Below are 72,089 nucleotides of genomic sequence, written 5' to 3'. Positions count from 1 at the left end.
ATCCATAGCTGAATGTTCCTGATGTTTGTTTTTGTTTCAGAAGGCAATTGGTTTAAATGACTTGCCTAAAAACAAGATAGGTATTACTGTAAGGTAAGTACTACACAATTTGGTAAGTATTATGTGTCTGAGATGAGATTTGAACTCAGGTTCTTTTGACTCCAAGGCACTTGTGCCACCTAGTTGTCCCAATTCCTGATTAGCTTAAAAGAGAAATAAGTATTATGAAAACAAAATTGATGCCTTGCACAGAAGAAATAAGTGATAGAATAGAAAAAAAAGTCTTGAATTCATTTTGGCAAATCTTATCAAAGAAACAAATCATAGATTAGGAGTAGAAAAACACAGAAGTGAAGGATAATCTAGCAGAAGCAAAAACCAATGACTAAAATCAAACATCATTTCCACATAAGCCAAACATATGTACTTCAATGATAAGATGTTGCTAAAAAAATATAAAAATTACAGGTGTCCCTGAAACAAACAAAACTGAACACCTACATTTTGAAAATGATGTAAGAATCTTCTTAGCATTTCTCAACACAGAACGAAAAGAAACATTGGAAATAATTCACATATTACCTCCAGGGTAGAGGCTGGGTAAAGAATAAGCTCCCATTCTTCCAGGACATACTGATTAATAACCAAATCAAATGATTAACCTCATTCTACAAGAAATGGGAGTGGTGGGAGGCGTCTAGGTAGAGCAGTGGATAAAGCACTAGCCCTGGAGTCAGGAGTACCTGGTTTCAAATCAGGTCTCAGACACTTAATAATTACCTAGCTGTGTGGCCTTGGGCAAGCCACTTAATCCCATTACCTAGCAAAAAAACTTAAAAAACAAAAACAAAACAAAACAAAACAAAAAAGAAATGGGAGTGGTGTAAGGAGGAGTAATATTTAAATGCAAAGGAGAAAAAAGCAGAATAATACATTACTATTTCTCTACAAACCAGAAAAAGTAGACAGGATTGGAATTATGTGTTCAGATGAGAAAATGATCTCAAGATGAAACCAAAGTTTCAAAATATGTTAAATTTTCTGATAATAACAATTATGTATGACCACATTTTAATGATAACAAATGATTAGAGTGAAGTTAGTTGTCCATCAACTTCAAAATGGTTAAATAAATTGTTTTACATAAATGTAATGGAATATTATTGAATTCTGAGAAATGAGAAATGGGAAGAAAACAAGCATGAAAATATCTATATCAATTAATAATGTTCATTTTTCATTTTTTGACAAGGACCAGTAACATCATAGGGGTGATGACTTGTGCATGATTGAAATTAAATGAGATAGAATTGTACAAAGTCATTGACCTCTCTCTTTCTTCCAGAGTCATTGAAATCCATTAGCAAAACAAAAATCAAGACAACAGAGGATGGCCTAAGATGTAGTGGATAACTTTGGCATCTGATGTCTGACCAAGCTCTAAATACTCCACAGAACTTACTTCAGCTGCCTTTATGACAATTGGAATAAACTATTGTCATCCACCAATTTTACCAAGGAATATTTTTCCATGCTTGGACAATCCCCAGTCTCATGACTGAAGTGAGACCCTTGACTATACTCAAACTAGTTTAGTCTGTCTGCTGATATGATTTATTAGAATGTGGCCACTACATGATTGAGTTTCATGAAGTCACAGTTAAAAGTTGGGTGAGAGGTAGAAACCAAAGATGGATAAACAGTCCTTAAAAGAGCCTGAAAAGTCCACATACCAGTACCTCTTTGAACCTTATGTGAACTGATGCAAAGGGAACAAAGTAGTCAAGGAAAACAAAATATTTATACATATATATATATATATATATATATATATATATATATATATATATATGAATGCAGGTGGAAAGAAAAGCTATAAAAAGCTATAAAAAGTAAATTTTGGAAAAAAACCATAAAGAATTAGGCTCAAAAGAGAAATACAAAGACAATCTTACCCTCCTATTTTACAGTGCTAGAAAATTTATAAATATTACGTGTTTCATTTATTTTCAACTTTTTACTTGGTTTTTCAAAATATCAATTCTTCTAATTTGTTGCTCCTTTTTGCTCTTTAAAAAAACACTTTAGGCCATGTGACTATGGGTTGCAGGAGGAAATGATAAAGGAGAAAATTATGATATATAGATATTAATGAACATGTTAATAAAAGTTTATTTGTACATTTGATAATAAAACAAAACCAATTTAAAAAATAAATTCCTAGACATCTAGAGCTATTTACCCCCATATTTGGGAGAAATAGGTAGAGAATTTTCTAATATAGTATGCTGAAAGAACCAAATGGCCTGAGAGAATGATCATATTTACTTAATAATGCTTCTAACACATTCATAAGATGCTTGAAGAGGAAATTCATTTTTATTCACCACTTTATGTTCTACTTGATTCTAAGATGGTAATAACAAAGATCTTTGAACTTGGAATATATTTTATTCATTAAGTTAAAAGTTTTACAAAATAGCATTTTACATAAATTTAATTATTAGCATACCTGTTAATCTGAATTGATAAAAGATTATCTATTTAATGATTCAAATGTTCTGAATTTTTATATTTTGCAATTCAATTTATTTTTCATGATTTATCTACGTTTTTGATTGTTTGCTTTTTTAGTTGCTACCAATTTCTTTATAATACTTCCATACTCCTTACTTCCTTACAATAAAGAAGTGAGAAGAAAATAAATGGGAAAGAAGTGGGAGGTTAGAAAAGAAAGAAATTCATAAATATTTATTGAGAAGGAAACATATTAGAGTTACTTGCAAGGGCTATGATAGAATATAAAGATGCTTATCTTAAGAAGCTTATTTTGACTAAATTTGTTTGGGAAGAAATTCTCAAAAAACAAACAAAATTTAATTAAAGCAGAATACAAGTTCCACTTCAATAGTTAAGAATTAGAACCTTAAATAGTAATTCATGTTCTCAGAACAAATGGCCACATCAAGTGGCATTAAGAACATCATGGTTGATTTGGAGATTGTGAAGGTCAGGGGAAGAAGTCACCTCAGTCCATCAAACCCATCATCTGGTACCTTCACACTTTTAGTTATTATCATATTCCTGCTAATTAGCTGCTAAATTGTATTCTTGTTTCTTTGTTCAAGGATAATGAATGCTGTCAGCACCCTCTAAATTTAGGGTAATAGGTCAAAACCTCAGTTGCCCTGGTATTAATTGTAGATGTAGCAGAGACAACAAACTATATGGTCTTAGAAAAAATGGAAATTGAAGTGGTATGGAGTGTTCATGTATAACATTAAATGAGAACTGGGCCAAGAAGGAAGAAAATGATTCAGAAAGAAAGAAAGAAAGAAAGAAAGAAAGGGAAAGGCACTCTAGACTGAGGAAAGAACAAAAGTTTTGAGGTCCATAACAGACTAGATAATAATTATAATCCTTTCCAGCTCTCAGATTCTGAGTTTCTGTGAAAATAGAAGTGTTCAAGGTTAAATGAAAAAGAAATTAGGTTCATGTTTTCTCTTTCCATGGGTCTTCCAATATAAAAATTTGCTTAATTATTTATCTGTCTTCCCTAAATATTAGCAACCAAAATTTTAGGCAAGTAATTAAGTGCATAAGGGAAAGACTCAGAAATATATATATATATATGACCCCTTGTGAAGGTTTGCAGTGTCAAGAGTTAGGCAGTCTTTTCTGACAGTGAGGGGGCAGAAAGAGAAATAAAACATTCTTATATTTTACTCAGGGCACCAAAATTTAAACCAGATTGGCTATAAATGCACTATAGCAACCATAAAATTTCAATTAGAAAGGGGAAAATATTTTGAACCAAAATATAAAATCAAGAAAAAAGACAGAATTGTTTAGTTCTTTCCTTAAAAATAAGGAGAAAGGGAAAGGAATTAAATATTTCTAGGTAGCAGAAATGTAACTACCCAGACAAATTCTTCTGATTCTGTAGAATGGTTTCCCATGGAGTTAAATGAACCAATCAACTAACAAACTTTTATTAAGCATTTCCTTTTTTGTATACAAGCAAGTCAAAAACCTGGGGGATTGAAAGACTTTGCTAAGTTAGCCTCACACTTCAATACCATATTTTTGATCAGAAAGTATAAGAGGCAATAGAAACAGGGACAAGAGCAGGAATCAGAAGGCAAACAATCAGAACTAATATTGAATTAATCTAAGTCTTTTTGTTTAAGGGATGCCACAATACAAGACTGTGACATTGAGGTCATGGTTTGGTATCTTGTCTTGAGATATGTATACTGTTAGACTTTAGTTTTTTTTCTTATTTATTATAACACCTTCAAACAATACAGAATTTTGGAGATATGAGGTGATGAGAAAAAAAAAATATTCCCAGTTCAGAATTAGCCAGATGCAAATTGGATAGTTTGGATGAGCCATCAGAAATGGCTCAGAGAGGAAAAAGCATACTCACTTAATAGGGTATAGAAATCTCTCTTACCCTAGAGAAAAATGAGAAGAAAGGGATGGGTTAAGGGGAATGGGGGGGGGGCGGATTAGGTAATAGAAGAGAGGAAAGATTGTGGGAGAGGGTATTCAGATACAACACCCTTTTGAACAGAGACAGGGGAGAGAGAGAGAGAGAGAGAGAGAGAGAGAGAGAGAGAGAGAGAGAGAGAGAGAGAGAGAGAGAGAATAGAATAAATGAGCATGGGAAGGAATAGAGTAGAGGGAAATACAGCTAGCATAGCAACTGTGGGGAAAATATTAAAGCAACTTATTTGGTATATCTATGGTAAAGAAGGCAACTCATCCTAGAGACAGAGCTATTGGAATGTGAACACAGACTGAAGTACATTTTTTTCTCTCTCACTATTCTTGAGGTTTTCCATCTTTTTTTTGGTGGGGGGGGAGGGTGGATTATGTTTACTCTCACAACAAGATTATTGTAATAATATAAAATAAATAAACCAAAAAAAAGAAAAAACAGATCATGCTAGATTAATAACCTAATTTCAATTTTCATGTTTGTTCTTGTTGAGAGGATACTCAACTGTCATCAAAAAATTAATTTGCCTCTTCTATACTTAAATTTTGAAAAATAATAATTAAAATTAAATCATTAAAATTTAAAAAAAGAAAAAAAGAAGCTGAAGACCAAAGCATTTAAATGGCTTTACTGAGGTCACAAAGAAACATGTTACCTTTTTGATATAAGCCTCAGTCTTTTAAATATGAATCTAAAATTCTTTCTAATACACAATTCCTTTTCTTCCCTTTATTTCCCCAAACTTGGCTACATAGGTATAAGCTAGAAGATATGTAGTTGACAAATTGCAAATGAATGAAAGGTCATTATATGCCAAAAGTGTGATTTGCATCCAATAAATGAATGTATCTAGAAGGTGGCTTCTAATAGATCCAATGTCTTCCCCCCTTTTTTAAAGAAACATTTTATTCATTTTGAGTTTTACAATTTTCCCCAATTCTTGCTTCCCTCCCCCCCCCCCACAGAAGGCAGTCTGTCAGTCTTTACATTGATTCAGCTGAATGTGATGAGAGAGAAATCATATCATTAAGGAAGAAAAATAAAGTATAAGTGATAGCAGAAATGACATAATAAGATAACTTTTTTTCCCCTTAATTGAAGGTAATAGTCTTCGGTCCTTGTTCAAACTCAACAATTCTTGCTCTGGATACAGATGGTATTGCCCATAACAGATAGACCAAAATTGTTCCTGATTGTAGCACTGATGGAATGAACAAGTCCATCAAGTTTGATCATCACCCTCATGTTGCTGTCAGGGTGTACAATGGTTTTCTGGTTCCGCTCATCTCACTCAGCATCAGTTCATACAAATCTTTCAAGGCTTCCCTAAATCCCCATCCTTCCTGGGTTCTAACAGAACAATAGTGTCCACAATGTCTTTCCCTTTTAATATCATATACTGTACTATTTTATTCTGCTCTGGGAACTATCCTTAAGGAAGGGCATTCTTAATTTATAATGAATCCAGAGGAAGGTGGTCAGGACATAGAAAGAAGTGATATCCCTGGATATCACACAAAAGGATGAATAAAAAATAAGAGGACTATCTATTTGAGGTCTTTTATAGTGGCTACTGTTTTATGTTTACAGTTTAGACTATATGCCTTCTGAGATTCTCCCACTCAAAAGCTTTATAATTCTTCTGAGTATAAATTTATCCATTCATTCATTTCCTCATTTAATTGTTCTCTTTATTTTAAATGAGTTCATTGATATTTCATTTAAAATATTGTCAGAACATCTACATTATTTTACTTGAGACATGGTAGCTATATTATAGAGTTCACATTAGTTAATTTTACAGTGGCATAATCTCTATTCATGCCCGGTTTGATGAAAATAAATCAGCTAGGCATATTCTTCTCAAAGTGAATCCTGAATTACTTGTTTAATATCATGAGAATTGCTGACCATGAAGTCTTCTTGACAACTCTTTCTGGTCCTATGACATTTTCCAGCCACAGCAGATTTCCTTAGAGAAGCAATTCTATATTTCTCCCCTGCTAACTAATTATAAAACATCAAGATCAAGAATGAGTTTCAAATAATTCATGACATAAATTGCTCTTTAAGTATTGACCACAATATTTTATTAATGTTATTATATCCAAAATTATCTTTTGTGAGTTAAACTTCTTTCCAATACTTCTCTAGAAAACTATGACCTCATTTTCAAGGCTATCTGGTCATGAGAAAACACATATTTTCCTCTCTCAAACTCTATTATAGTGACACTGATAAAGCCTGTAACTGGCATTGAAAGATGTAACTGGGACACAGTGTTATCACACATATACTGATTGATGTTGGCCACCGAGACATCATTATCCTGAAAAGTCATCTTTCAACAATGGCTGCTAAGTCAGAATTTAAGTTTGTGGCTGTAGGATAGGCTGATCAGTGGAATGGATCCCAGTTGCTCTGATGCCACAATGAAATTTTCTGGAATGCAAGAAAGAAGCAATATAAGGAGGAAATGGGATTACAAATTTATTGGGCTCTGTATACAGACCTATGCAAAATACATGTGTAGACCTATTTTCTTTATGATCTCTCTGCTCTGAATATTGAGAGCAATTCCAGAGCCATTCATTCTTTTCCTATATCTCATTTTAAAGAAATAGTTGGGAATTTTTAGTGTGATTTTTCTCTTTAATTATTCCATTTGATTTATTGTAAAATTATTGTTTTATTACAACTTTGAAAAATGCTTTTAAGAGTCATTTTCCGGAGAATACCATCTGTATCCAGAGAAACAACTGTGGAGTTTGAACAAAGACAAGGACTATTATCTTAAATTTAGAAAGAAATCAAACCTGATATCTAATTGTCTGATCTTGCAATCTTTTATACTTTATGTTTCTTCCTTAAGGATATGATTTCTCTCTCATCACACTCAATTTGTATCAATGTATACCATGAAAACAATGTAAAGACTGACAAATTGTCTTCTGCAGGGTGGGGTGGGGGAGGGAAGTAAGATTAGGGGGAACATTGTAAAAATCAAAATAAATAAAATCTTTAACAAAAAAATAAAGTTAATATAGTTTATTTTTATAAAAATAACTATATTTTCTAAAAACAAGAGTTATTATCTATAGGACCTTTATTATAATCACAAAATCTATTGTAGATTCATATTTAATTAGTAATAATAAACCTTCATCTCTGTGTTGACTTTTCCAATATTGGCTTAGTGACATGGACAACTCACTGAAAGAGTGTTACTTATTGGAAACAATATTTGGAGTAAGATGATGCAAGTTTTTTATATTTGGATGAGCTATTTTGTACTTGTATGACAATGGAAAAGTTATTTGGCCTCTCTGGGCTTCTGTTTCCTTATGTACAAAATTAGATGGTTGGACTTGGGGTTCAGATCCTAAATTTTGAATGTGAAAGAATTTTAGACTTTGTTTTTATGGATAACACACATGAAGAGCTGAAGCAAATTACTTGAGAACACATGGGTCATAAGAAGTAGAACTTAGATTTGGCTTTCACATTCACTATCAGGATCATAAATTGTATGAAAATAATGATGCTAAAATTAACATAGCACCATTTGCCAGAGACTATGCTAAGAGCTTTGCAAATAATATCTCATTGAATCCTCATTAACAACTCTGGTAATAAAGTGATATTATTTTTCCCATTTTACAGTTGAGGAAACTGAGGCAGACAGCGGTCAAGTGATTTGCCCAGGGTCAATCATCTAATGACTATCTAAGACTGGATTTGAACTCAGGTCTTCCTTACTCCATGACCAGTATAACATCTAGCTACGCAGATCAATTTCTATGCTCTGGCATTCTTATCTGTAAAATTATGAGATGAGACTTTATGCTTTCTAGATCTAAAAGGCTATAATTAAAACCATATTAAACTGATCCCATTAGCATAATGATTTCCTTCTATGCTAGGATAATAATTGTCTTACTTTAACAAGTTCATGATTTGTTTTTTGTCAATAACATCTGTTAAGTTGGAAGTAATGAACAATATCTGAAAATGCTATCTTTGATGAAACGTCCATAAGACATTTCTTTCAAGTCAGTGTTTCTGGTGCTCTGGCAGATATTTATGATTTGAATAAATAGAGAGAACATTGAATAAGTTTTTACTATATGCTAGAACTATGAAAAAATCTGAAAATATAAATATAAGCAAACAATGATCGCTATTTTCACAGAGTTACACTCTCATAATAGAAAATGTGGAGAACGCTGGAGAGTGAGTTGTCCCTAAAAAATCTAATTATTATTTGAAATGCTTCTGATCTTTCTTTGTAAATACTTGTTTGAGTTCAGGTTTTAAGGAACAGGTTGGATAAAACCTTTTCCCATTTACAGACCCAATGTGAGATCCTCTTTATCCCAGTCAGGTAGACAATTATAAGCATCTTGTAGTACCTAAGAATCACACGTAATAACAGCATCTTTAGTTGTTGTCTGAAACCTTCCTGTGGGATAACCTACTTCATCCCCAAATTTGAACCCCTGAAGAGACAGAGATAGAGAATTTTCAGATGGGTTTCTGTGACTGAGTGTGCATCTTTCATTTCATATTTCTTTCTCTCCCTTTAGTTGCTTGCCAGGTAGATAAGTATGAGGGAAAGTTAAAAAATATGTAAGAGGAACATTTAGGGATGATTAATTCAACGTGTTTGCAAAATGCTCTAGCAAATATGTCCATGTTTTCCCTACAATTTTCCCATGAAAGCAAAAGAAGAAAAAAAATTAATAATGACTCTGAACAGTATTGTTTTAGTTTCACTACTTGACATATTGGATTTTTGGTTTAATGGATGAGTAAATGTTTTTTCCCTTATGCTTGTATTTCACTTTTCTTTAGAAGAAATGTATGAAAGTAGTTAAAAAACAAACAAAATACAGAGTGACTTGCTTGACTATCATGAAAAATTATTCAGAACTCACTACTTTTCATTGATGTGAGTACCTTATGGTGAACCACTAGAGTTGTATGCAAGAAGAAAAAAAGAAATAAGCATTTTGGACTTCTTTAACAAACAAAAACTTCATTTTTAATTATAACTTGTAAGATGATAAGAAAAATATGACAAGGAGGACTGGTTTTGCAATTCATGTGATGAGATCATAGACCTGGTGAAACTATTCAAAGGGTAAATTATCAGACTTTCAGGAGTAGGTTCTAAGAAAAAATAATCTGTTCCTTACCATTGGTTAATAAATTTCTGTTTGTACTACAAAATGGTTTATCGACTTCTTCAATAATTCTGAAGCAAATCTAAACCATTAAGATTATTACAGTATCTGATGGCAAATGCTATACATAACTAACAATCAATTACTACCTAAAATGGTAAATTAAAATATCTGAAAAAAATAACATTTTAATTGGGAATGCTTATTTCTCTCTCTTGGAAGATTAATAAAATTCCTTCTTCTTGCTCTGGTGTTTACTTTGTCCTCAAATGAATATCTAGATTTGGGACAATCCTAGAATTTCTTTAAAAGGTAAGACATAAGGGGCGGCTAGGTGGCGTAGTGGATAAAGCACCGGCCTTGGAGTCAAGAGTACCTGGGTTCAAATCTGGGCTCAGACACTTAATAATTACCTGGCTGTGTGGCCTTGGGCAATCCACTTCACCCCATTTGCCTTGCAAAAAACATAAAAAAGGTAAGACATCCTATGGGAAACTTTGTTCTTGTAAGCGCTGTTAAAAGTCACATAAAAACAGAATGTGCCTTGGTAGGTTAAATCCCAGATATTTTATGTTTTGTGTTCTTTTTAATGGAATTTCTTTTTCTAACTCTACTTGTTGGATTTTATTTATAATATAGGGTAGGAAACTCCCTTTCTTCAATACCTTTATTAGTTGTATGAAAAGATATAAATCACCTAACCTCCCTTAGCCTTGCTTTCTTCATTTGTAAAACAGAGATTATTTGGTAGTATTTACCTTCTAGGGTAGTTTTGATGATCAAATAAGATCAAATATATGAAATGTGTTCCAAACTTTTAAACACTATGTAAATGCCCTTTAACATCATAACTGGAATCCTTACCATCAACAACATTCTCAGATATGCAGAATTTTGGGAGGTTGCTGGAGTGGAATGGGAAAAATAACAACCTAAGTGGCAAGAGATAGAATAATAAATAATTGAAATATATCTCCAATGTGTTTTGCTTTTGACCTGAAATTCATTTATAATGCAAATATTCAGTGTAGGGAAGAAGATATTTGGTCTTTTACTTGTGCAACCACCAAAATTTCAGAGGTATTTGTATTCCTAAAAACTCAGGAGGAATTTATTCCAAAAGCCCTTTCAAAACCTTGGGATTTTAAAAGGTAGCATTGGGAACTTTGCATCCTCCAGTGTTCAAGTATTTAATTTTCCAGGATAATTGTCAGTGTGAGTGCTCATGATAACATTAGAAGCTGGATCAAATGTCTGCATTCCCAGTCAGTTACTAAAATCAACACCAATCAGCAGTCCCAGAGCTATTTAATTTTTACCATGGCACTCATCATGACTTCCCTCTTTCCTTGAGTTTATTTACATTAATAATGGAACCTTAGCTGTTATGCTCAGAGTGAAATATTCTTCCCAGGGCCAGTTTATGGAGCCAAACACTTTTTCAATGTCAAGTAGAGCTCAAGTCATTGGCTCATTGTTTTTGTTTTCCCAGATAATGTCAAACATATGTCTCAGATTATGTATGGTGAACCTGCTCAGAATGAATTCTGACTGTACTTAGTGTACACATTTAGACACCAGCCTCTGCAATCTAAATGCTTTGATACTGACCAGATGTTGGGTAGCCATCCCTAAAGATGATAAGCAGAAACTAATCCTCATTATATAGCCAAAATTATCTGCCAGGGAAATCTGAAAATTTTGATTTATAGTTTAACAGAATTGTGATAATTAGTGAGAAGGGTCAATCTGTCTCGAGTATATGGTCTCTATGAAAGGAATATCATTACTGTTATTATATTAGTCAATGTCAAAGGACAATAGAATCACTTTTAAACTGTGAGTGATATGGATATACTTCTCCACGATACCCTCTGTTATTCTTTCTACAAATCACTAAATTTAAAAGCAAAAAATTTGAAAAAATATTTATATTACTTTTGCCATTTTTATAAGGAAATACATTTAATTTTTAAATATTCATGTCTAAAATGTTTTGCTAACAGACAGTAATGTACTCACTTTAACTTTTAGATGAACATAAAAGCAATGAGATGCTTCATTCAAATCTAAGACAAGAATTATTAAGGAAGGTAATGAAAGGTACTGCATTAGGTGATTGAGATACAAAATTAAAACAGTCAACTGCCCAGACTCTGAAATATATTTATAATAGGAATTTATATATATATGTATATATATATATATACATATATATATAAACACATAATAATAAACATAATAAATTAAGTCAGGGGAGAAGGATAAAAAGATGGAGGAAGATGGAGAAAGAAGAAAGAGGAACAGGAGGAAAAGGAGGAGAAGGAGGAAAAAGGAAGAGGATGAAGGAGATGGAAGGAAAGAGAAAGAAAAGTTATAAACAGGGGATTGGTAGGATAATCTTCCTTTAGGATACTCATTCTAGTTGTTCTTTAGAATAGAAGTTTTTTACCTTTCTTTTTTTCATGAACTTCTAAGATAATATGAACCTGATAACCCCCCTTCTCATAATAATGTTTTTATTCTTATTTTCATTTCAAAATTTTCTCCCAAATCTCTCCCTCATAAGCATTGAAAACCCTGTTATAAAAATTAATTTGTGCAAAACATATTACTTCATTATTCATCCCACTCTAAAAAATGGCTTTAATCTGCACTCTGAGTTCACCAGTTCTCTTTCTAGATGAGGAGAGGATCATGAGTCTTTTTGGAACTGTGGTGGGTCATTGGGTTGATCAGACTTAATAGTTCCTTACAACTGACTATATCTATAATATTTCACTCACTGTGAATATTGTTTCCTAATTGTATTCTATTGACGTTACATCTGTTCATATGTCTTCCTACATTTTTTTTAAAAAAATCACTACCTTCATTATTTCTTAATGCACAATACTGTTCATTTATTCACATAATTAAAACTATTCAACCATTCACCAATGCTAAAGTATTTTTGTACCCATACATCCTTTTCCTTTTTCTTTGATCTCTTTGTTATTAGTTCTAGTAGACAAATTCCTGAGTTAAAGTATATCTACATTTTAAAAGATTTTGGTGCTTAATTACAAAACGCTGTCTCACAATAATTATACAAGTTTATATAGCTCTATCGACAGTGCATTAGTGTCCCTATTTTCCCACATTGTCTTCAGCATTTGCCATGTACCTTTTCCATCATCTTTAATAATCATGTGGGTGTGATATGGTACATGAAAATTGTTTTAATTTGCATTCCTTGAATGATTGGAGATTTAGAACTTTTTTTCTTGTGATTTTTTCATAAATTCTATTTCTTCATCATAAAATCTGCCTGCTTATATTCCCTGATCCTTTATCAATGGAGGAATGGATAATATTCTCATAAATTTGCCAGTTTCATATATATATTTGACTCACAATACTTTTATCAGAGAAATACTACTAAAGCACATTTTTTATTATTATTATTTTTTGGGGGGAAGTGCAGGCCAAATGGGGCCAGGTGGCCTGCCTGGGGCTGCATAGCAGGGTGATCCTTGGGTGTCTGAGGCCAGATTTGGACCCGGGTGCTCCTGCCTCAAGGACCAGTGCTCTGTCTGCCACCCAGCCACCCCTACTATTATTACTATTTTATTTTTATTTTGGGTCTTTTTTTTCTTTTTTTGGTCTTTGCAGGGAAGTGGGGTTGGGGTCACTTGCATGTCACACAGTTGGGTGATTGTTGGGTGTACGGGGCCAGATATAGGCTCGCGTGCTCCTGGCTCCAGGGCTGGTGCTCCGACCACTGAGCCACCTGGCCATAGCTATAATTATTACTATTATTTTTTAATTTTAATTTTAATTTTTTCCCCTCCCCATTACTTTATCACTCAAGTGAGTCTATATTTTTTGGGGGAGGGGTTATTTTGTATACTCTTAAACAAGAATTTTTTATTAATGTATAAAAAATTATTTGTACAAAATGAGAATAAATAAATATTAAATTAAAACAAAAGAAATATTTTTTAATTTCTTCTATTTTAACTTCATTGGTTTTGTTTATGTAAAAATTATTTAATTTTATATTATTTATCATGCTGCTATGAAATTCTCTTTTGCTTGCTTGGTCATGGACTCTTCTCCTAGCAAAAGATCTGAAAAATAATTTCTTCCATGTTTTATTAATTTGTTCACAACATCACCCTTTATGTCTTAATTGGGTAGCCAAATTGAGTCTATCTTGATAAATAGAATGAGATGTTTTTTGAAATATAGTTTCTACCAGAATGCTTTACTTCAGCCCTGAGTATATTAGGAAAGCTTCTATTTTATCTTTCTTATAAATAATGTGTGCTTTTGGTTTTAAATAGATAAATTTATAATTTTAAGAAAAGTTCCATTTGTTTTGATGCTTTCTATTTTTTAATAGGATAGATGTTGTACATTTTTTACATTGTACATTTTGAAAAATAATTTATTGGAAAATCATGTTTTGTATTATTGTTATTATTAAGATTGTTACTACTACTACAATTATTATCATTATTATAGTCTTTTATTCACATAGGTATTTTTCCTAATATTGAAAAAATTCTAAATTCCTATGATTATTCCAGGAAAGTCATAGTTTAATATCTTTGAATAGAGTGTTGTAATATCCTTACTCACATTTCATTTAAAATTTTTTGCACAAATATTCATTATAAAATTGTTTTATGATACTCTGTCTTTGTTTTGACTCTCCCTGATTTAAGCATCAAGACAATATTTGTGTCATTATATGGATTTGGTAAGATTCCGTTACCTATTTTTCCCCCAAGAATTTAATGTAGCAATTGAATCAATTGTTCTTTTAATGTTTTATAGAATTCTCTTATATATTCATCAACTTCTAGAAATTTGTTTCTTTGGGAGTTCATTTATGACTTATTAAATTTCTTTTTTTTGAAGATAAAGTTTTTGAAGTATTCTATTTACTCTTCTGTTAATATGCCCAATTTATAATTTTTGCAAGCATTCATCCATTTTATTTAGATTCTCAGGGGGTTTTTTGGAACATAGTGGAACAAAAATTACTAGTGGTTACTAGTTATTTGGTTGTCTTCATTTTTTAAAATTTCATTCATTTAAGGTAATGGGGTTAAGTGATTTGCCCAAGACCACAGAGCTAGACAATTATTAAAGTTTTGAGTCCCGATTTGAACCCAGATCCTCCTGACTCCATGGGGCAGTTCTCCAGCTGCTGTGCTACCTACTAGTCCCCATTCCCCATTGTCTTCTTTTTTTTTTTTAATAAAAAGAGTCATTCGTTCATTTATAGTATCTCTCAAAGATTTTAGTATTTTTACTTTCTATTTTATTAATCCCTTTTTTATATTTCTCAATTTATGAATTTAATTGAAGATTTTTTAATTTGTTCTTTTTTTCAGTTATTTAGTTCCATGTTCAATTCATTGATGCTTTTCTTTCTCTTTTTTTATTGCTATAATTATTTAGAGATATACATTTTACCCAGAGAAATTCTTTAGCTGTGTTTCACAAATTAACAGCATGCTCTCTCGTTGTTTTCATTATCATTAATGAAATTATTTATTTTATGTGATTTCTTGACATAATTATTCTTTCATTTAAGTTACTTTTGCTTTCAACTAAATTTAATCTATACTTTAAAAGATGAATTTAATATTTCTGCTTTTCCTCATGTTTGTGAGTTTTTATGCCCTAATATGTTGATATATTCCTTTCTTTCTATTTAATATTCTTCATCTTTTTCCCCTAAATTTATTCATCTCTTTAACTTTTTTGTTCTTTAATATTTTACTTTTTTCTAAATGACATGTTAAAAAACAATTTTGATATTTTTTTCTTACATTTTCTAACATTTGAGTTCTAAATTCTGTCACAGATTATTTGTTTATAAAAACACATTTTGGGGTGGCTAGGTGGTGTAGTGGATAAAGCACCAGCCCTGCAGTCAGGAGTACATGGGTTCAAATTCGGCCTCAGACACTTAATAATTACCTAGCTGTGTGGCTTCGGGCAAGCCACTTAACCCCATTTGCCTTGCAAAAACCTAAAAAATAGAAAAAAAAAGAAAAACACATTTTCACTTGAGTCATACTGTGAAAGAAAACACAGAAATAAAAAAAGAAGAAAATTATCTGCACTCAGACTCCATCAGTTCACATTTTTTTCTTCCTCCCTCTCCTTATGGCACTGAGCAATCTAGTATAGGTTGTATATGTACAATTGTGCTTAACATTTTTCTAAAGTGGCACTTTGCAAAAGAAGAATTACAACTAAAGTGAAAAAAACGATCATGAAAGAGAAAGAAAAAAGATCAAAGTTTTTTATTTCCTTCCATCCTATCTTTCCCTTATTTGATTTTTCTTTCTCTTTTCATCTTATCCCTGCTCACCAATACTTTGCTTCTGATTGCTGTCTACCTTACATTGTCCTTTCTACTTTACCCTCCTATCCTGTTGGGTAGGACAAATTTCTAAACCCATTTGGGAATGCATCTCATTCGCATTTTGAGTCAAATCTGTTGATTTACTCAATGTTACACTCTCCCTTCTTTCTCACTATTATAAGAAGTCCTTTGTGTCTCTTTTTTGTGTTAATTGTCTTCTAATGCTCTACATTCTTCTTCCAGTATATTGCTTTTTATATCTTATTTGATTTATACCATCTTTTACTTTGACTTTCAACCATCCTGATAGAAGTGTAATTCTCAAGAACCATAAGCATTATTACCATTATCATAAATTTGTATACACTCCTTTTATCCCAAGTACTCTCTCTCCAAGTCTCCCAATAGAAAGTAAATCATCACATCATGATCAATGTATACCCCCTCGCTTTATGTAATTGTTCCCTTCCTAAAAGAAAGACATTTCTCGAGTTTAGAAGTATTGTCTTCCTGTTTAGTCTTACTAACTTTTTCCCAGACTCAATGACTAACATTTTTTTCTTAACATTTACCTTTTAAGGTATCTTTAGTGTCTAGTATTTGAAGGAAAAAATTAACTATTCAGTTCTAGTCTTTTTATCAGGTAAGTTTGAAAGTCCTATATTTCATTGAGAATCCATCTTTTACTCTGAAAAAATGCTTTTCAAAAAATATGAATTTTTCAGAGTAGCTGATTCTTGGTTGAAATCAAGTTGTTTTTACCCTCTGGAATATTATATTCCAGGTCCTCTAATGCTTTAAATGTTGAATCTGATTAAGTCCTGTGTAATCTTGACTGGCTCCTGGTCTTTAAAATTCTTCTATTGGCAGCTTGCATTATCTTCTCCTTTAGCTGAGAATTCTGATATTTAGCTATAATATTCATTGGAGTTTTATTTCAAAAATCTCTTTCTGGGGACAAATGATGGATTCTTTTAAGGATTCTTTTATCTTTTTTGTTCTGGGATAGCAGGGCAGGTTTTTCATGATAATTTTCTTCATGATATTTTCCAGCTTCTTTTTCTGAGCAATAATTTGTAAATTATCTCTCCTGGGCCTATTTTTCAGACAAGTCATTTTTCCTAACAGGTACTTTACAGTTTCTTCTATTTTTTCAGCCTTTTGTGTTTGATGTAATCTTGGAATCTCATAGAGTCATTAATTTCCATTTGTTCAATTCTAACTATTTAGGATTTTGTTTTCTTTCATTAGTTTTTTTTGAGTCCTTTTCTAATCAATTAATTTTACTTTAAGAAGATTTGATCAATTTTTCCATATGACCAATTTTTTTTTTTTAGATTTTTGCAAGGGAATGGGGTTAAGTGGCTTGCCCAAGGCAACACAGCTAGGGAATTATTAAGTGTCTGAGGCCGGATTTGAACTCAGGTACTCCTGACTCCAGGGTCAGTGCTCTATCCACTGTGCCAACTAGCTCTCTCTCATATGGCCAATCTTACATTTAAAGTTTTAAATATGCAGTCAATTTTTCATAATTTTCTTGCATGACTCTCATTTGTTTTCTCCTCCATTTTTCTTCTTCCTCTCTTTTTTTTTTTTTTCCCAAGAGGTCTTTTTGGATTCGAGATCAATTCCAAAACTGCTTTAAAACTTCAAATGTAGGCATTTTGTTGTTGCTTTCTGCTTCTGGAATTTTTTTATCATACCTATCAGAATAGTAGCTTTTATGCTTAACTCTTTTTTTTGGTTCATTTTTATCGTTGAGAATCTGAGGCAAAAGGGGCATAGTTTTATTCCTTTTATATTGGGGTCTGGGGTCAGATCCCCAGCTTACTATTTGTCTATGATATTTCAGGTACTAACACTTTGTTCCTTACCCAACACAGTCCTAACTGTTGCACCAGTGTTCTTAATGCTTGAACTTTGTCTTTTAAGGAGTTGGGGTGCTCACTACTGGCCTGATACATTGCTGACTTTTGGAACCTGGACCTGGACCACATTGCATTGGGGACAGGAGACTCCCTTGGGCTTTCCAGCTCTTTCACTAATGCTGAGTTATACTCCCCTTTTATCCACATGAGGTAGATTTTTATTGAAATTCCTCAATGATATATTGAGAAATTATTTCACCCTTTTTGGGAGGTGAGGCACATTTAGAAGCTTCATTTAAAACTGTTTTGTGAAAAACTCTGGGGACTTCCTAACTTCATGCTCCCATCTTGGTTCCATCCCTGGAAGTTCTTAATTTTTTTTAAATTTATATATGTTTAATTTTTCTAGGTCTAAGAGGGATAAATTGACACTGCTCAATATTTTAGTTTTACTATTGACTTCCCCCCTCTGAATTACTTAACTTGGATATTATATCATTTGGTAAAAATATTATATTCAGTATAGTTAGTGCTTCATTAGAAAAAAAAAACATACCCCAGGGAAAGATACTAATCTGACCATAGAAATACATGACAGAGATGAAATGCCAAGTCTTATGAAAAGGAAGCACACCAGTTTGGCTGATACAAACAGTAAAGTTGGGTAGATTGGAGTCAAACTATGAAAGGATTTAGATGTAAACTTTTAAACTAGATTCTTGTGAGTTGCAAATCAATGACAAAATTCAGGACATTTTCTGCATGCTTTCCATACTCTTAAAAAAGGCAATGCTATTTATATTGACCAAAGATACTGTCTTCAAAGATCATAAATATGTAGCTTAATACAAAATAAAGATGAACACCTGTGATTGGCTAGTTCCTTGTGTTGGCAATTTTTTGTGGAGGGGGGAGTTGAAGTAAAAATTACAACTGTACTTTTTATATACACTATTACATCTAATTAATTTTATTCTCAAAATACAATGAGAAAGCTATCTTTATTTTCTTATTAATGAAATGAAAAGAGAAGGGATTGTTAATAGATTGTCAAAAACTAAATAGGCAAAAGTAATGTGAGAAAAAATGTTGGAATTCTTAAAGTGGTGCTCTCTATAAATTATTTCATAAATATAAGCTATTCTCTGTATTTGCTAAATATAAATATAAATAATTCTTAAGTCAGGTGAATACCAGCAGTCTATGGTCAGTTTTTATCATTCTGACAAAGGCTATCTGAAAAATGGGATTAAATTGATTAAATCTTTATCTATACTGATTCTTTAGCAAATCCTCTTTTACATGTGAGATCCAAGACAAAAATTATCATTTTAAGTATATGAAAATAATATTTTTTTCTTTATAAATCTTTGAATAAGTCAGTGTAGACTTGAAGAACCAGTGTAGGATTTGACTCCTTTCTGAAGAATAAGGTTCAGGGTTTTACTAGAATATATCGTTTAAAAAATTAGATCTAAAAGGTGAAAATGATTTTGATTACATATTTTCCAAAATTATTCAGAAAATACAAGGGAAGTTGAGGTACCATAGATAAAACTTTCCCAGTATTTTACTGAGAATAAATGTTGAAGATTTCTATTATGTTATCATTACATAATTACAGTGTTGAAAATAAAGAATTGCAGAAATTCCTTATATTGTTTTCAATCTCATTATAATTTAGCAAAGAACATACTAAGGAAAGAAACCAGACCTCCTTTTCTAGAATCTATGCAATATAGATGAAGGCCCATTTGAAATCTATAATATGTTTTTATAATTCTTAATGAAATAGATTCATTTAATCATTCATTTATTCAACAAAATGGTAAGTGTAATTTTTTTTTGTATTTGGGTTCTCTGTAATCATGAAAGCATTGCAAAATAAAAGAATGTTGTACTGCATGTATGATATATATGGTATGCATAATATATAATAGTTTTGTCAGAAAAACATCAAAAAGTCATCAGTGTTAACAAATTAAAATTAGACATTCCTCCCAATGAAATTGATAATTTTTATTTAAGAAGCCTGAAATACTTTGAGTTTGAATCTGTACAATCTTAACAAAAAGAAAATGTGATTGTAGCTTCATAACACTGGTGAAATAAATTCTTGTTGAAAGTACCATTTAATAGTACATGTCTTGTGAGCTATATGGAACATTGTTACCTTAGTACTTGATAAATACTTATTAGCTAAATGGTTGATTTGCTCAGCATGATACTCTGCTAACATGGAAACCATAGCTACTTAGAATAAGTGTTATTGTGGAAGTAAGATACAATTCTGAGAAATTGAGTAAATTAAAGTGGCACAATTATTCAGCTGGTTTATGCCAAAGACCTTCTTATATATGAATGGCTATAAATGCAAACATATTACTCTCAGTCCCATAGCTGATCACAACATAGTATTAACAAGCAAGTCATATTTTGTATCAGATGTTGTTTTGGCTACTTTCATTATGTTCTATCTTTAAATTTAAAAATATATAATATAATATATGAAAACTGCACCCACATTGAAGGGGACATTCTTCTGTAAAGCACACATCACATTCATACATATGGAGTGACAATAGACAAAAGAAGCCTGAGTAGCTATTCACATTGATATAAAAAATACTCAACTATATCTTTTCTTTTGTGATTATTCATCTGTTTCTATAAACCCTCCATAAGTTTGCTGAAAGAGTTAAATTCTTGTTGGTTATTTTAATATTTTGTTGATATTAATGTTGCATCCCTAAACATTTATTAGGCATCTAATATTAACTAGATCCTATTTTTCAATTATTCAAGGACAGTAGCAAATTTTTCAATTACTCAACGACACTACCAAATTTTTCATCACTCCTATGTCCTTGTTTTCTATACCAATTTTCTTGTTTATGCTGGAAGTCAGTTGTGAAAAATAATATAAAAAATTCACCATGAAGTAATGGCACTCCTGAGCCATCATTAGATTCATTTATGATATGATCTTACTGAAACCATGTTCATTAAATTAATTAACTGACAGGATTATTATTTTATACTGCTTGAATCTTAGGGCCCTAATGAGTGTTAGTTGTTGATGGCATGCAAAAATGAGATAGACTATGTAAGATTATGCTTCCAGATTCATAGCAAGGTACATAGTACATAAAGGAGGAAATGCTAGTGGTTGACACAGGTGGTAGAGGAGGCTGACTCATCCTGTTTACATAGCCTGCAGCTGTTTGGCACTATAAGACCCACTGTCACCTCCCTGGGGATCCCAACCTTTTTTTTTTTAAGAGATCTTGATCTTTCCTGGGAAATGTGCCCTGTCTGGTTGGAATATAAGCAAGTTATATGTTTCTTTTTTTTCATTATTCAAACACTGTTGCCAAATAGAATTAATCATATTTTTATTAGACATTCCACTAAAGGAACAATATGGAAAGTCAATCAAGCAAGGCTTCTTTGTAGTCTGAATCATTCAACAAAATTAAGGTTAATTTCCACTTTGTGGCAATAAGAATGCAGCTGGCTAGGATCACTGGTGAATCCATGAAAAGGTAATCAAGATATCAATATTATTAGTGAAGGTCTCAGGTCTGAATGTTTCTACACTAAATTAGAGGCTCTCCTTACATTATATTTAAGTGGAGACACATGCAGCATTTACCATTGGTAAAGATTTAGACTTATAAAAATACCCCTAAGAATGTAGTTATAGTACTCAGTCAAATATGTAGGAATATTTTTAAAGTTCTGTTACCTCCTACACTTCATTCAAATAAGTTATTTATTTATTTGATTTGAGATAATAATTAGTAGATATAATATACAAAATGAGGCAGAATGAATAGTACAATAAAAGACCTGAACTTATTTGAGTCAATGGAGGCTAGAATCCCCTACCCAAATAAAGAATTTAGATTCAGATGTGCATATTTTGTTAATATGATTTTTATATAATTAATGTTAATGCTACCTATTAGATCCCATTTCAGAAGCACTCTGAAGATAGTGAGATTTAGGGTTTGAATAAATCAAAGGCATAAAAAAGTTGTCTTAGGAAATCTCTAAGAATAGGATAAAAGGATATATTTTCTACTGAAGTGAAGAATGAAACTTTTAGAAGTTGGGGATTTAAATGAGAGATGAAACAACACTGTTAAAATTACTTTAAATTCTCTAAGGAAATGGCACCTGGGCTTTCATGTCATCAGAAAAGAAGCATACCAAATTAAACAAAGAAAATGGAATCAAGGCTAACATTTACATTCAATAGATAGGAGAAATTTACTGAGGATTGAGGTAATGTATAGATTTCCAAACTTTTATAATGATCTTGAACCCTTTAGTGTTCCCTATAATTAGCCAGAAGGAACATATAGTACCCCAACCTGTAAAGGTCATTTTTTACTGGAAATATGATCTACTTCACATATCAGTCAAAATAGTGAGTAAATTGCTATACTCTGGAATTGATTCTCATCTTGTTCATCCTCAATCACAGTCAGGCATTCTTTAAGAAAGTTATTAACACTTGGCTCAGTATGCAGAATTTACAACACTGGATGAAGGAATGTTCTAATAAAGGTATTTTTATTAATTATTTCTGTTAAGTCATAGGGGAATACCTTTGAATGTAGAAAGATAAATAAATACTTGAAATAGTCATGGAAGGAAGGAATCAATTTTCATATCTGATTCCTAAGTCTTTCCCCTCTAAATTCAAAACTTTCCCCTGGTTATTGAACATGAGGTGATTCCATTGATATTACCACTTGTGATCTCTATATAAAGTTCAGTATCCTCATCAATCTGTACCAAAGTATAATAACAGTCATATAATAAGTAGCACTGAAGTCGGGTCTACTATATACCAAAGGCACATTCCTAAGTGTTTTGCAAATACTATTATATTTGATTTACTAAATGGTGTTATGTTTTTCATTTAATGGTTTGGAAAAGGTTAAATGAATTGCCCAGAGTTACATAGTTAGTAAGAATCTGAAGCTGTATTTGAACTCAGGTCTTCCTGACTCTAGGGTCAGCATTCAATTTACTGCTTCCTATACAAAAACATTATTTCCTCTTCAGATGAGATAACAAGAAAAATAATAATCATCAATTATCGAATATGTGCTAGGAACTGAGGATATAAAGAAGAATAGAAGATGTTGGAAAGAAAGATTGGCAGGATTTTGTGAGAGACTGTAAATGTATGGGTCAGGGGTTTATTCTTGATTCTATAATTAATTATATTTTATCACCTAATATTAGATTATAGAATCTATATTTTATAGAATATCTGAGTTTTGTTCTAAATCGATATAATATATTAAATATATAATTTATACATTATAGTAATGTAAAATATATAATATATATTTAAATGTATATATTTTAAAGAAAGAAATGCCTCTTCTGCTGCTTTATATCCCTAAGTCTGTGCTGAGCTTAGGTAAAGGTAGTGTTCTATTGTATCATGAGTTGGTGGTACACTGAGGATCATTTCCTGATATTACCCTTTTTAAGTGCATATATTTGTAACTCTAAAAATGTTTATCTACATGAAGAATATGGAAATATAGTTAAACAACTTGAATAATCTATATTATATTGCTTGCCTTATCAAAGGGTAGAAGAGGAGGCAGAAAGGGGGGTGAGAATTTGGAACTCAAATTTCTAATAAATGAAAGAATAAAAAAACTACATGTAGAGCAGAAATATTTAAGAAAATACATAAGATATTTTTAAAATTCTGCTTTAAATTTATTAATAGCAAGCATTAATTAAACACAGTGCAAGGGACTGTGCAAAACATTGGGGATATAAAAAAGGTAAAACAAACATACAAACAGAAAATAAAGTGCTTGACCTTTAGGAATTTGCTTTCTAATGCATATTTTATGAGCATAAATAAGTACATACAAGAGACATACAAATTAAGTAGAAAGTGATCTCAGAAGGGAAGACCAGGAAGTTCTAAGATAAAGAACTCAACTGAACTCTCTCAATTTCCATCTAAAATCTTTTTAAAACAACACTTCAAAAAAATTAAGAATGGAAGAACCAACAAAAGTATAAGGTGAAACAAGTGACCATTCTAAGGTTGGTAAAATAAAGGTCTTTTTCACTGGGGGGAAGAGATGAGCTCAGTAAAACATAGGTTGTGCACAAGCAGGCTGCAACAGACCTTGTTGACAGAGATTTCTGGAGCTCTCAACCTATAGACAGTAAGGGAGTAAAACAACTGGTCAGAAGGAGATTGCTCGGGGACTCTTAATTGGCATGGGATGAGGGACTCTGTTGCATTGCCCATATGCTATTCTGATCACAGTCTCAGAGCAGGAAGAAACACTATAGGGTTCACTATTAATTATGGCTATAGAAGAATGGGATCCCTGGTCATAGTGGCAGAGAAGAAAAGAGTTATTATGAAGTTATTCACAAACCAAAGCAAGGTACAGGAAAGGAATGACCAAAACTCTCTTTAAATCACATCACCTTGGAAGAACTGAAAACTTACAGACAACCCACATCTAACTCTGACAATAGTAACAATAAGAATCCTGATGTTTGGAACAATGTTCTTTCCAATTAAGGAGTAGAGGGTAGCTAGGTGGTGCAGTGGATAGAGCAACAGCCCTGGAATTAGGAGTACTTGAGTTCAAACATTTAATAATTGCCTAGCTATGTGACCTTGGGCAAGTCACTTAACCCCATTGCCTTGCAAGGAAAAAAATCAACAGGGATCAATTAAGGAGTAGAGTCAAACTTGAGCATGAAATTAAAAGTCAAGAAATAGGTTAGAAAATGAGTGAACAACAACAAAAGAGTCTGACCATAGAAAGTTACTGTGATGACAAGGAAGATAAAAACATAAACTGAGAAGAAGACTAACAAAGTCAAAATAGCTACATCCAAAACCCCAAGAAAAATGTGCATTGGTCATAGGGTAAAAAAAAATTCCTAGAAAATAATTTTAAAAATCATATAAAGGAATTAGAAGATCAATATAGAAAAGAAATGAAGGTGATGCAAGAAAATAGGAAAAGTCAATAGCTTGGAAAAAGAATCACAATTTTTTTTTAAAAAATTGGCCAAATGGTAAAAGAAGTATAAAAATTTATTTAAAACATCCAACAACTTTTTAAAAAATAGAATTGGACAAATCTAGAAGTTGCTGCAAAGACTCATTGAAGAAAATAATTTATAAAAATTAGAATTAGGTAAATGGAAATCAATAATGCCATAAGACATCAAGAAAATAATTAGGAAAAAATAAACAAACATAAAATAGAAGAAAATGTGAACTTATTTCTTTTTTATTTTATTTATTATTCCAATTATATAAAAACTATATATATATTCACTTCTTGTAAGATTTTGAATTCCACATATTTCTCTCTCCCTCCCTCCTTTTCCTCCCCCCCTCCCCTTGCTCTCCTGGTGCAATATGATATATTATAAATGAATAACCATATTAGACATATTTCTATATTAGTCACATTGGAAAAGATTAATCAGAAAAGGGAACAAACAACCATAAAAGTAAAAAATAAAGCACAAAGTAAAATTTTAAATGGAAAATACTATGTTCTGATCTGCATTCAGACCATAATTCCTTCTCTGGATATGGTCAGTATTTTCCATCACAAGTCCTTTAAAATTGTCTGATTATTGTACTGCTAAAGAGAGTTAATTACACATCATATCAGATCATCAAACATTATTACTGTTAATGTATACAATGTTCTCCTGATTCTTCGCATTTCACTCAACATCAGTTCATACAAGTCTTTCCAGGTCCTTCTGAAGTTTACTTGCTCATGATTTCTTAATAATAGCACTCTATAACATTCATATATCACAGTTTGTTCAGTCATTCCCCAGTTGTTGGATATACCTTTGATTTCTAATTCTTTGCCATTACAGAGAGCTATCATAAACATTTTTGTATATGTGGATCTTTTTTCACTTTTTTTATGATCTCTTTGGAATTGAGCCCTAACACAATTGTACTGGATCAAAGAAGATGGAGTTTTATTATCCTTTGGGTAAAGAAATGAGAACTATTTTATGGAAAAACAATCAACATGAATATAGATCCAAGAGAGGTAATCTAAGAATTATTTTACTAATTGAGAGGCATGTTAAAACCAAAAAAGAACTTTGACATCACATTTCAAGCGATTAACAAGAGAAACTGCCCTGATATCTCAGAAGAAACCATAATGGAAATGTAATAATCCACTGATCATCTTTTCAAAGAGATCCCAAGTAATACTTGTAGTCAGATTCCAGAACTTCTAGTTCAATAAGAATATGTTTCAAGCATCCAGAAAGAAACAATTCAAATATGGAAATTTCAAGATTTAGCAGCTAATGTGTTAAATTATTAGAGGACTTGGAATATTATATTATGAAGGTTAAATGAGTTAGGATTCCAATCAAGAATCACCTACCTTGCAAACCTTAGTCTTTATGGGGGAAAATAGACTTTAATGCATTCCTATGAGAAGGCCAGAGGTGAATAGAAAATGTGACTTTTGATTAAAAGTCTCAAGTGGACCACAAAAGGGAAATTTGAAAGAGAAATCAGAGATTCAACAAGGTTAAGTTGTTTACAATCCTACATGATGATATTTGTAACTGTTAAGAATTTTGTCATTATTTTAACAATTAGAAGGTGAATATATAGAGAGGACATGAAATTATTTTAAAAAAAATAAAATTAAGGGAAAAAAAGAGAAATGCCCTAGAAGAAGGGGGAAGAGGGAAGGCAGAGGCAGAATGGGGTAAATTATCTATAATAAAACAGGCACAGAGAAATTATTTTGTCCAATTATATTCTATGAAATCTAAAAATCAAAATGAAATGGAATATATTTTCAAAACTATAAATTGCTCAGAATATTGAAAAGGAAAAAATTATTATATAATCCTATCCTAAAAGAAATTGAAGAAGGCATGAATGAACTACCTCAGAAAAAAACTCTCAAAGAATTCTAAGAAATATTTTAGGAGCAAATAATTCTAATACTACATTAACACTTAGGGAAAATAGAGAGTGTCCTTCCAAGTTCCATATATGACACAAATATAAACCAGGAAAAGCAAGAACAAAAAGAATATGCCAATTACCTTTATAAATATTGATGCAGAAAGTTTAAATAAAATACTAGGAAGGAGATTACAAACATATATCATAAAACTCTTAACTATGAACATACAAGATTTATACCAAAAATACAGGACTTATGCAATTGGTATGATTGACAAAATCAGTAACATAACCAACACAATAATATGATTATCTCAATAGATCACAAAATGCATTTGATGAAATACAGCATCCATTCCTATTGAAAACACAAGCAAAGGTAGGAATAAACGGGTTACTAAAACTTTCAGCAAGCATTATCTGTAACAGGTAGAGCCTAGAAGCTTTCTCAATATTATCATGAGTGAAGCAGAGAACCTATTATCCTATTAGTTATTCATCATGTGCTGTAGCATATACCTATAGCAATAAGAGAATTAAAATAAATTGAAATAATTAGAATATGTAGTGACAAACAAAACTATCACTCTTTTTAGGTGACATGAATGTATACTTTCCAAATATCCAAGAGAATCAACTAAAAGGCTAATTTTAATAACTAACTAGCAAAATTGAAGGGCATAAAATAATCCCACATAAATCATTAGTATTAGCAGCTCGGAACACTGGGAAAGGCCTCATGCAGAAAATATGTTGCATATAAACTGAGCCTTGGAGGAAGGGATTTTAAAATGTGATTGAGGTAATGACAAACAGAATTCATATGTATTATAAGGAAGACTCAAAGCAAATGGTGAGTAATAAAATATGTTTCATTTCCAAAAATATTTGAACCTCAATTTTTAATACTTTTATCTCAGTCACACAAATCTTTACATATATGCTTTCTTTTACCAGCTTACCTCTGCACATAGTATTTACCCAATAAATACTTACTGAATAAGCAAATAAATAACAATAGGCTATTTTTGTCATCTGTCTCCCCTCCACAATTATTTACAAAAAAGAGACCAATTGACTTGCAAAGGACAACTTATCAAGTCAGCAAATACTGGTCAGTTAGCATCTCAAAGAGTAGAGAGCCTCCCTTATTCTACCACCCCCCCCCCCTTTATTGTTGAGAGGAAAGCTTTCAACAATAATCATTCTCAATGAGATGCAAAAAGTGACTTATGCATCACTTTGTAAGGTCTGTTAAACAGCAGTTGATAATTTTCCACCAGGAAAAAAAAAAAATCTAGTTTAATCTCTTGATCTCATTCTATCTGAAGATAGTCACATATTCTTGGCATCCTAATTTCAATAAATAATTTCAGTCATACATCTACAATTATAGCTTCCTTAAGGTACTTAGTTGGGGTGGGGGAGGAAAAGCTTTGGATTTTTTTTTCCCCTTTCATTCACATTATGATTTTATAATTGTATCAATTAAGAGAATATTTATCATAAAGACAACACTTGAAGCAAGGAAGTTGTTTCTCTTTTTTTTTTCACTTTCCCTGTGTCTCTGTCTCCTTCATTCCTCCTTTTCTATCTGACTTGACTTGTTTCATTTTAGGGTTAAGAAATTTTATAATTACATCTTTACCTTTGGATATGTACAAGAATAAACAAGTATATACATACTATACATAGCAACCTAGCTAAAGAACCACTTCTGAGGAACAATCCAACTTTATTATAGTTAGAAATTATTGATTGTAGAGTAGAAGAATTGAATTCAAATTCAAGTCTTGATATTTATTGATTTGTCACCTTGTGCAAAATACTCCTCTTCTTGAATCAGTCTTGGTTTTCTGTTTAGTAACTATATTGTGTACAGAAACTACCTCTTTCTTGTGCAAATATAGTTAATTAAGGGGGATGGAATGATATCACTATTTTTGGAAAGAGCATGGGCTTGCATTTCAATCTCAATTGTCCTGAGGAACTGTGCAACTTACATAGCTTTGTTCAAGTTTCTGGTCCCATTTTCTCATCTGTAAAATGAAAAGGGTGAATTAGAACCCTAATATCTCTTTCAACTTTAAATCTTATAACTCTAAGAGAATCTTTTGAGGCATTGTCTATGATACCAAATTAGAATCATAGAACTTTCTAATCATGAAGGGTACTTCCAGATTAATTAGCACATACCTTTTCAAGTTCCAGTTCTTTCTCTTTAGAGCAATTGTAAACTATGGACTCATTTAACTAACCAGTTTATAATAGTCATTAGTTAAAAATCATATCAATTCATCCCATTTAGAGATTTCCAAATTTGTTTTTTTTAAAGGAAGCTTAGACAACTAAATTACTTTGAATTTGCCTCTTGAATATAATACAGTCTTTATATTTGCCTAATTATTTTATTTTTGCCTATTCAGGGCATTGGAAAAAATAATATGATCCTGTCACTGAACCAATGCAAGTTTTCCAAGATAAAAAATGTTAAAGGACTCAAGTTTTTTTTTCAGTTCATCTGCATTAATGTCACATTAATACATTCTTTCCTGTACATCACACACACACACACACACACACATGCACACATGTACACAAACATACAAACACACAACCCATCTTAAAAAAAAATTTCTAAAAGAAATCAAAGTACCATTTTTGCTTATCTATATGTGCCTTTCTAATACATACATGCATTATTTAGGAACAGTATGAACTTATCTCTGTCTAGGTATTATAAATCCTAAGTGCTTGGCATGAATATCTACCAAAACCAATTCCATCAAAAGGACATCACATAAATCCCTATATAGATATAGATATAGATATAGATATAGATATAGATATAGATATAGATATAGATATAGATATAGATATAAATATAGATACGGATACGGATAGATATAGATATAGATAGATATATGGATACATATGATTATGTATATATGTACATATATACCTCTCATCAGAACTTTGGAAATTTGTAACTTTATTATTGTCATTTAGTGGAAGTAATAATAGTGTTATTGGGAGCAGTAGAATTGACAAACAATTCTCTTTCTCAGCAATTGCTCCTTTCAAATTGTTGAATATCTTTTTACTATATGCATGGATTTTGTTTCTGCATGTGAGGTTTTTTTTAATTAAGATACTTAATACCATTGTATTTTTTTTAAATATTGTCTCCTACTCTAGGTAAAAAAAATGAATGTAAAAGTCAAATAAAGTATCTATTCACTGCACATTGTCTAAATCCCAATAAATACTTTTTCATTCATTCATTTTTCATTTGTTTTTTGTTTGCAAACCATTGACTAATCCAGGATTTAAGAAATAAACCAATGACTCATTCTTATAAGAACTTATCTGGCTTTTTGGCAATACTCTTTTGCATATTCAAAAACTTCTATTTTCTAGACAAAATATTTTAATGGATGATTCATGTATTTCCACCAAAATAGATGTTGCTCCTTAAATTAAAGGCAATGACTCTTGAAAAGAAGTGTTATTATTATAAATGTCTATTAAATAGCTCATAAGGCACAATTTTGGGGGGTTACTTTAATAGTACTTCCAAATTTTGACCTTATAAATGTTGAAAAACATGGTAATCAATAGACATAAGGTGGTAAGATACTTTTGTGCTGTCACAGAAGTCAACAATTAAAGATCCAGAAGGATGATTTGCACTTCTAAGTGACCAGGCAATTTATCTAATAATTCATACAGAGATTAATTAGTAACACATAGATCCATGTGAAAATATATAGAATTATGGCTATAAACCTGGCATAATTAACTTAGATGAATGAAAAGATGATTTTAATTTTTGATGCTGGGTATGTGTTTACCAAAGATAACACACATCAAACTATTTGAATTAAATCAGCTTAAATTATGTGGTGTTTTCTGCGTAGTTGTCTAGTATTCTCTCAGAATAGCTAGAATAAAATTTCTTTTTAAGAAACAGCAAAAGAACTTTTGCATATAATTTGGGCTTCAGGAGGCAGCCTATAGCTATGTGGATGCTACTTAGTATTCCATAGGGGAATAAATGACTATTGCCTAGTTTTCTAGATTTGAAGTTGAAAAAAAAAAGACAGCTACTACCTTTTTTTATCCATCATAGCTTTGACAACTTGACTTGAGATAAATGGAATTCATACACTGAAAGATCTATTTATGACTATATGCAACAAAACAGAGTAGCAATTCTGGTATGGTTTGACTGACAATCATAATAACAACCATTATCCACAAAAGCAGTTGCCTGTTACTTAAGGGAGTAGCATCCATTTAGGAGGAAATACATGGGTCATTCATTAAAATATATTTCCTGTAGATAAACAATGTTTTTGTTGTGCTTATTGTTGAAAACACTAGTCACACTGCCTTTGGCAGCTTAAAATGAAAGCAACTTCATTTCACTTATGAAGATCAGATGAGTGCATAATATCTGTGGCATTTTAAAATGATGTGTAGTTAAGATTATTTTTTGTTTTCTGGTTGATTTTTGTTGCTGGTAGAAGAGATAGCATACCTTCAATCAATCCCGTAGCTACCACTGTATCCCATAATTCCTTCATATTTGAAGCAATTTGTTATTTGTAGAGTTTTTTTCAGTTGTTTCCAATTCTATGTGACCTCATTTGGATTTTCTAGCAAAGGTAATGGATTGATTTGTCATTTCCTTCTTCAGCACATTTCAAAGATGAGGAAATTGAGACAAATGGGGTTATGTGACATGCCTAAAGTCACTAAGTGTCTGAGGCCATACTTAAACTTAAGAGGATGAATCTTCCTACAGGCAGGCCTGGCACTTTATTCACTATGCCACCTGTTTCCAGATCAGTGTTCAAGCTTCTAATTGGATCTCTTCATCCCCAACATGTTCTTACTTACATCTACTTTTTAAACAGCTTGTCCAATGATTTTTGAATACATGTTTCATCTATCTATTCTTTTCCATTTTAAACCCAATTGGTTTACATGTTGATCTTAGCATGATATATGAGAGACTTAAATTTAGAACTAGAAGGGAACTCAGAGATCTTCTAACTCAGCCTGATCAGTTTTCTCATGAAGACACTGAGGCTTAGAGAAGTAAGGTGAACTGCTAAAGGTAAAAAAAGTTTTAAGTAGCAAGTAATTTAAGTGGTAAGATATATAGAGGACTGGACTTGGAATCAAGAAGACCTGAGTTCCAATCCTGATTCAGACACTTCCTAGCATTGTAACCCTGGGCAAGTCACCTATCTTTCTGACAGTTTGTTTCAGTCTCCTCATCTGTGAAATGTTGATAATAAAATGTATCTTCCAAAGTTATTGTGAGGCTCAAATATATCTTTAAAGAATTTAACTTGTTATCTAGCACATACTAGATAGTTAATAAATGCTGTTTACTTTCTTTCTCTGTTCACCCCTTCATTCCTGTTTTGTCTTGCTTTTTTCTGAACCAGAGTACATTTACCCCAATCCCAGAGTTTTCATGTACCTTGTGAATACCCAATGAATCTCTTCTTTCTCATTGGCTAGTACCCTCACTGATTGTTCCTCAAAATTTAGCAGCTGAGTCATTAGTGATTAAAATGAATATTTTATTAATTTACTTAAAGTGTAGTAGAAGCACACATATAATGATAACTAAACTTCATCAGTTTCTAGAGAGGGGAAAGAAATTAGGTTCACTGTTTGACCCAATTCTTACGTAGCAATATTCTCATTGAAAAAGTCCTATAAACCGATATTTTATGACACTGGTTTCTTAGGGCTTCTCTGCATGACTGGTAACATTTGACCTGGAATATTGGGCTTCAACATCCACATGGCTTGAGTTCCAAAGTTGGGGACTTCACTTACTATACCTAAATCTGAAAAGTTTAAATGAAAAATACCAAACTTATTTCTAGGGGCTACAGGTCTGAGGAGATTAGTGCTGCTAGACTTAATCCCTTCTCTTTGACATCCTGGTGCCACTTGCTATGGGTGAATGAATCTTCATCTCTAGATGTGATTGCCAAAATGAATATGACTTTATTAGTTAGTTAAATTTCAAGATTCAAAAAGATTCTGCTAAATAATCAGGACAAGAAGTCTATTTCTAGACTTGTAGAGAGCCAATGTAAAATGCCCATGCATGAACCATGTCCCTAAATTTTGTAGTGAAGAAGAATTGAATTCAAACCTTTCCTAAGGCAGTTACTAACTATATGGTCCATGGTAAAATCATCTGATCTCTCTAAGTTTCAGTTTTCACAACTATGAAACAAAGATAATAATAGCACATGCCTTGTAATACTATTGTGAGTACCAAATATATGTACTTCACAAAATTCTAATGTTTTATAAATCACAAAGCTAGAAGGATTATATAAATGCTAACTACTAAAATAATTAGTATTTATCATGATTATTACTATCTTTATCAATAAGATCCACATCTCTGCCATAGAATTGGTGACTGATTAAAATTCTGAAACCTTTGCTGTTTTTTGTTTGTTTATTTTGTTTGTTTTTAAGATCATAATCTGGGGTGGCTTCACTTTCCTGATCTGGCTGATGAATTAGATGTTCCTGATAAGGTCACAGGTAATTTGCTTCACTCTTCTGAATGAGAGACAGTTGTATTAAGGACTGAAAGTGGGAAAAAATTGAAATTTTCTGTCAGAAAATTTAGAGTTCTAATGCCTAAGATTCTCCGTATCTCTGATTGTCAACTTCAAGTTTAGACATTTATATGTAAAAGTTTAGATTTAGGCAGTGGTAGAGTGGATAAAGTGTTGGGGTAGAAATCAGGAAAGCCTAAGTTCAAATTTGGCATCAGACACTTAAAATCTGGGTAACTCTGGACAAATTTCTGAAACTCTGACTACTTCAATTTTCTTAACTATATAATGGGGATAATAATGGTACCCACACAAAGTCACATCATAGGCATCCTGAAAGTTTTCTTTTGAGACTCTTTGACTCTATCAAACATGTCCTTTTGCTTCTCTCTACCTATAATATAAAGAGACAATATACTAAAATAGAACCAGTCTACTAAGCCTGGGATTTTGCTTATCAATATACATGTAGATGAGGTTAAGCACATGGAAATTATCCACATCCAGATTTCCTAATACCTGCTATTGAGTAGGTCAGAGTCAAGCAACTCTAAAAAGGAGAACATAAGAAATAGTACAAGATTCCATCATTGCATGACTTTGGATCATATGATCTAGCTATAGATTGTTGGGCAATAATAAAAGCATGAAAGAGAGTTTGAATTGCAAAAATAAACTGGTATAACTTTGAAGCACTTCCTTCAGATCAGTTGCTTCAGAATAACAATTGTGGATAATAGGAGTATCATGTCCTTAGCTCAAAAATCATAAAATAATATTTACCTAAAGAAAGTATGGCTTAGAGAATCCATACTCAAATGTTTTTGTCAGGATCCCTTTACTCTATTAAATATATTTAAATACCCCAAAGAGCTTTATTATACTTTTTATCTATTGATATTTATCATAGTAGAAATTAAAATGCTTTAGTATCATTATAAAAATAGTTTTGGCATCATGGGTCTTCTAAAAGGGTATGAAAGACCATCAGAGGTACCAAGACTACCTTTTCAAAACTGCTAAGAAGATCTGGGAAATACAATGAGTTTTGTAATGAATCTCTCACTCCACCTCCAGCAATCAAATGTTCTAGGAACATGTGAAAATTAAGAGATCTACATAATTGAAACAATCTTCTAATCCAAATTTGTGGAGTCATTCCTTCAAAGGAGGAATAATTCTGGATTTAGCAAGTACAATAATTGCTTTCTTAAAGTTGCTTCATGTGAGGCAAGAGCTTGATAATTCTGCTCTGAAGATATTGAAATTCCTGGCAAAAATGTCTTTAAATGAATTTTCCTGAAAGAAGAAACCACACCTAAGGGTCTAAGGCTTAAACTGTCTGATATGATTTTGGCTTTGGCTTTACTATAAAGTTTGGTGTCTTTTTATTGTTATTACCTGAGGCTTTTTTGTTAGACTCTCCTGTACTTTGTCTTCACTCTATAATTTTATCAACTGATAATCTGAGATATAGACTCAAAGAAGTGATCTAAGAAATATTTCCAGCCTGACAGGTTTTTTGGCATTAAAGGAATAACTATATAGAATGAAAGTACCACTTTTAGTTTAGACCCCACCTATTTTTTTTAATCTTTCTTAAGGAAAATATTCATTAAATTAATTGTGTGGGTTTTTAGATTTTCATTAGTGCTTCCCACTGATTTTGGAGTTGGAGCTTGATTTCACTGTTATAAGAAATCACAATTGTTCATTTTCCCTCTTCTGATATGTATTGGCAAATTCCTTGAAATATATAAATCTAAATTCTAAAAGCCTTTAGAGAATAACCTTGGCCATTTAAGAGTTTAAGAAACTTGCCCATTGTATGTATCTGAGGTTAAACTTGAACCTCCATCCTTCTGACTATGAGGCCAGCCATCTATCTACTAAATCATGTTTTATTTGTGTGTACTATATTTTGAAATCATTTCAGATAATGACTCACATATAATTAATATTTTACAATTTAAACTTTTCTTCATTGTAGCCTTTGAGACAGAAGGAACAGTTTGGGAAATTTAGAATAAAAGAAGTTAAGAGATTTGATCAAAGTACAGTTGTTCAGAAGTAATGAGGTTAGGACTTAAAGTCAAATCTTATGACTTTTCCTCTAAGGTTCTATCCACTTCAGATACTTCCTGTTTCTAATCAAAGGAGTTCACCCCTCCCATATAGTAGAGCTTCAAAATATCTGGAAGATACATAAAATTCATGATTACAGTAACATCTGCTATGTCTGCCCAATTATTTAGAATAGTCTTTGTAAATTAACTGTCCCAAATACCTGTCTACATTTAAGCCACTTTATAGAATTCCAGAATTCCCCATGAGCCCATTCGCTCACTGCAAAAACCTTTAAAGAGACAAAAATCTATCAGCTCATCTGGTGCCATGGGCAATTAATTAGTATCAAATGATCAGAGGAAACCTAGGTAACTTAATGTGTTCATATATTTATATTGGGAATGAGATACAGAGAAATGAAAAGATTCCACTAGTCTTGTACCAAAAAAAAGAGAGTATAAGAGTCTAAAAAGCTCATGCTTGGGCAAATTTGTGTGTGTGTGTGTGTGTGTGTGTGTGTGTGTGTGTGTGTGTGTGCATTTGATGCTTATACATATGTAAATGTATATGCATATAAAATAGACAGCTTAATGGCATAGTTAGAGAGCCAGGCCTGAAATCAGGAAGATGAGTCTTCCTGAATTCAAATTTGACCTCAGATAATGAGTACCTATATGACCAAGGGCAAATCACTTAAAACTCCTTTGCTTCAGTTTCCTTATCTAAAAATTGAATTGGAGTAGCATATGGCAAACCACTCCAGTTTCTTTTATAAGAACAATCCAAAAGGGCAACGATTGAAATGAATCAAAAATAACAATACAAATATAAAACTTAACATTTAGAGGAAACTATTGGTATTGTAGACAGAATATTAGACTTTATGCAATAAAGAACCAAGTTCAAATCCAATCTCAGTTACTTGCTAGCAGAGTGACCTTGAGAAAGTCACAAAACCTGTCTTTGCTTTGCTTTTTTGAACTTTAATACTAGAATTATCATGATGATGTTTATCTTTTTTCCTACAAGATGACCATGACATCAGGGAGGTGATGACATGACATGTATGTGATTTGGATTTGAGTGAGGAGGTGCTGTACTTCACTTTGTCCTCTAGAGTATTTAGGTTCAGTGTCTAGATATGAATCAGAACAACTGGACATAGTGCTGGATGTGAGGCAAACAGGAATCTCACAAGGGCTTTGTAAGATAGATATATTATTCTTCCAATTTTACAGATGGAAAAACTAAAGATAAGAAAGTTTAAGTGATTTTTCTAGGATCACTCAACTAAGAAAAAATTTTGAATTACGTATTGAGCTTTGGTTGCTCTAGCTCTGAATTCAACATTAAAATCACCCCTGTACCATCTAATTCTCTCTCTCTCTCTCTCTCTCTCTCTCGCTCTCACTCTCGCTCTCGCTCTCACTCTCGCTCTTGATCTCCATTGCACTTTTTCTCTCTTCCTTTTTCTTTATTTCCCCAACACTCTCCATATATTACACAACATACAATATATAATATACTTATTATGTATTATGTAAATGTTATATAGTATTATATATGCTATATTATATCCATATATTATATAAACTTAAAATAGGAATAGAAAACACCCCCTTAACATTCATAACAACCCCCCTTTTTCCTTTCCAATCTCCTTAAAACTTAAACTCTACCTAAGTAATTTATAATTTTAGTAACACTGACTTCCTTGATTTTCATCATGCAAGAGGAATAGCAGCTCCAAACTTCAAATATTTTCATCAATTGTCCAACATGCCTAGAATTCTCTTTGTCATCCAGTCTTTCTCCTGGCTATCCTGGCTTCCTTTAATTCTCAGCTAATATCCCACCTTCTAAAATTAATCTTTGTATTCCCTGTGATTAGCACAGTGATGTGTACTTAGTAGATGCTTAAGAAAATGTATAGTTACTGATTGATTGACTGACACCACTGTGACTCGATAGAAACTGAAAGGCAACACCAAACAAGCTCTTGGATATTTTATTTGGAAGATGGCAAATGAACATTACCAGATATCTTCCCCTAGTTTTTCATGGTTGAATAGAATAAATATATCATTTTTTGTCCAGTATGTTAAAATAAGGTCAGAAGTTTCTTTCTTTTAATTTATCTTATTTTTCATTTAAATTACACCATAAAACACAAGTCTGTCTATACTAGAGTAGCTGATGGGAATTCTCCGTGGTGATATCTTAAAATGGCTTTCGAAAAAGTATATGGGTGTGAATCAAATCTAGTCACTCAAGAAAGCTAGTTACACCCAGATTTTTTATTCAAAATGAGAAATCAATGAGGAACAATCTGGTTCTTCATAAAGCATCATAATCGACTTCTGGTGGTGGTGAAAAAGAAGCCAGTAGCACTGAAGGCAGCCGCTGCATGAGGAAGGCTGGAGTGCAAAGGATAGAGGGACCACCTCCAACATGAATCTCTTAAATAAGCCGAAAAGCGAAATAACCCCTGAGGAGCTGCAGAAGAGAGAAGAGGAGGAGTTCAACACCAGGCCCTTGTGGGTGCTCACACAATCAGTGAAGAACAACACCCAGGTTCTTAACAATTGCGGCAACAACCAGAAACTGCTGGGCCAAGTGAAGGCCTTTGACAGCCTGGCACTGCAACATGGTCTTGGAGAAAGTGAAGGAGATGTGGACAGCGGTGCCCAAAAGTGGCAAAGGCAAGAAAAAGTCAAAACTAGTGAACAAAGATTGTTACATTTCCAAGATGTTCCTGAGGGGGGATTCAGTCATTGTGGTCCTCAGGAACCCACTCACTGCTGGCAAGTAGTGGAGCCAGACCCTTCCTTCCCACACTAATACTCAGCCCTGCTGATAAGGCTGTGGAGTCCCCTTGTTTCACCTTTTGTGAATAAAACCTTGCTGTTTTAAAAAAAAATAATAAAAAAATGAAGGATCATAATCATGTACAAGTGCATAAATTGACTTGCAAAGATTATGCTAAATAAAATGGAAGACATAAAGTAGATAAAATATTAAATTGTGTGTATAATATATATTAATAATTATACTAATTATTTTCAGAAAAGTTCATTTAATTCTCTTATCTGCATTGAGACTAAAAACTTAAAGACTGATCAAAATGTAAGGATTCTCTTTAAATATTATTTCAACAATATAATTACCTTGGCACATTTGAGAAAGGAATGAAAAATAAACAGAAAGGAGAAGGGAACAAACAATATACAAGCTCTGTTGTATAGATTTTTTTAATTCAGAAGTGTCATTAGAAAATCTGCCTTATATTCCACATGTACTTCTACAATGTAATAACAATTTATTTCACAATGATAAACCTGAGGCATTGCTAGATCTTAAAATCCCTTCTGAATCATCTCAGTATTCAAGTTTGAGGTAATGACAAATGTAAAATGATAGAGAAACATAGAAAGTCATATCAAATAAGACAAAGTGAGATGCTCAAAACCTGAAAATATCATATATATTTATATATATATGTATATATACATATATATTTGCTGACTGCAGAAATTAAAAATGAAAGAATAATAATGAAATTTAAAAGAAATACCATGAAATTAAAAATGATTAATTTTTTTCCTCCAAGAATAGATATGATTACTAACACATATAAAGCACTTTGACAGACATACTTCCCATAAATTATCTCATTTGATTTGATCCTTGAAACAGTTCTGTCAGGCAAATGTGGGGACAGCTAGTTGGTGCAGTGGATAGAGCACCAGCCCTGGAGTCAGGAGTACCTGGGTTCAAATCCAGCCTCAGACACTGAATAATTACCTAGCTGTGCGCCCTTGGGCAAGCCACTTAATCCCATTTGTCTTGCAAAAAACTAAAACAAAAACAATCAAAAAAAAGAAAGGCAATTGTGTTCATGCCTAATTTACAGAGGAGAAAACTGAGTCTTTGAAAGGATAAGTGACTTTCCAGGGTTATCCACCTATTTAAGTGTCTAAGGTAAGATTGAAATTCTTTTCTTCCTAAATAAAAGTTTACCAAATGGTAGCATGTTCTATCAACTACTCTGAACCTCCACCAATTTTTATATACATATATACATATATGTATATATGTATATATATAGTCATACCCTTTGATGTGTATTGTTTATACTTATTGAAATTTTATTGTCACTTTTTTTTGCTTTGAGAAATGGCCTCTTTGAGTATAGTTTTGTGATATTGGGGAAGGTCTAAGGTAATGTAAGAACAAAATACATCCATTCAAATCAATTTACATGAATTTTATTTATCTAAACAAAAAAATAATGAATTTATTCTCAATTAGAAACTGGTTGGAAACTGTGGTGAGTATTTAACCAGGCATTTTTGATTTGTGTACTGTTTACTGTTGGCATAAGCTTGGCAGTATAATAACAAAGCCAGCCTCCTTACCACAATTAACCTGAACACAAACTATATAATTAGAAGGTGATTTGCTGCACTATAGAACTATGGTTACAGTAGTTTGGAGGTGTTTTCTTTTAAAGAGTCCTAATTACTGATTCATGTGGTATCAATAATACCTAAATTTTATGTCTCTTGTAAGGAACTGTGAGTAAAACTGCTGTCAGCATATGCTATTTTAAATGAATTTAGCTTTTTCTTTACTTTTTAGAGCAATAAACTGTAATTGTGCAATTTATTTCCAGGTGTAATGGAATGTCCTTGTTTCCTTTCTTTTGGCTCCAAGAATATTTTTGCTTTAAGGCTAATTGTAAAAACTAGATTGCTTCAAAAATACAAACCTTTAGCTACTTTCTCTTAACATTGTTTTTATACTTCTTGATAAGCAAGATAAACTACAAAATACCAATAATAAAAAGGAAACAACTTGAGACCTGTACCCTCTTCCCAGAACTATCAATTTATTTCTTATAAGATATGAAATGCTATCATGAAATCCTTTCAGTCATTGTTCAGTTTGACCCTGTTAATTTTTTTCTATTAGAAAAGTAAAATGTCAATTAATTGCCTTCTTTATAACCAGACATATTTTTTCTTTTTGCAATAATATTCTCTACCACCAATGAAAAATGTATACGTGTATATATATATATATGCACACATATAGAGAGACATATACATATATAAGTATGTTTATATACATGTATATGTGTATATTAAATATGTACATATGCTCATGTGTATGAATATATGTATATTTAAATGAAAGGACTAAATCCAACAAATGAGTATGAATTCTCTTTTCCACCTGCCACTGAAAAACATATTATATTTTTAAAAAGAGAAAAAATAAAGCTATAATCCCAAAGAGTAAACATCATGAATTGAGATTTTTTCAATCCATAAAATGGAAATATTTTCCAAGGGTAGAAAATCAATAGAAAATATCATAGGAATCACAAAGAATGGGGCATTTTTTGTCAGAAATGTGGTAATGATGAGAATAGTTAGTGACAAATAGATCAGTTCCTAGTAAGTTAAGAAAAAAGATAACTATAGATATAGGAAGTCATTGCTAAAATAAGATGAAGAGAATCTTTAAAAAAAAGGTAATTTTCGGTGAGTTTTATCTAGTCATCAAACAGAATACAAATTTCCAGGTTAGATAAAACCTTAGGGGATGTATTCTCAAGCCTTAAAAAAGTGGTAACACCACTTGTAACAAGGTCCTTTGCTTTTCTGTGCACCATGGTCACTCTTGGCTATCTGGTGAAAATTATAAGGATTACCAAGAGAGTCAAATATGTTTAAATAAAGATGCATTTTCCCCATCTAGTTTCCCCCTCAAAAAATCTATCCCTAAACAATTTGGAGATCCATAGAATCACAGGGTTTAACTCTTGCTTTAGCAATTTTGCCAAATAGTGAGCATCTGCTTCAACACCTGCAGTACTGGAGACTATATGACCTCTTTAAGCAAATCATTTTACTCATGGACAGTTGTAATTTCAGAAAAAAAGTAGTTAAGCCAAAATCTGCCTTTCTGGTACTTATACAAATTATTGACTAATTTGACATGGCCAAATTATGAAACTAGTCATTATATGGATCCAAAGTATCTTCCCTGTAATAAGTACTGTATCAGTTATTTCATTCATATAGGGAACTCTCTGTACCAGTGTACCAATTTAATTAGTTTTCCTCCAACTTATTGTCTTAGAGAATAGCCTAGACCACTATGAGCTTAAAAGTTCACCACAACTATTTTATGTTAGTGTATAAACTGTAGCAAAGACTTCATGACTCTGAAGAATGCTTTCTATTCATTATAGATCTGTGTCTTTCAAAATATTCTTATTTTTAGACTAACTAATTGCAGTTCCTTCAAGTGATCCATCTTCCTGAAATCAGCTAATTCATTGCCTTATTAATTAGATGGTAACAAAAACTGAAAATCCAGAACACTAACCAATCAACACTACAAGCACTTATTAGACACCTATTCTGTTGTTAGAATCTATCCTAAATTCGGAGAATACAAGTGCAAAGAATCAAACAAATTCTACTCACAGAGAACTGGCATTCTAATATCTATAAAATTATATATATATACATATATATATATATATATATATATATATATACACATATATATCTATAGAGAGAGATAAATGATATATATATAGCAGAAATATAAGATGAATAAATACAAATACATACAAAGTAATGAAATATCAGGTAGTTTGAAGAAGATGGCAGTATTTGGAGTGATAAAGAAAGGCTTCATGTAGAAGACTGTGCTTGAGCTCTGTCTTGAAAGAAGAGAGAGAGACTCTATGAAGACAAGGTAAGGACAGATTATATTCCAAGTATGTGCAGGAGATTGAATGTCGTGTATAAAGAATAGAGACATTGTCAGTTTTTCTGGACTGCAGAAGGTGGGATGGGAATTGGGTTCAATGAGAATGGAAAGGTAGACTAGGACTGGGTTAGGACAGACTACAAACAAAAAAGTACATATTTTATCCCAGAGACAATAGGAAGCCATTGGAGCGTATTGAGTAGAGTAGCCACAAAGATAGGCATTTAAGGAAGATTTCTGTGGCAGCAATGTGCAGGATGAACTGAAAGTATCATTTTGGGTTATACACAGTAGGACTTTGTAGTTTCCATATTTTCACTTATTAATATAGCCTAAGATTTCATTGGTTGTTATTAATTATAGTGGTATATGTATGAGTTGTACTGTTCAGATAATGCTTACTGTTTAATCTGATTAAGACTTCTTTATCACTAAAATTCTGAGATATTTTTCACATTAAATGTTATTAAACCATCTCTCCCTTAATCAACATTTGTGTAAACATATTGTCTTTTTTAATATGGTAAAAATAATTTTCAGCTTTGTATAATAATAAAAGAGCTATTTGACTTCATAAAATTAAAAATGGAAAATAAAACAAAAATATCAAGAAATGTTAGCTTTTGCATTATCCCACATTTCTTAGAGTTTGTTTTCCTGAATCCAGCATTTCTCAAAATATACATATAAGTGTATATATATGTATATATATATATATATATTTATATATTTATATATATATGTGAAAACAGGAATTGCTTTAATATGAAGTTTGTGTGTGTGTGTGTGTGTGTGTGTGTGTGTTTTACCCCAGGAGTTTAGCACAGTGCCTGTTACATGATTGGTTGGTTTGTCATTCTTCAGTCTTGAAAAGGACCAAAATGACTTCACTATGTTAGAGTCTTACAGTTGTAAAACTGTATCTGATCAGACCAATACAAGCTCAGAATACTCTCCCATGGGTTGGGCACAAATAGATCTAAATAATCCCACTTGAGTGGATTATCTCAATTTGTGTATCTCATGCTTACTTTCAGTTCATTCAATTCTATTTTTCTCACAGAAAACAGCAACCCCTCTAATTTGAGCACACCAAACTAAATGATCCTGTGCTAGTGTCTCCCATGTTGAGAATATACTTATATCACTTTTTCTCTCCACCATGTGAACACGTCCCCCATGTATGTTCTCCATAAATAGTCTTTTTGGCCATCATATCCTTGGTATTTGAACAATGTGACCAACCCATTAGAATTGTACTCTTTGTGGCAGAGTTTGAAAGTTTGGTTGTTTAGTTCCAAAAAGGACCTCAGTGCCTGATAGCTTGTCCTCCAGGTGATTTTCACAATCTTCCTAAGAGAATTTAAATGTAAGTGAAGACTGTTAGACAGGCCAGGTTTCACAGGCATACAGCAATGAGGTCAGCTCTACCAGCACCATCAGTTTGGTAATTAGTCTAATAACTCTTATCTTCTGGCAATGTGTATGTAGAATTCATTATCAAAGTGTACCTCCTTCAAAAGTATACTACCAAGGTAAGTGGTATTCAAAAGTATTCATAACTTTTCTTTTTTGCTATAACTGATCATTCCACGTATGGATAGTGTGGTGCTTGCTAATGGAATACTTGTATTTTTTTGTTGTTAACTATTAGGACAAAATTAACAAAAGTAGCAGAAAATTTATATATATATATATATATATATATATATATATATATATATATATATACTATAATTGCCATGGGACTATCTATTCCCTTTATCTTTATAGAAACGGATAATGGAGGGATCCTTGAACTCACAGGAGATAACCCTTTCTTGTCATATAACCCAGAAAATTTAAATTAATTTTTTGTATGAACAATAGACACACACACACACACACACACACACAGACACACAAAGCCAGCGCACCCCACCCCCACCCCCAGTCTGGGTTGGAATAGAATAAGTACCTGGTGCTTTGTCACAAAAAAAGTGCCTAATCATATTCAAAACTTCTTCAACTAGGGAGGGATTGACTTCAGCATGAGGTAAATGGCCTATGGCCTCAACATTGATGATATACTATTGAGAATACTATGGAAGTTTTGAGCCCATCTCTCTCTAGGATCATGTCCACATCACTAATCAATATGACTGATCAGCCCTGAGTAGTTAAAATGCAACATAAGTCTTTAGTCATAAAGAGCCTTCAGGGCATCATAAAAGCACTTTGGATTGTTATTATCAGCTTAAAACTGAATTTTTCTGGCTTCTTACTAAGATGTTAATCCTGCATCACTTTAAACTTCACTTGTACTTTCCTTTTAAAAATTAATTATTTATTTTCATCCATATGCATGTGTATATTTTTAAGTTTCAAAATTTTCATTCTCCTTTCCCACCCCCCTTTAAAAACTTTTTATTTATGCATTTTCATCCATATGCAGATGTATATTTTCAAGTTACAAAATTTCTTTCCACCCTGCTTGTACTTCACTTTTGATGGAATTAAGTACTGTCTTTTTAGAAAAGTATGAACAATCCTATTGGTAAGCCTTGTGGAGTTCAAATTTTTCATTTATTAAGTTCTATATTTTCCTCATCATTTTCATCAAACTAGTCTTGATGATTGAGAGTGTTTTGACTCAGTACCCTAAATGTCTGAAATCTGTCCACTCCTTTTCTTCTTCACTGTGGTCAACTGTGTTTTGGTTCAACTTTGCCTCCAAGTTAGCAACAATCTGCTCCTTCTGTTGAGGATGGCTATTTAGTATGGATAAATCCAGGATAGATCAGGTACTTGCACCACATGCACTACACATTACCTTCATCATTCTAACATCTTGTTTGTCTCTTTTCCTTAAAATCACATAGTCTATTAGATGCCAAATTTTGCCATGTTGGTGCATGCTGTTTTACTGCCTTTAGTTAAACAGAAGATTTTGCTAGTAAAGAGGTAAAGAGATACATAAGTTTTTAGTAATAAGTGACCACTGCTGATGTTTCCACCTCCATTTCCCAAGATTCCCTGTCATATCTTTTGGTTTCAGGATTAAAGTCACCCATAATCATACACTTGTCTCATTTTGTCACATTGATTATGTACATCTCCAAGTCTTCATAAAACTTTACTTTGACTTCATCAGGGTTCAACATGGTGGTAGCATAAGCAATGATGATAGTGTTGTGGTATTTTCCTGCAATCACCTTGCCATAAACCTATTTCTGTGAGCCTCCTTTTGGTAGGCATACAAACTTGTGCACTAGATTATTTTTATCGCAATACCTATACCACTCCCTTTTACTGCAACCACCCTAGAAAAATATGTATCTTGCTCTGACTTCAATAAGCTTCATTTACCAGCCTTGTTTCATTCAGGATTGCTATTTCAGTTATACCTGCTGAGTTCTCTTGCAACAAGAGCTGTTTGTTTTTCAGGTCTACTGAATTTTGTGTTTCTATGAGCAAATACAAATTCCATGTAAAGATGGTAAGTGGAATCATCTTTGCAGTAGTTTCAATACATTTTTTATGCCTCATCCATAGGGTGGGATCCTGTCCTGCCATGGTAATCAGGTCAGGGTTGGGTAGGCAGCACAATCTTCTGTTTAACTAAAGGCAGTACTTTTTCTAACCCCTTCCTCACATCAGGAGGTGAGCAGTGAAATTCTTAAAAGGATGCTCAGATACCCAGGACAATGCTAAAATCCACTGCTGCTTTCATTGAGTTCAACTTCCTTCCAGTTTCTTTTCTCTCCTGTTATTATTCACTAGTAATTGAACTCTGAATTGAAAATGATGGGAAATAGGGTAGATCTGAACCCCAATCACTAACCCTGAGACTGACAGAGTAAACAATATAATAGTTTACTTCTGACTTTGCCAGGGACAGATCAGAGGGTTGGCATCTGAGATTTTAAACAGTATCAAGCAAAGATAATATCCAAATGTGACATGCATATGTGCACAATTTTTAAGGGGTTCATGAACCTGGATAGGAAATAAAATTTGTAATTTCTTTTTTCCCTAATTTTGAACTGAAATTCTCCTTTTTTTCTCTTTAGATATTTAAAAGCTTTATTCTGAGGAGAATTCTATGGGCACCAGATGCCAAAAATATTAACAAAAAAGAAAAGGTGAAAAATCACATATTCTAGACTCTTAAATATATAAAGTCAGATCTTTTAGTATCTTCAGTCAAACAAAATATAGATTATTCATACAATAGGTAGTGAGACAGTTTTACAATAATTTTACTTCATTTTATTTCATAAAAATAATTACTTCAACATAAAAATTTTTAAGTTAATCAAATTAAATATTCAACATTTTATTAAGTACCTCACACATAGTTTTTATTCCAACATTTTTTATGACTCCAATATATTTGGGAGGACATGATAAACAAGATTGAAATCACAAAAGCAACTTACCCAACTCAATCAGCATTTTCCCCACACTCTGCATTTATTACAGACTTTCATTTGCTACTTGATATAAATTGAAATCTAAACCAAAATATTAAGGACAATTAATCATGCTAAGTTAGTGTTTCCCTATAATTTGATCTATGATTATTAAAAATATTGGCATCCAACTTCTATATTTCATCACTGATGTGTAGTGGACTAAAGGTGAATGAAAAGAAGGAAAAAATCCTTTCAAATATCTTTGCTTACAGATTCTTTTATGCAGAAAAATTTAGTGAGACATTTAGTAACATAGTATTTAAACTTGAGAAACAACACACTACAAAAATAAATTCAGCTTTTTTGGGATGTCAACCTGTAAAGAATGTCTATTTTCATATAAACATTTTGTATGAGAATAGGTAAAGCTTTACAAATAGAGGTATTAGATTTTTATGAAAAAGATAATTACTTAAAAAACCAAAATAAGTTTATTGAACATTATAATCAGAGTAGAAATAAATTCATCATATTGAGAGGTTTCTTTGAAAGCCTAGAACTCTGTCAATTGACCATATCTCCAAGAAGATAGTAGGTGTACCTTTCTTTTTCTGAATAATATCTTTGTTTATTCAAAGCTAGCTAAGTGACTTAAATATAGGTAATAAAGGTTCAATTATTTCAATAGATTTGAATTGAAATTCCTACCTGGATTGGGGCATAAGACAAAAGGATGGGAGGAGGGTTGCTATCATCAGCAACAGCAGGGAAGGAGTGTTTGAAGACAAGAATTCAAGGTCCCCTACAACCCAGCACATTTCTTTGACCATGCCCTCCAGAATTACTATCCCATGGTAGGCATCCCCTAGATAACACTAAAAGTTGGTAGGTTCTGTAGTGATGGAGCATATGGCTTGCACTAAGACCTGTGTTCAAAGCTTACCACAGAAATTTACTAGCTATTTGAGAAACTCCCAGTTTCACTTTCCTCCCACATAAAATGAAGTAAGGTAAAGGTAGCATGAGTGGAGCCGAGGTGGCAGGGTAAAGGCAGGGAGTCACCTGAGTTTCTCCCTGAGTCCTTCCAAATATTTTGAAATTCTGATACTAAAGAAATTCTAGAGGGGCAGAACCTACAAATAAGGAATGAAACAATTTTTCCAGATCAAAACAACTTAGAAGATTGCCAGGAAAGTCTATTGTACATGGTTAAAAGTAGAACACACAACAGCATATACTGACTCAGTCCCTTCCCAGATACTAGGATCAGGACTTGGGAGACATTGAATTAGTAGTGGCAGCAATTGCTTCTGAATCTCGGCCCACAGATCACAAGGGGAGCAAACAACTGGTCAGAGAGGATTACAGGGGTCTCTTCGTTAACAATGTGGCATGATTCAGTTGCTTTGCCTATACTTAAAACAGCTAGGTTTTACAGTAGTTAAAGTACAGGGTCTGGAGTCAGTAAGTCACTTATTAGTTGCATGACCAAGGCCAAGTTATATAAACTCTGTTTGTCTCCTCATCAGTAAAATGAGCTGAAGGAAATAGAAAATCATTCAGAATATTTTCCAGGAAAATCCCATAACAGGGTCACAAAGAGTTGAACAGAACTTGAAAACAACTTAAAAATACAAAAAATTTATACTCTACCTCAATCATATAATTCAGTAGTGACATACTTAAAACTTCTGCTACATTGCTAAAAGTACATTCTGTTCCCCTAATTAAAAATTCTGATATTCCTCCAATTGACCATAACCTCTTACAATTCCATTTTTTTCAGTATTCTTTTTTTTTTTTGCAAGGCAATGAGGTTAAGTTGCTTGCCCAAGGCCACACAGCTAGGTAATTATTAAGTGTCTGAGGCCGGATTTGAACTCAGGTACTCCTAACTACAGGGCCGGGGCTCTATCCACTGTGCCACTGGCCAACCCTACAAATCCATTTCTAATCCCTCCTCAAACTCACAAATATTTTCAGCAAATTTATCCCCCAGTACATTTTTATATTATTCATTTTATGAATTGCCTTCCTTTAATTTTGTTACACAAATCATATCTACATAGTCTACTATTCTTAAATACCTTACTTGATATTCTTTGAATACCATCTCTTGCCAAACTATAACCTTGAATCATTCCTTCCATCTGCAAACTTCAATCCTTCTCAGTTGCTGATGAATAGATCTGAAGAAAGCCCCATAACTATGCTGACTGGGAACACAATGTAGGCATACCTTGGAGACACTGCTTTTCTTATACAATGTGACCCAGAAGGACTAAATTATGGATCACCACAAAACAGTGGACATTCAATAAGACAAGTCAGACAGATTTTTTTGGTTTCCTAGTACATATAAAAGTGAAATTTATACCATATTTTAGTATATTGAGTATCTTAAAAATGTCTAAAATTTGTATGTTTTAATTAAAAATACTTCATTGCCAAAAATGTTAATCATCTCCTCCAACTGATAAATAGTTAAAGGATATGAACAGTTTTCAAATGAAGAAATTAAAGCTTAAATATAATCATATGAAAAAATGCTCCAAATCATTATTGGTTAGAGAAATGCAAACTAAAACGACAATGAAGTATCATCTCACATCTATAATATTGGTCAAGATGAGAAAAAGGGAAAATGATCAATATTGGAGAGGTTGTGGGAAGATTGAGACATTATGCATTGCTGGTGGAGTTGTGAACAGATCCAATCTTTCTGTAGAACAATATGGAGCTATGCACAAAGAACAATAAAATTGTTCATACCCTATGACCCAGCAATTTTAATTCCAAGTCTATATCCAGAAGAAATTATTAAAAAGTGGGAAAGTTCTTCATGTTGCAAAATATTCATAGATGCTCTTTTTGTGCAAAGAATTGGAAATTGAGGGAATATTCAACAATTGGGGAATGGCTAAGCAAGTTATGATATATGGAATGTCTAACAGGATCTGATGCTGAGTGAAGGGAGTAGAACACAGAGAACAATGTACACATCAACAATAACATTGTGAGATGAACAACCTTAAATGAAGCAGCTCCTCTCAGTAGTTCAGAGATTGGCTATGGACTGTTATCCTGATCCAGAGAAAGAAAAATAAAACAAAAGAAAGTATACACACACACACACACACACACACACACACACACACACACAACAACAACAACAACAACAACAACAACAAATCTTCAGAATCTGATGAACACTTTATAAAATTTATCTTATTTATCTCTTTCCCTTAATACTAATTCCTCATACCACAAATAACTAATCTCTATACATGTTTATCAGAATATTATGTACAATGCTAATCTGACTGTTTGCTGCTCAGGGGAGGGGGTGGCAAGGGAGGGTGGAAGGAAATTTGATAACTTAAAATATACATATGCAGATGAACGAAAATAAAAAATAAAAAATAAAAATGCTAAATTATCATCTGAATTTACAGCAAGAGGTGAGGATAGTAACTAAAGATTGAGTAGTTGAGGCAATTTCTTCAAATAAGACAGAAATTAAGTATTTTTAATTTATATTTTATTTTTCCAAATACATGTTAAAAGTTATTTCAACATTCATGCAGATGAGAATGTATATTTTTAAGTTACAAAATTTCCATCCACCCTACCTTCCCACCTCTTTCCCCTCAACAACAGTCAGGCTGATGTTGTACACATGGTTGTCCTAGGACTCTGAACTGCTGTTCTCTCAATGCTGTTCTTTTTTTTTTTTAATTTATTTTTATTAAAGATATTATTTGAGTTTTACAATTTTCCCCCCAATCTTGCTTCCCTCCCCTGACCCCCACCCCCCCAATAGCACTCTGTCAGTCTTTACTTTGTTTCCATGTTGTACCTTGATCCAAATTGGGTGTAATGAGAGAGAAATCATATCCTTAAAGAGAACAGAATTCTCAGAGGTAACAAGATCAGACAATAAGATATCTATTTTTTTCTAAATTAAAGGGAATAGTCCTTGTACTTTGTTCAAACTCCACAGCTCCTTATCTGGATACAGATGGTACTCTCCTTTGCAGACAGCCCAAAATTGTTCCCAATTGTTGGACTGATAGAATGAGCAAGTCCTTCAAGGTTGAACATCACTCCCGTGTTGCTGTTAGGGTGTACAGTGTTTTTCTGGTTCTGCTCATCTCACTCAGCATCAGTTCACGCAAATCCCGCCAGGTTTCCCTGAAATCCCGTCCCTCCTGGTTTCTAATAGTACAATAGTGTTCCATGACATACATATACCACAGTTTTCTAAGCCATTCCCCAACTGAAGGACATTTACTGGATTTACAATTCTTTGCCACCACAAACAGGGCTGCTATAAATGTTTTTGTACAAGTAATGTTTTTACCCTTTTTCCTCATCTCTTCAGGGTATAGACCCAGTAGTGGTATTGCTGGTTCAAAGGGTATACACATTTTTGTTGCCCTTTGGGCATAGTTCCAAACAGCTCTCCAGAAGGGTTGGATGAGTTCACAGCTCCACCAACAGTATGATAGTATCCCAGATTTCCCACATCCCTTCCAAAAATGATCATTATCCTTCCTGGTCATACTGGCCAATCTGAGCAGTGTGAGGTGGTACCTCAATGAAGCTTTAATTTGCATTTCACTAATAATTAATGATTTAGAGCATTTTTTTCATACAGCTATGGATTGCTTAGATCTCCTCATCTGTAAATTGCCTTTGCACAGCCTTTGACAATTTGTCAATTGGGGAATGGCTTTTTTTTTGTTTTAAAAATATGACTCAGTTCACTGTATATTTCAGAAATGAGTCCTTTGTCAGAATCATTAGTTGTAAAGATTGTTTCCCAATTTACTACATTTCTTTTGATCTTGATTACATTGTTTTTATCTGTGCAAAAGCTTTTTAATTTAATGTAATCAAAATCATCTAATTGGTTTTTGGTGATGTTTTCCGACATTTACTTAGTTATAAACTGTTCTCCTTTCCATAGATCTGACAGGTAGACTAGTCCTTGATCTTCTAGTTTGCTTATATTATTGTTTTTTTATATCTATGTCATGTAACCATTTGGATCTTATCTTGGTAAAGGGTATGAGGTGTTTGTCTAATCTAAGTTTCTTCCATACTAACTTCCAATTGTCCCAGCAGTTTTTATCAAGGAGGGAGTTTTTATCCCAATGGCCAGACTCTTTGGGTTTATCAAACAGCAAATTACTATAATCCTTTCCTGCTTTTACACCTAGTCTATTCCACTGGTCCACCACTCTATTTCTTAGCCAATACCAAACAGTTTTGATGACTGATATTTTATAATTTTAGATCGGGTAGTGCTAAGCCGTCTTCTTTTGCACTTTTTTTCATTAAGCTCCTGGCAATTCTTGACTTTTTATTTCTCCAAATGCATTTACTTACAATTTTTTCTAACTCCTTAAAGTAATTTTTTGGAATTTTGCTTGGTAGGGCACTAAACAGATAGTTTAATTTTGGTAGATTTGTCATTTTTATTATTATATTAGCTCTACCTATCCATGAGCAGTTGATATTTGCCCAGTTATTTAAATCTGATTTAATTTGTGTGAGAAGTGTTTTATATTTGTTTTCAAAAAGATTCTGAGTCTGTCTTGGCAAATAGACTACCAAATATTTTCCACTGTCTGAGGTTACTTTGAATGGGATTTCTCTTTCTAGCTCTTCCTGCTGTTTCTTGCTAGGCATATATAGAAAAGTTGAGGATTTATGACAGTTTATTTTATAACCTGCAACTTTGCTAAAATTGCTAATTGTTTCCAGTAGTTTTTTGGATGATTTCTTGGGATTCTCTAGATAAACCATCGTGTCATCTGCGAAGAGTGAGAGTTTTGTCTCTTCCTTCCCAATTCTAATTCCTTCAATTTCTTTTTCTTCTCTAATTGCTGATGCTAACATTTCTAATACAATATTGAATAGTAGTGGTGATAATGGGCACCCTTGTTTCACCCCTGATCTTATTGGGAATGCCTCTAGCCTCTTCCCATTGAATATAATGCTTGTTGATGGTTTCAGGTAGATACTGCTAATTATTTTAAGGAACAGCCCATTTATTCCTACACTCTATAGTGTTTTTAATAGGAATGGATGCTGCATTTTGTCAAAAGCTTTTTCAGCATCTATTGATATGATCATATGACTTCTGATAGGTTTGTTGTTGATATAATTGAGTATAATAACAGTTTTCCTAATATTGAACCAACCCTGTATTCCAGGAATAAATCCTACTTTATCATAATGTATTATTGTAGTGATGACTTGTTGTAGTCGTTTTGCTAATATTTTATTTAGGATTTTTGCATCTATATTCGTCAGGGCAATAGGTCTATAATTTTCTTTCTCTGTCTTAAATCTTCCTGGTTTAAGTAACAGTAACATGTTGGTCTCATAGAAAGAGTTAGGCAGAGTTCCATCTTTCCCTATTTTTCCAAAGAGTTTATATAGGATTGGAACCAGTTGTTCCTTAAATGTTTGGTAGAATTCACTTGTGAATCAGTCCATCAGGCCCTGGAGATTTTTTTTAGGGAGTTCAACAATGGCTTCTTGAATTTCTTTTTCTGAGATAGGGTTGTTTAGGTATTTAATCTCTTCTTCATTTAACCTGGGCAACTCATCTTTTTCTGGTGGGGATCGATGTACTTTTTCAATAACTACTTTGCCCTCTGATTCCATGACATCAGGGCAGTTTTCCAACACTAGATCCTGTAATATTAAGTCCAGGCTTTTTTTCTCTTCAATGTTTTCAGGATGTCCTATAATTTTCAGGTTGCCCCTCCTTGATCTATTCTCGAGGTCAGTGGTTGTGTTGATGAGGTATTTTACATTTTCTTCTATTTTTTCTATTTTTTGATTTTGTTTAACTGACTCTTGCTGTCTCATGGACTCATTCATTTCTGTAGACTCCATTATTTTTGGGGGGGAGGAGTTTTCTTCATTAACCTTTTGCAACTCCTTTTGCCATTGGTCAATTCTACTTTTGAAAGAGCTTTCCATTTGACCAATTGAGGTTTTGAGAGAATTAATTTCTTTTATTGCATTTTCTCATTTGAGGATCTGAGAGATTTATTCTCCTTTTGTGTTTGTCCAATTGTACTTTCTATGGTTTTGTTTTCTTGTTGCAAGGTATTAATTGTCTCTCCCAAATTTTTAAGCTCCTTCCTTATTTCTTCAAGGAAGTCTTTCTGTGCTGGAGACCAGATTGTATTCTCCTTAGAGGTTCCAGGTCTCTCTGAATTGGGGTCTTTCCCTTCCAGAAAGTTTTCTATGGATCCACCTTTCTGCTGTCCCTTATTCATTATGCTAAGACCTTGAGTTGGGTGGGGGGGGGGTTGGTTCACCTGGGCTTGGGATCACTAATGGCTTCACTGAGTGCAGTTTCTCTGGCTGGCCAGTAGGAGGTGATGGTTGCTTTCTCTGGAGTGTCTGTGACCTTGGTTGAGGGGCCTCCTCCCTTTGCTTATGGGAAGGAATTGGAGCTATTGAATTCTTTTGCCTTCAATCAATGGTGGGCTTTACCCTGGCCAGAGGTCATTCCTCAGCTGGGCTGGTTCTTTTGCTCACACACCTGGGCCTGAGGCAGAAGTAGTTTGCAACTGTTTGTTTTGGAGGAGGCCTCAGTGCAATGGAGGTGTGGACTCAGAGTTTCTCATACCCGAGGAGCCCAGTGATGGTGTCCACACCAGACCTCTCCCCGCAGCCCCTTCCCCAAGCTCCAGGGGGACAGCACCAACACCAGCGCCTCTGATTCCCCGCAGACCCAAGCCCCTTTTGTCCATCCCCACTGCTGATCCAGCAGGTCCAGCTTTTGGGCCCTCAGAGTCCAGGTTCCAATTCAGTTGTTAATTTGGCTGATCCGGGGCTGATCCTCCCTCTGAGCCCAGACTCACCCGCTGGTACTCAGCCAGCCAAGGCTGCTGCAGAAGACAAATCCTGAGGTAGATGTTCTTTCTCCTGGCTTTTCTTTCTGGGTTTTGTGGTTTGGATTTCTTTTAAGAGGTTTGTTTCATGTGATAGATAGGGAAGAGATCAGGAGACTTTAGAACTGTGCCTGTCTTTTCTCTGCCATCTTGGCCGGAAGTCTCCCAATGCTGTTCTTAATATGTACATTGTTCCCTTGGTTCTGTTCCCTTCACTCAACATCAGATCCTATAAGTCATTACATGCTTCTCTAAAGTTCAACTATTTATTGTTTCTTATAAAATAATAGTATTCCACAATGTTCATGTAACATAACTTATTTAGCCATTCCCCAATAGATGAGCATTGATGAGCAGACAAGTATTAAGTTTGACCTATAAATGTATTGTTCCTTTCACTTGAATACTTAGAAGTCATTGTGTGGTTATTATGTGATTTAATTTCAATATTGCTTTGTAAGGAAATAAAGAGATCTTAGGAGAGAGAGAGAGAAAGAGAGAGAGAGAGAGAGAGAGAGAGAGAGAGAGAGAGAGAGAGAGAGAGAGAGAGAGAGAGAGAGAGAGAGAGAGAGAGAGAGAGAGAGAGAGAGAGAGAAGAGAGAGAGAAAAATGAGTATAGCCCAAGCATGAGTAATCAGAATATGCACAACAGTGATTGTTTCCCATCCTACATGGTTGTACTCCCTTCCCAGTTAAAAGAGTAAGTCAATGATTATTAAATAACAGTAACATGAAAACTGAAATACTGTGAGAATTATGAAATATGACAAAATGCTTTGAGGTAAGCTCGTGCTGTTGGAAAAAATGGCACCAATAGATTTACTTATGCAGGTTTGCCACCAACATTCAACTTTTTGAGAATTCAATAACTAGAAGACAATAAAGTGAAACTTATTAAAACAATGTATGACTTCATTTTATTCTTCAAGTTGGCTTTTGCAGCAAGAATCTTTCTTTATCCTAAATTATTATGTTAATGTTCACAATGGTCATATAACACTTTTCTCTCTTCAATTCTCTTAAATCACCTTCACTTCTTACTTTACTAAGAGAATTAAAGCCATTTAATAATGTCAAATCTCTTGATATTATATTTATACCCCCTTGCCTCTGAAAGTGAGATAACCCATATCATCTTTCAAGGTCAATCTCTACAAACTTACCTTTGATCCATTATCTCCATTTTTTACAACAGATTTATTTCATCCTCAATCATATTTCCTCTCTCATCAACTTGCTTTTTCAGAATTTCAGAGAGCAAAGAACCTGGGATTGCATTGCAGAATGTACTATCCTTCAAAATTCAGCATATACTGTCAGGGGAAAAAGACAGATGTTCGATGAAATAGAGGACTTCCAGAATTTCCTGACACAAAGACCAGAACTGAACAAAGAATTCAATCACCAAATACATAATGCAAGAGTTCCATTAAAAAAAAAGAAAAGGGGAAGGAAAAAACAAATGTTGATCAAGATTATCAAATGGTATATAACCCTAATAAGAAAGATATAACAGTTTTAATTTTTTATAACTTTACTTCTCTCAGGTTAGAGGGTGGAATATAATTGAAGAGAATGAACCTGAAAGATATGGGCCAAATTGGATCTTATCTCTCCATTGTAGAAGTCTAAGATCACAGCACTATGTTTGATACAGAAAGCCCTGAAGAAAAGCATGGGTGTTAATTGTGAACTTAAGTGTCTCATTATTCTTTGACTCACTTTAATCACAAGATGCTTTAGCACCTTGTATAATGAGGGCATCATAAAATGCAAGGACCTGAGTATCTCTGTAACTTATAATCATTTGTAAAGTTCTCAGGTGAGATCTCCAAAGCCACCTAGTACTTAGAGATCTTTAAGATTGTTACAGCTAATTAGATCAGGGTTTGACTTAAAGGTGTTTCTCTTAACAATGGGTTAAATACCCCAGGTGGGGAGGGGAAGTTAAAGTAGGAGAGAGAATAGGCCTTCCTTCACTTAACAAGGTGTTAAGTACCCTAGGAAGGAAGTGGGGAGGTAAAGTGTGAAAGAAAATTGGCCTGGGAGGAGAGGGACACATAGTTCAAGAAATAATATGGTTTTGGATGAGGAGTATTGTACTTGAAAGACATTTGAAAAGGCACAGAGTAGGGTGGCTAAGTGGCTTAGTGGATAAAGCACCAGTCTTAGAGTCAGGTGTACCTGGGTTCAAATCTGGTCTCAGACATTTAATAATTACCTAGCTGTATGTCCTTGGGCAAGCAGCTTAACCCCATTTGCCTTGCAAGAACCTAAAAAAAAAAGAAAAGGCACAGAGATTTATGATTTTAGCCCAGAAAGGAGAATTCTATTCAATAGGTTTAGCCCAGTAAGGGAATAAGATACATTCCCACTTGGGTTTAAAAAAAACTAACAATCTACAGGGAAGGGGGGGGGGGGACTTGGAAAGGCAAAGATATGAGAAGAAGGAACTGGTAAAAGGGAAGAAAAGGTATAGGTGTAAATAAAGTGAAAGTTAAATTTTTAAAAGAAAAATCAAAGGGAAAGGTAGTAAAATTTTGGTGAGGAAGAATAAGAGAAAAAAAGAGATAAATATAAATGGAGAAAGAAAGCATGGAGGGAAATACAGAATTATTCATCTTAACTGTAAATGTGAATGGGGTAAACTGTCCCATAAAATGGAAGAGGTTAGAAGAATAGACTAACAACCATAATTCTACAATATGTTGTTTAGAAGAAATACATTTGAAGCAGGGAGAGATACACCCAGGCTAAAGGTTAAAGATTGGAGCAAAATATATACCTCAACTGAAGTAAAAAAAAATCTGTGATAGTGATCATAATCTCAGACAAAGTAAAAGCAAAAATCAATCTCATTAAAAGGTATATGAAAAAAACTACATTTTTTTTTATAAAGGAACTATTGGTGATGAAGCTATATAATTACTAAACATATATGTACCTAGTGATATAGCAGCCAAAATATTTTTAGCAGCTCTTTTTGTAGTAGCAAAGAATTGGAAATTAAGGGGATGCCCATCAAATGGGGAATTACTAAACAAGTTATGATACAAGATTATTATGGAGTATTACAGAAACCACAAATTGTTGGACTCTACAGAAGCATGCAGTAATTACTTACAGGAGCTGATGCTGAGTGAAGGTAGTAGAACCAAGAGAACAATGTACATATCAACAACATTATGAGATGAAAAACCTTGATGGAAGCAGGTCCTCTTAAGAGTTAGAGAACCAGGGCAACTGTATTTAACTGGTTGCGGACTATATTATCCTGAACCAGAGAAAGAAAAACAAAACACACACACACACACACACACACACACACACACCTTCTGAATCTGATGAACACTTTAAAAAATTACCTCTTATGAATCTCTTTTCCTCAATCCTAATTCCTCATGCCAAAAATTACTAATTTGTACATATGTTTAACAAAATATGTATGTAAAATACTAACCTGACTGTTCCCTGCTAAGGGGAGGGGGATGGGAAGGGAGGGTGGAGGGAAATTATGTAATTTGGAAATATGCATGTACAAATGGATAAAAATAAGTTAATAAATTTTCAAATTAAAAAAATAAATCAAGCAAGGGAGGTAGAGTACAAATGGGGAAAATAAGTAAGAGTAATACAGGAAAAACAGGAAAAGCATGAAAACTGAGGCAGCAGTTTGGCAAAAGAGATGCAAAAAATAGTAAAGAAAATAATATCTTAAGGACCAGACTGTGACAAATGGAAATAGTCCAAAAGGTCAATGAGGAGAAGAATGTCATGAAAGTAGAATTGACCAAATAGAAAAGAAGATATAGAAGTACACTGCAGAAAATATTTCCTTAAAATATAGATAGGAGAAAAGGGAAGCTGTGACTTTTGAGAAATCAACAAACATTAAAACAAAACCTAAAGAAAGAAAAATTAGAAGAAAATGTCAAATATCTCTTAGGAAAAATAACTGACCTGGAACAATGATCTAGAAGAGAGGCTTTAAAAATTATCGAAGTACCTAAAAGCCATGATCCAAAAAATACTATATTTCTTTTTTTAATATAAGAAATTATCAAGGACATCTTGCCTGATATTCTAGAAGCAGAGGATAAAACAGAAGTTGAAAAAAATCATCAATCATCTCCTAAAAGAGATCACAAAATGAAAACCAATAAGAATTTTATGGTCAAATTTCAAAGCTCCTAGGTCAAGGAGATCTAGGAGCAAGCAGCCACAAAGAAACATTTAAATTATTGTGGAGTCACAGTCAGGATTACATAAGATTTAGCAGCCTCTACATAAAGGGATCATAGGACTTGGAATATGATATGCTGGAAGGCAAAAGAGCTAGAATTACAACAAAGAATTAACTACTCAGGAAAATTAAACATACTCTTCAGGGGAAAAGATGGATATCCAATTAAATAGGGAACTTTCAAATTTTTCTGATGAAAAGACCAGAGCTGAACAGAAAAATTTGATCTTCAAAAACAAGGCTCAAGGGAAACATAAAAAGGTAAACAGGAAAGGCAAATCATAAGAGACTTAATGATATTGAACTGCTTATATTCCTGTTTGGTCTGATGATATTTAAAATTGTTATGAACTTTTTCATTTATTAGGGCAGTTACAAGAAGCAGATATAAGCAAGGTACAGAGTGTTGCAAAAGAACAGGTACCTGCAGCTGTAATTTAGTATGGGCTTGGACTGGAGAAGAAATTATCATAATTTCAGATAATGAAAGTTAATAAGTTTAATAAGTATATAAAAAGTATCAGTAAAATCATAAGCTATAACACAGTTTATTACAATTAATCAGAACTGTCACAATAAGGTTATTTTTACCGCAATCATCAAGAGATGAGCAACATGTGAATTTATATGACTGGGAGTCTCAGGAACAGTCTTGCAGAGTCTTACAGGGAAAATGTCCTAAGCTATCTGTCCATACCTTAGGTGCATCTTCCAGAAAGGATCCTTCGACTCCAACTTAAATCATTTTCTAAGCAAAGAAGACTAAGACTAGGTCAGGCATATGATCTGCTTTCAGTGGTCATTTCAGGATTCCAGAATCTGGACATCAGGAAAATATCTCAAGGGACTGTTTACACTTAGGGATAATGACTAGTTCTCACCAAGTCTAATCATTTCCTAACTTGCTTGCATACTCAGGCTCTATATTATCTTGTTAATTTGAGGTCAGATAATAAAAAAATTTTAGTGAGGATAAAATAATTTTTTATATTACCAATACAAATGGGTAGGAATTAAATATAAAGGGATAATATATTTAAAAAATAAAGTTAAGGGACTGGGTCTATATCATGAAGAGATTATGAAAAAGGTAAAAAACATCATGTTATAAATGGCTCAAAAATACTTAGTCCAGAGTGATTAAAATAGTTTTTATTAAGATATCTTAACAAAATGTTACACCTCTCTCATGGTGGGAGAGAGGGATGGGGAAATCCCAACATACAACCTCTTTTATACACTTTGAAAGACTTTGTTCCTGCCTCTTCATGCCATCCATAGGTTGAGTTCACAAATCTAATTGGTACATTGATTCCTATATATTTCCCCATCCTGCTCATTTTACTAATGAGCAAGAACAGAGAGATCTCTTTGAGCATGTGCAAAAGAGAAGGTCAAGACTAGGTTACTCTTTCTTGACCAGTTAAGGACAAGTTTCTTCTAATCTAGTTTGTCATCTTTGGAATGGGATTAGGAAAACTCTCCCAGTTTTGTGATTTACTGAGGCCATTTCCCCCTTTGTAATGGACTTCAAAGGGGCACCCCTTCACACCCTGTGAAGACCAACAACACCCTTCATTCCTCACAATCACTTGAACAAAAATATTCATAGTGTCTCTGTTTGTGGTGGCAAAGAATTGGAAATTGGGTAAGTGTCCTTCAATTGTGGAATGGCATAACAAACTGTGGTATATGTATGTCATAGAATACTATTGTTCTATTAGAAACAAGGAAGGATGGGAATTCCAGGGAAGCCTGGAAGAATTTGCATGACCTGATGCTGAGTGAGATGAGCAGAACCAGAAAAACACTGTACACCCTTAACAGCAACATGGGGCAATGATCAACCTTGATGGACGTGCTCATTCCATCAGTTCAACAATCAGGGAGAATTTTGGGCTCTCTGTAATGGAGAATACCATCTGTATCCAGAGAAAAAAACAGTGGAATTTGAACAAAGACTATTACCTTTAATTTAGGGGGAAAAAACCTTATGTAAGAGGCAGTTGCAACATTGTATGTCAGTACTAGCCTGAGAGAACAAACATCTGCTTGATTGACTACTTAAACAGTTGGAGGGAAACCAGGGACAAGGAGTATTTTAGCATTTGTTTTCTGTGAAATAAAGAGAGAACTTGCAATCTTTGTCTCTTGGCTCTTCAGTGTTCACCTGAATAAAATATAGGTAAGAAATAAAGTTTAATTTAGCCAGCAGGCACCTAACACTGTTATTTTATTATGTAATTCTGCTATGTCTTTTCCTTTATTTTTCTTCCTTAAGGATATGATTCCTCTCTCATTACATTCAATGTAGATCGATGTATACCATGGAAACAATGTAAAGACTTAACAGACTGCCTTCCGGGAGGAGGGAAGGAAGACTGGGGAGAAAATTGCAAACTCAAAATAAATAAAATCTTAAAGAAAATAAAAAATAAAGTTAAGGGGTGAGGACTGTACTGAGAGAAAGGGAAAGGGAGATATAGAATGGGGTAACTTAATTCTCATAAAAATGATAAGAAAAACTTTAAAGTGGAGTGAGAGAGTAGAATGTTGAGGGAGAATGAGTGAGTCTTCCACTCATCAAAATTGACTCAAAGGAATAACTGGCAAAATCAATTGGGTAGAGAAATCTATCTAATGTTACAGGAAAATAGGAAGGGTAGGGAATGTGAGAAGGTGGGGGTGGAGGTAATTAAAAGGGAATGAAGATTGTGAGGGACTAATCAAGTGTAAAACAATTTTGAAGAGGGACTTGATGAAAGGAGAGCAAAACTAGAGTACTGGGACTGGGGAGAATAGGATGGAGAGAAATACAATTAGCAATAGTAACTATGGGCAATATACTGAAACACAGTTACTTTGATAAAGAATTCATTTTTCAAACATAGAGAATTGAGTCAAATTTATAAAAAAAATTAGAACTATTCCTAAATTGATAATGATCAAAAGATATGAAAACTTTTCAGATGAGGTTACCTAAGGCTACATTAAAAATATCCTATTCACTATTGCTTGGAGAAATGCAAATTAGAAAAATTCTGAGGTACAAATTTATACCTATTAGATTGACTACTAGGACAGAGAGAGAAATGATGAAACTTGGAGGGGAAATAGGGAACATGAGACAATGAATGGTTGGAGTATATTGTTCAATAATTCTGTAGACGTATTTGCAACATGCCCAAAGGACTATAAATCCATACCTATCCTTTGACCAAGCAATCTCTTTATTCCAGAAAAGTGTCTTTATTCCAGAAGAGATGAAAAATAGGAAGGAAAAGGAACTATATATTTAAAGATATTTAAAGCATCAGTTGGAAATTGAGTGGTTGCTGATTAGTTGGGGAATTACTGAATGATATTAAGTTATGTGATTATGATGAAATCCTGTTCTGCTAAGAAATGATGAACAGGATGCCCTCAGTATAACCTGGAAAGATTTACATGAGCAGATGCAATTGGAAATGTACTGTATACAAAGTAATAGCAATATTGCAGGATGATCATCTGTAAATGACTTTCCTTTTCTCAGCAATGTTGTGGACCAATAATAAAGAAGATTATCCAATCCCAAATGCACAGCTGATGGTATCTGAATACAGAATAAAGTATACATCTTTTCTAGCGGTTTCTTTTTTTGTTATGGGTATGTTTACTATCACAACATTATTATGGTAATATTTTGCAAGACTACATATTTTTACTTATATCAAAAAACCTGCCTTCTCAATGAGGGGAGGTGGGGTGGGAAGAATGGAGAGCATTTGGAAACTCAAAGTTTAAAAAAAATTAATATTAAAACTTATTTTTAAATGCAATTGTGGGAAAATAACATAAAATTAAGTTAAAAACTGTAGACAACATAAAATATTCAAGAATCTACTTGTAAAAATGAGCCCAGAAATTATATGAACACAGTTATAAAATACTTTTCACTCAAATTAAATCTGACCTAAACAATTGGAAAAATATCAGTTGCTCTTGTTTGGCCCAATAATGAAATAAAAATGACAATTCTACCTAAATTAAATTACTTCTTCAGTGCCTTACCAATTAAATTACCAAAAAACTTTTTATAGAGTTAATAGAAATAGTAACACAATTTATCTGTTGAAACAAAATGCAAGAATATCAAGATAATTAAGGAAAAAATATGAAGAATGGTAACCTAACCATATAAGACCTAAAATTATATTATAAAGTGACAGTCATAAAAATTGTCTGGTAATGACTAAGAAAAAGAGAAGTAGATCAGTGGGATATATTAGAGACAAAAAAAGAATAATAAATGATTATGGTAATCTGATAAATCCAAACACTCCATCATCTGGAATAAGAACTCACTATTTGGGGAAAAAAAAAGAAAACAAAAACTGCAGGAAAGCTGGGAAAATAGTATGACAAAAACCAGGTGTAGGCTAACATTGCAGACCTTATATAAGGTAAGATCAAAGTGAGTACAGGATTTCAACATAAAAGTCAATAACATAAGCCAATTAGAACAAGGGATAGTCTGTCAAATCTTTGGAATGGGGAAAGGCAATTAGGTGACACAGTAGATAGAGCACTGGTCTTGGAGTCAGGAGTACCAGAGCTCAAATCCAACATCAGAGACTTCACACTTACTAGCTGTATGACCTTGGGCAAGTTATGTAACTCTGACCATCCCCATCCAGGGTCATCTCCAGTTATCCTGATTCATACCTGGTCACTGGACCTGAATGCCTCTGGAGGAAAAAGTGAGACTGTTGACTTAGCATAACACCCCCTCACTCAAATCCAAATTATATGCTTGTCATGGCATCATCTCCCTGATATCTTGGTCTTCTCTGAAAATGAAGGACAAGGGGCGCCTAGGTGATGCAGTGGATAGAGCACTGGCCTTGGAGTCAGGAGTACCTGGGTTCAAATCCGACCTCAGACACTTAATAATTACCTAGCCGTGTGGCCTTGGGCAAGCCACTTAAACCCATTGCCTTAAAAAATCTTAAAAAAAAAAGAAAATGAAGGACAAACATCATGGAATGGGAGAAGTTTATGATAAAAAAAATTGAAAACAAAATTGAATGCAAAATGGAGAATTGACTTATTTTTAATTAATTAAATTATTACATTTAAAAGGTTTTGCATAAATATAACCAATGCAATCACATTTAGAAGGACTGAAAAAAGATGGAAATCCAAACTAAAATGGCTTATTTCTAAAATAAATAGAGAACAGAGTCAGATTTATAAGAATACAAATCATTCTTCAATTGATAAATGGTCAAGGATATGAACAGGCAATTTTCACATGATGAAATAAAAGCTATCTGGACTCATAAGAAAAAATGCTCCAAATTATTACATAGAGTTATAAAAATTTAAAGAATTCTAAGGCAATACCCTATACCTATCAGATTAGATAAAATGAGAAAAAAGAAAAATGATTAATATAAGAGACAATGTGGGAAAAGTAGGACACTAATGCACTGTTAGAGGAGTTATTCAACCATTATTGAGAGTAATTTCAAACTTTGCCCAAAAGACAAAAAAATAAAATGTGAATATCTGTTTGTCCTGCATTATCACTATTAGGTATATATCCCAAAGAGACGATAAAAAGGGGGAGAAATATCCCATGTACAAAAACATTTATAATGGCTCTTTACAGAGCCAAAGTATTAGAAATTGAGTGGATGTCCATCAATTGGGGAATGGTTGAACAAACTGTCAAATATGAATATGAAGGAATATGACTGCTCTATAAGAAATCATGAGCTGGTGTGCAGAAAAACCTAGAAAAATTACATGAACTAATGCTGAGTGATGTGAGTGGACAGAGAACATTATACATATTGATAGTAAAATTGTGTTATAAACTGTGGTAGATCAGTAGACCATCAGCAGTACAATGATCAAATACAATTCTAAAAGATTTGTAATAGAAAATGTTATCCATATCTAGAGAAGAAATTTGGAGTCTGAATATAAACCAAAACATACTATTTCACTTTTCCTAATTTGATTCTTTTTTATTCTTTCCTATGATTATTTTTTTCTTTAGTTATGATTTTTTTATAACATAAGTAATGGAAATATGTGTAGCATTATCATACATGTATAACCTATATTAGATCATTTGCTATCCAATGATGGGGGGAGGCAAAGGAGAGAGGGAGAAAATTATGAAAATGAATATTGAAAATTATATTTATATATAATTGGAAAAATAAATACCTATTTTAAAAAATAGAGTAGTCTACATTCTTCATTTCTCATTTCTCTCCATTCATTTTCACTTAAGTTTGCTCTTCATCCATTCTATGTACCTCAGACAATTGACATCCCTTCTCATTCTTTCTTCCTTTCCCGCCTTTGCCAAATACAAGGTCTTTCCCTTTAGAAGACCGTAACTTTTACACATTGCCTTGATCCTATCCATTCTTTAGACAATCTAGCAGATTGTCTCCTTAATTAATTTTTTTTCTCTCCAAACTTCTATATCTTCCAATCCCTTATTTTCTTTCCTACTTTTTTCAATCATTTCTACTTCTCCTTATTCTTTAGAAAAGATACCATCATTAGACCATACTTCTTTTATAGCTACCATCGTATGTCTGCTTCTTTGCTAAGCCAAAGGTTTTCAAATATGATCTACATTTACTGCATCTATTTCTCATCTCACAAACTAGTCAAATCTTTGAAATTTTGTTTGTAACCTCACTGCTTTAGTAATGACTTTCTAAATGTTAACAATCATTTTATAACTGTTAAAATTGTTAATATTTTTTCATTCATCTTTCTCAATCTAATTTTGCCATTTGATCTTGTTGAACACCTCTTCCTGAATATACTTATGTGTGTGTGTGTGTGTGTGTGTGTGTGTGTGTGTGTGTGTTTCTGAGGTGGAAAAACAGTGAAAATTTATTTATTTGTTTGTTTATTTATTCATTTATTTATTATTTATTTATTTTCATCCATTTATACATGCATATTTCCAAGTTACTAAATTTCCCTTCCTTCCCCCCCCCCTCAGTAGGGAACAGTCAGGTTAGTATTTAAACTACATATTTTGTTAAACATTTTCACAAATTAGTAATTTTTGGCATGAGGAATTAGAATCAAGGGTAAGAGATAATTTTTATAAACTATTCATCAGATTTGGTAGGGGTGGGGTTTTTTCCTGGTTATTTTGTTTTGATTTGTTTTTCATCCTCTGGTTGGGGATAGTATAGACCATTACCAGTCTAATACAGCTGTCCCAGTTCTCTGGACTGTTGAGAGGAATCTGAATACACTTCTGTGGACTCTTAATAGTTCCCCCAATTCTCCTAATCCTCTCACCACTCCTACTCATTCTTTGATGATTCATCATCTCTTTCATGTTTGTTAAATATTATGCTTGTTCTTATATCTCTGTTCTAGAACCCTTACTCTTCTCTCCCCACACTACCATTCTTGATAGTTTCAGTAGTTCCCTGGAATTGTTTGAGATTGTGATCTCAATAGAAATAAATGATGATGGAAATTTCTTCCAAATCTCTCTATCTATGACTCTATGTCTATCTGTCTATTTATATATACATACTTGCATACATGTAAACATACATCCATAACTCTTCACCCATAGCTCATTTCTATGCACTTATCTACTTACTAATGAAAACCAAGGTCTAGGAAAGCTCTAATCTCTTCACTCCCTTAATTGGATGCTTCTGGATTCCATCTTCAAGAGATATTTGGGGTCAGAGCCAAGACTAAAGACAGGAACTGGCTGAGCTCTCCCACCAACATCTCCAAATACCTTTTAGTAATGACTCTAAGCAAATTCTAGAGGGACGGAATCTACAAAAAAATTGAATGTCTGGTGGTTGCAATGATAAGAGTAATATGTTCATAGAATCACAGATCAAAAGTTGGATTTCAGAAGAATTCTAATTCAATTCCCTTTCATACAAATAAGGAAACTAAAGACCAGGGAGATAAAATGACTTGCCTAAAAACATAAAGGCAATAAGAATCAGAAGCAAATCTTTATAGTCAGCTTTCACTAACAAAGCTAAAAACAATGCTTGCCCAATTTAGAATCCGCCATAGTGACACATTGTACTCTCTCAGAGAATTATGCAGACAGTATCTTTTAGAAAGACATCTTGAACTATATTATCCCCATCCAGAGGAAGAAATACAAAGTAAAACAAAACACATGCAAAAAAATTCAACCCTTCAAAATCTGATGAACAAATAAAAATTATCTCTTATGCATCTCTTTCCCTTAATCCTAATTTTCATATCGAAAATAACTAATCTGTAAACATGTTTATCAAATTACATATGTACAGTGCTAAGCTGCCTGTTCACCACTGATGGGTGGTGGGTGTAAACGGAAGGAGGAAGGAAATTTTGTAATGTAAGAATATACACGTACACAAGAATGAAAATAAATACATAAATATGTAAAAAATAAAGCTATGTTTCAAGAACTAAAGACTTTTGATTATAAAAAAGGAAGAAATTTTAGGTCTTCCTAAATCTCAAACAAGCTCTTCATTCATTATTACTCTATACTAAAGATATGTTAATTTCTCATTGATAAATAATTGGCAAAATTTAACATGAACTGTAATCACATTATATTCAGTAACAAGATGTAAAATGTCTGGGAATTGTCTTCACAAATTGGAACACTTACCAGCAAATAAATAATTTAGTTATTCTCCCCAAAAAATGATACAAGGCCATTTCAAAAGACATAATAAAAAATTCTATTCATCTCTAGACAAAGAATTTATGGAGTCTTTTTTTCCCTATTCCATTTTTGGGTCTAGGTTTTCTTTTATAGCATGACTAATATGGAAATATGTTTTGTATGACTGAATAGGTATAATCTATATCAAAGTGCTTACCATCTCAATGATAGTGGAAGGGAAGGTGAAGGATAGAATTTGGAACTCAAAATTAAAAAAAAAATCCATAATTGAAGATATTTTGTATATAATTTGAGAAAAATAAAATATCCTATAAATTTTTTTTAAAAATGAAAACAAATAATTACTGATAGTCTAATGAAGTTGGTAGGTTTAATTATTTGACTTTTATGCTCCTATGTGGCATTTTATAGACCAGCTCATATAAAGAGAAAAATTATTCCTTTTATGAAAATGAAAATACTATTGTAATGAAGTTCTATGAGTAGGTCTATCAGTAAAGAATCAATATGTGTAGTCTTTCGACATCTTCATGAAAGTTAACAAAATGTCTAGAATAGGTAAGTCAAAAACTGTTCTAGCTGTAATTTTTTTTGCTAGAATGCTTTCTGAGAACTATTTCAACTGTAATTTTCAGTTGAATCAGTTTTTGTGAGCATCATAGGAGATGGCAGAATCAGATAGCTTTTTCTTTTGAACTCCAGTGTCACATAGGATCATGGCCTATTTGAAAGTGATGGTTAGAATAGATTTCAATAGGCTCTGTGTTTTCTTAGCCTTTGCTCATTTGAGTCAAATGTTCCCATGTAAGATAGTTGAACTAAATGATATCATGTGATGCTCATTTTAGCTCATAGAGATTTATACATATTTATATAGATATTACTAAGTAAAATCTAATCTTGTTTTCTTTTTACTATAAATCAGAATTAATCATGCTTTTGTAGATGTTAGTATTCTTTTACTCTCAAGCATATTCATAAAAAGTAGTGATTACACGAGGAAAGCAATATTGACTGGGTAGATGGGGAAAGTCATTATTTTTGAAATCTGTTTTGTTCTCTGTTTAAATATTCATTTTAAAGTACTCTTTTGTAGATTAATAAAATATTTTATGTATATAATTCAATTTGCTTTCTATTTCCAATTTGTTCTCATTGAGTAGCTGAATCATTGTACTAAGCCTTATGACCATCTCACCTAGAAGACAGAATTATTGACATTTTAATGCTTATTTTTCTAAAAACCGTCTACTGTCATCAAGAAAATAGCATGCAACTTAACTTTTTTTTTGGATTGATTTATGTTCTCTTTGGTAGTTAAACTTTCATTCAATTCTTTAATATAGCTTAGGGCAGAATTCATTAATCATACAGCAAAGCAAAGGACTATGCACACACTAGTTCAGTTACAAGGTAATAAGGAGGAGTTGTTATATATTCTGAAATAGACTTAATTAGACAATGGAAAGTTTTATTTAAGTAATTTGTTTTTTTTAAATTATCAGTTGTCAATTTGGAATCATAAATAATTGTATACCTCAAAATGCCTTTATAGAAGACTCTAGTCACATGGTTGTTAAAATATTCAGTATCCTAAAGATTCATTCTAAAATATATGTTTTTTTTCACATAATTCAGAGATGTTTTCAGTGGTCCAATCATTCAAGAAATGTTAAATTTATGAAAATAGCATATTTAACCTTCTTGAAACATATCATTCATATTAACTCTGAACAAAAGTTTTAAATGCTTATGAAAATGACATTAAATATAATTACAAAGAATATTTTAAAGGGAATTGTAAAATGTAATTTGGTCAAGTTCCTTGTATAGGACTATTGAATTCTAGTGCTTGTAGAAATGTAAAGCAGCCATTTGATCCATCGCCTTGGCTATTTCAGAGTAATAAGTAGCCTTAGCATTTTAATTAAAACAAGGATCTCATTAGAAATGAATGCATACAAACATTTTTCGTTTTATTTCTTATACATAACATTGTATATTCAGAAAAGTCGCTGATGGCTAATTAAAATTGTTTGCCTTTTCTCTTTCGAGATTCACAAACAGGACTCGGAGGAATATGAATAGGTCTCAGAATGATACTATCTGTTCATGTTTTTGAGACTTTAAATTTTGACTTCCTGGCTTCCTTCAATTCTTATCTAAAATTTTACCTTCTGAAAAAATGTTATTTTTTTATTATTCTTAATTAGTGTCTTCCTTATGAGATAATATACTTAATTGATCCTTCATATATCTTATTTTTAAGTACAGATTATATATATATATATATATATATATATATATATATATATAATTAGGATATAAATACAGGAAAAACAATTAGGAGATAAACTGGGGAAAAATTCTTGGCATTTTCTTTCCCATTTAGATTGTGGTCTCCTTCAAAACAAGAACCTTTTTATGCCTTTTTTTTTTATGCCAAGCACTTACTTAGTATAATATCTGACATACTGCATTTGCTTAATAAATGTTTCTTGATGACTTTATTCCATCTAGGGGGATACCATGATTCCCCTCAAGAATTATATATCATATTTTAATTCTGTCCAGAAATACTGAAATTGATATATTGAAGTCGATGACCTTTAAGGTGCCCATCAAATATATCCACTTACATGATGCTTTATTTTGTGCTAGTCACACTATCTCTCTAGTGATTTCAATCAATAAAATGAGAATAATACTTGCCCCATCTTCCTCACAGAGTTGTTGATTTTTGAAACACTCTAGACAACCTTAAAACTGTATCTAAATGTTAATTATCTTGCCTTTATCTTTCATTCAGAAAAAAATACAATTTTTACCATTTCACGTTAATCATTTCAATTCCAAGTACACTTGTTTAAATTTCTGTGCTATTATTTTGAAAAGATTGGTATTATACTTTTGATTTCATTGCTGTACAGAACTACCTTATGGGGAAACTCCTCTTAACACAGATTAAAACTTATTCTGCTGCTGGTATATATTCTTGCCAGGAGAAGAACAAAGATGATTTATTCTTCATTTTGAAGACTCATGAGCCCACAGTAATGTGAGTTATGTGTTGCTTACTATATCTAGTTAGTTCAACTAAAAGATGATTTAAATGCTTGCTAACTAATAAAATACATGGCTAAAACAATTATATAATAATATATATATATATATATATAATATATATATATACGTGTGTATATGTGTGTGTGTGTGTGTGTGTGTGTGTGTGTGTGTGTGTGTGTGTGTGTGTGTGTATAAAGAGTATAGGTTAATAGTAGTTCAATTCTTTTAATGCAGTTTTTTAAACCAAGTAGTTATTTCCCAAAGAAGATGATTTTGGAGAGGCCAATGTATCTTGACTGACAAACAATCAAAAAGAAAACACAAAAAGGAAGCACACATTTAAGGTTTTATTATTTTATTTTATTTTTTAATAAACATGGGCTCAGATGTTCTACTACAATTTAGCTCTCTTAATAAAACACAGTTATTTTTATTTAGCTTTGGTTTGTCCTCTTTGCAAAGATCAATTTCTTTTGCTAAAGTGTTTGATTTAATGCTTTTTCCATCTTCCTTGCATTGTTACCATTCCATGAATCGCTCTATAGTTATTCCTTTGTCATTTTATTCTGACCTTGATTTTCCTTGATTGAAACTTGTCATTTTTCACTTTAGGGAGTACTGGCTATGGAGTTAGAAGATTTCAGTTCAATGCCCTATTTCCTTTTGAACTGTTACCTGTTTTTCTTAGGGATGTCATTTAAATCTCTGGGCATTGGATTTCTTTTCTATAAAATGAGGGTGTTAGATTGAGGTCTGTTTCAGCTAGTTCCTATTATAAATGATCTAATGAATCCTAACTTATTCATTTTTCCCCAAATATTTGTGTTTACTAGATGTCTAGATATTTGATTAATTTGATGTATCTTATGAACCATTCAAACAATCTAAGATATATAGTATCAGCTATTAAAATGTCTAGATAACTGAATTTTTGTTCTACTGAACTAAAATAACTAAAGTCTTCTGGAACAGTGTGGATACAAACATCCATCTGCTTTCTCCATTCATAGTGTGCCAAAACATAATATCCTTTATACAAAATTTTTAAATCTTTCATTTTTTCTCAGTATTCAATTAAAAAAATAACTGCAGTCATTTTGTCAATTGATATATATTTAGAAATAAAATCCTTCTGTGATTATAACAACATATATTTCACTTTATCAAAAAGAAAAAAATTGTCTTAGAACTTAACTCCTAGGAAAGAATAGCATTGATCTTTTTTTTTGAAAAAATTCTACAAAATAGCCCCTAAATTCTTAACTTTGTCACCTTTTACTGAATTTCTTGAAGATAATAAGAATTACATATGCTTAAGTACTTTGAAAAGCATCTGGAATAATTGGATCAAAATGAAAAGAACTGGGATTAATTAG

General features: G+C 32.7%; 1 pseudogene; it reads left to right on the top strand.

The window, feature by feature from the left end:
- Window positions 1-38,046: 38,046 nt before the first annotated feature.
- On the top strand, window positions 38,047-38,407 carry LOC141489793 (small nuclear ribonucleoprotein Sm D2 pseudogene; annotated as a pseudogene).
- The last annotated feature ends 33,682 nt before the right edge of the window (window positions 38,408-72,089 follow it).

The sequence above is a fragment of the Macrotis lagotis genome, chromosome 5 (genome assembly GCF_037893015.1).
Source record: "Macrotis lagotis isolate mMagLag1 chromosome 5, bilby.v1.9.chrom.fasta, whole genome shotgun sequence".
In the NCBI taxonomy this organism is placed as follows: domain Eukaryota; kingdom Metazoa; phylum Chordata; class Mammalia; order Peramelemorphia; family Peramelidae; genus Macrotis; species Macrotis lagotis.
This window is presented reverse-complemented; position numbering and strand designations above follow the sequence as displayed.